The sequence below is a fragment of the Dendrobates tinctorius genome, unplaced genomic scaffold, assembly GCF_039654945.1.
Source record: "Dendrobates tinctorius isolate UK_male_01 unplaced genomic scaffold, ASM3965494v1 ptg000073l, whole genome shotgun sequence".
NCBI lineage: Eukaryota > Metazoa > Chordata > Amphibia > Anura > Dendrobatidae > Dendrobates > Dendrobates tinctorius.
The window spans coordinates 19,403,115-19,475,203 of NW_027361741.1; the positions used below are offsets into that span (position 1 = coordinate 19,403,115).

Below are 72,089 nucleotides of genomic sequence, written 5' to 3' on the forward strand. Positions count from 1 at the left end.
CTGACATCACGAGACAAGGCAGGCCACCAAAAAGACCGACTCACCAAATCTCTAGTACCAAAAATGCCTGGATGACCAACCAATGCGGAGCAATGAACTTCAGACATTACTCTCTTCCTCCACTGGTCAGGAACGTTCAAGTTTCCAATGGGACGACGCTCAGGTTTGTCCTCCTGAAACTCTTCCAGAGCACGTCTCAAATCGGGCGAGATGGCAGAAACAAATACCCCCTCACCTAAGATGTTAGCAGGCTTGGTCACAATAGGCGAATCAGCAAAGAAACTCCTAGAGAGGGCGTCTGCCTTGACAGTCTTAATGCCCGGAAGAAAAGAGACCACAAAATCAAAACGTGTGAAAAACAAGGCCCACCTAGCACAGTTGCGTTCGGATGGGGAGAACTTTCGGGAAAAGAAAGCACAGGGATTCATTTTAGATGTTACCGGATCTTTTTGGGACAAAACAGCTCCTGCACCAATCTCAGAAGCGTTCACCTCTACCTGAAACGGGAGTGAGACATCAGGTTGCCGCAAAACCGGAGCTGAAGTGAACATCCGCTTCAGCTCCTGAAAGGAAGAAACAGCCTCTGGAGACCAATTCAGCACATCAGCACCCTTCTTAGTCAAATCAGTCAATGGTTTGGCAATACCAGAAAAATTAGCTATAAATTTACGATAAAAATTAGCAAAACCCAAAAACTTCTGGAGGGCCTTCAAAGAAGTGGGCTGAACCCAATCATAAATGGCCTGTACCTTGGCTGGGTCCATTTTAATAGTTGACGGAGACAAAATAAATCCCAAAAATGAAATCCTCTGTACACCAAAAAGGCATTTCGATCTCTTAACATACAGGGAATTCTCCCTCAAAATCCGGAACACAGTCAGAACATGTTCCACATGAGAGTCCCAATCCCTGGAAAAGATCAAAATATCATCCAGATAGATGATCAAAAATTTATCCACAAAGTCCCGGAAAATATCATTCATGAAGCACTGGAAGACAGAAGGGGCATTAGTGAGCCCAAAAGGCATCACCAGGTACTCAAAATGTCCCTCCGGAGTATTAAACACCGTCTTCCATTCATCCCCATGCTTAATGCGAATAAGATTATACCCCCCCTGAGGTCAAGCTTGGTAAACCAGCAAGCACCTTTAACTCTGGAGAATAGATAAGAAATCAGGGGTAACGGATACTGATATTTAACAGTAATTTTGTTGAGGGAACGATAGTCAATACAAGGCCTTAATGAACCACCTTTCTTGGCCACGAAAAAAAAACCAGCACCCAAGGGTGAAGAGGATGGTCTAATATGACCCTTCTCCAACGACTCCTTAAAATAAGATCACATAGCCTCGTGCTCGGGTACAGATAAATTGAAAAGTCGACCCTTGGGAAATTTACACCCAGGGCTCAACTCAATTGCACAGTCATAACTCCTATGAGAAGCAAAGACGCAGACTTATTCTCACTAAATACATCATAAAAATCAGCCAAATAGTCAGGAACATCATGCGACTGGGGAGAGGTGGAGAAAACAGGAGCGTCACCAAGAGCTCAACGACAACCCCAACTCACCATAGACACAGATTTACAATCCAAAACTGGATTATGGATTTGCAACCAGGGAAATCCCAGAACAATGGTGTCATGCAAATTATGCAACACCAAAAATCTGCAATTTTCTTGATGGTCTGGGGCGACCCGCATTACCACCTGGGTCCAAAACTGAGGTTTATTCTTCGCCAAAGGAGTAGCATCAATACCCCTCAAAGGGATAGGCGTCCGCAGAGGTGTCATAGGAAACCCACAACGTTTAGCAAAATCCAAGTCCATCAGGTTAAGAGCCGCTCCCGAATCCACAAAAGCCTTAGTGGAAAATGTGGACAGGGAGCAGATCAGAGTAATTGCCAGAAGAATCTTAGGTTGAACACCACCCACAGCAAATGTGTGTGCAAAACGTTTCTCTCGTTTAGGGCAGACAGAAATCATATGAGAGGCATCTCCACAGAAAAAACACAGCTTATTACGCCTTCTGAACTCCTGACGTTGCGCCCTAGACAAAACTCTATCACATTGCATAGGTTCAGACATTTGTTCAACAGGTGGCAACATTTCTCGTGTACTTTTACGTTCACGTAAATGCCGATCAACCTGAATGGCTAGTGACATAGAATCGTCAAGACCAGAGGGAACAGGAAATCCCACCATAGTATCTTTTATGGTTTCTGACAAACCCTTCCGAAAGAGAGCTGCCAAGGCACCATCATTCCAGGTAGTAAGGACCGCCCACTTTCGGAAGTTTTGACAGTATAACTCTGCAGAATCCTGACCCTGGTTCAATGCCAACAGGGCTTTCTCAGCTTGATCAATAGCATTAGGTTCATCATACAACAACCCCAAGGCTTGAAAAAATGCGTCCACATTAGTTAGAATAGGATCATCAGGTGTCAAAGAAAACGCCCAATCCTGGGGATCGCCGCGCAGCAAAGAGATGACAAATTTATCCTGCTGCGCAGAGCTCCCCGATGAATTAGGCTTCAAGGCAAGAAATAATTTACAATTATTCTTAAAATTCAAAAATTTAGACCGATCCCCAAAAAACACATCAGGAGTAGGAATCTTTGGTTCAGCAGCATGTGAATGATCAAGATAGGCGGCGGAAATTCCCCACACTTCAGCAGCCAGCTGCTCCACACGTTCAGACAATTGCTTAATCTCCATTAAGAAAATTCCTCCTACCGCCCCAGAGAAAAAAAAGGAAAAAATATACATAAAAAAAAAAAATATTCTGACACTTTTTTTTTTTTTTTTAACAATTCTTTCCTGCTATTGAGTACCCTAGAATCTGCAGTATGGCTGGTGATTCTGTTATGAATGAGTCACCGGAGGAGGAAAAAACAAAAATACAAGCTAAGTCCAGAAAACCGGAGAGGTTGGTAGCTAGCGGATTGCAGACCCCTGATCCTATTCACAACAACTAACAGTAGCTGTGGGGTGTTCCTACGGTGGTCCTAGACACCTCGTTCACAGCCGGAGAACTAAATAAACCTAAAGAAAGAAAGGGGAAATCTAAACTACCCCAGAGCAGACCCCAAAGCAATAGACAGCCCCCAACATGTATTGGCGGTGAAAACAGATGAAAACACAAACACAGACAGAAAGACAGGCTGAGCAAACAATGGGGCCCTCACTAACTAGATAGGACAGGAAAGAAAAGCAACTGTCTGCAATCACGCAAAAACCCTGCCAAAAATAATGTCCAACACGTCTGATAGAAAAGGCCCTGAAGTCACTAGACTTCAAAATCACTATATCAGCACTCAGGTATATTCTGAAAACAGAGCAAAGAGATCAACTGATCAGAGACAAAAATGGAGTTCAGCCAGTCCCAAACAGGGCTGGCTGAACACAAACACTAAGTAAACCAGACAAAATCTTATGGAACAATAGCAGAGCAAAAACTTAACTTTAGTAGACAGGACTAAACTGGAGGCCAGAGCTCAGAGCAGAGAGGATCACCAGCAACCCAGCAGGGTGTCAGCGGCCTTATATCCACTCAGAGATTCCAGATGTACAATCACACTCCACCTGTTCAGATGACAGGTTTTTCCCATCCAAATCAATTTCACTACCTCCTTTCACCAGCAGAGGGAGTTCATTGGACATCAAAGGTGAAGGAGAAAATGAGCTCATAACACATGACCTCTGAGGGAGACCCAGCTTTCTCACACTGGGCCCTACATTATGCTGCAAAATTTGTTGGTAGTCTTCAGACTTCATAATGCCATGCACACGGTCTAGCAGTCCAGTGCCAGAGGCAGCAAAGCAACCCCAAAACATCAGGGAACCTCCGCCATGTTTGACTGTAGGGACCGTGTTCTTTTCTTTGAATGCCTCTTTTTTTCTCCTGTAAACTCTATGTTGATGCCTTTGCCCAAAATGCTCTACTTTTGTCTCATCAGACCAGAGAACATTCTTCCAAAACGTTTTAGGCTTTTTCAGGTAAGTTTTGGCAAACTCCAGCCTGGCTTTTTTATGTCTCGGGGTAAGAAGTGGGGTCTTCCTGGATCTCCTACCATAGAGTCCCTTTTCATTCAGATGCCGACGGATAGTACGGGTTGACACTGTTGCACCCTCGGACTGCAGGGCAGCTTGAACTTGTTTGGATGTTAGTCGAGGTTCTTTATCCAACATCCGCACAATCTTGCGTTGAAATCTCTTGTCAATTTTTCTTTTCCGTCCACATCTAGGGAGGTTAGCCACAGTGCCATGGGCTTTAAACTTCTTGATGACACTGCGCACGGTAGACACAGGAATATTCAGGTCTTTGGAGATGGACTTGTACCTTGAGATTGCTCATGCTTCCTCACAATTTGGTTTCTCAAGTCCTCAGACAGTTCTTTGATCTTCTTTCTTTCTCCATGCTCAATGTGGTACACACAAAGACACAGGACAGAGGTTAAGTCAACTTTAATCCATGTCAACTGGCTGCAAGTGTGATTTAGTTATTGCCAACACCGGTTAGGTGCCACAGGTAAGTTACAGGTGCTGTTAATTACACAAATTAGAGAAGCATCACATGATTTTTTGAACAGTGCCAATACTTTTGTCCACCCTCTTTTTTATGTTTGGTGTGAAATTATATCCAATTTGGCTTTAGGACAATTCTTTTCGTGTTTTTTCATTTAAAACAAATTAAATGAAGATAATAATACCGAAGAATTTGTGTTTGCAATCATTTTCAGGAATAAACTGAGTATTATCTGTCAGAATTGCAGGGGTGTCAATACTTTTGGCCACAACTGTATTTGTTAACCAAACGGGGAGGTGACAGCTGTTTATATGAATAAAACTGTTTGAGTCTACATCATTGCGGAAGCTTTTTGTTACCAATTTATTGTTCTCCAAATTGTTAAGTCTAAAAAATTAATATTGGTTTAACTCTAAGTGAATTCTAGGCCATAATCATTGGAATTCAGGCTGGAAATAAATGCTTGTAAATCAGTGAGTGAACCTTCCCAAATAAAGAGAATGTCATCAATAAAGCGGTGCCAAATCCTGAGACCCTTGTGTAGGAGGTTATTTTTGTAGATATATTCTTGTTTCCATTTTCCTACGTACAGATTTGCGTAACTTGGCTCAAAGCGAGTACCCATTGCGATGCTATGCGTTTGTAGATAGTACTGTTTTTCATACATAAAATAATTGTGTTTCAGAATAAATTCAATACTATCAATAATGAATTGAATCTGAAGTTCCTTATAGGTTCCTAAGGTGTGAAGGAAAAAATTAGTAGAAATAACATAATAGGGACCGACAGTTCTTCCACTATACCCAATCCAGCAGATGGACACCCAACCAAGAGTGTTCACATTTCCAAAAATTACTGGCAAACCCCACAAAAGTGGCATCAATTTCACCTTGGTAGAAATAGTATAATAGGGAAAAATATGTCTTCCACTGCGCCCAATCCAGCAGATGGACACCCAACCAGGGGTGTTCACATTTAAACAAATGGGGGCCTTACACCACAGAAGTGACATCAATTTCATCACAGTAGAAATTCTATAATAGGGACGGACAGGTCTTCCACTACACCCAATCCAGCAGATGGACACCCAACCAGGAATGTCCACATTTCCAGAAATTATTGGCAGACAATACAAAAGTGGCATCAATTTCACCACAGTAGAAATACAGTAGGGAATAAAAGTATTTAGTCATCCACCAACTGTACAAATTCTCCCACTTTAAAAGATGAGATAGGCCTGTAATTTGCATCATAGGTAGACCACAACTATGAGAGTGAAAATGAGAAAAGAAATCCAGAAAATCTCCTTGTCTGATTTGGCAAAATTTATTTTGCAAATTATGGTATAAATTAAGTAATTAGTCATTAACAAAAGTTCATCTCAATATTTTGTTATATATCTTTGTTGGCAATGACAGAGGTCAAACATTTTCTGTAAGTCTTCAAAAGGTTGGCACACACTGTTGGTGGTATGTTGGCCCATTCCTTCATGCAGATCTCCTCTAGAGAAGTGATGTTTTGGGCCTGTTGCTGGGCATAATGGACTTTCAAATCCCTCCAAAGGTTTTCTCCAAGTACTTTTCCATCCCAATTGCAGACTATGCAGACTAGGTGATATTGCATTTTTTAGTTTGATGCATTAATGTCACGTAACTGCACTCTGTAATATCTTTCATGTGGTTTCTGTGCCTGCTGCTGCTGATGTTAACACAAATAATAATATTAATAATAATAATTTTAATTTATATAACGCCAACATATTCCACAGTGCTTTACAGTTTAACAATTTCAAAACACAAGTCATAAGTAACAACGTTAACAATACAATAATTAAAGGAAAATTAGACAACCCTGCTCATGAGAGCTTACAATCTACAATGAGGTGTACAAAGTACAGATGTGTATTTGCAATGATGGTCAAGCCATCTTGAGGGTGTGAGGAATAGATGGGGATAGTGAATGGGCTAATTTGTGGAAATGTGAACAGTCATGGTTTGTCTACATCTGCTGGGTTAGCTGTGGTGGATGACCTGTCGGTCCCTATTATACTATCTATACTGCCGTGAAATTGATGCAATGTCTGTGGTGTAAGGCCCTCATTTGTTTAAATGTGAAGACTCCTGGTTGTCTGTCCATCTGCTGGATTTGGTGTAGTGGAAGACCTGTTGGTCCCTATTATAGTATCTATACTGTAGTGAAATTGATGACTTGTTCATTTTCATGAAAGTTAGGCAGTCTACACTTTCAGGGGACACCCGACTGCGCTTATCAATCAGGACACCAACAGCAGCGCTGAAGACATGTTCTGAGAGAATGAAGGCTGCCGGGCATGAGAAAACCTAAAAGGCATGTGAGGTGAGCTCAGGCCACTCATCCATTTTGAAAGACCAAAATGTGAAAGAGTCAAAACCCTCCCTGATGGTATTGAGTTTAAGTTCTAGATATTCTTGCACCATTCTCTCCATTCGTTCACCACATGGAAGACTTGGACTCTGTTGGACTGGTGCGCGAGTTAGTCTCAAAAAAGTGTCAAAGGACTCACAGAAATTGCTTCTTCTAATTAGGCTACTTTCACACATCAGGTTTTCGGCGTCAGGCGCGATCCGACGTCGTGCCGGAATGCCGGATCCGGCAAATGTTTTGTAAAACCTGATGTGCCGGATCCGGTTTTCTGCCGGATCCGTCTTGTTCTTGACAGACAAAACCGGATCCGTCTCATCCGGTTCATCCGTTTTTCTATCCGTTTTTCGACGGATTACGCCGGATCCGGTTTTTAAAATTGACCCTTGTGGCCTTCCGAACGGGATTGGCTACTGGAAAACTATATATAGCATGTTCCTACAGCCCTTCTTTGACAGGTTGTAGAGGAGAAAGTGCAGGTTGGAGAGAAGAGCAACTTACTGGCGAAGATGGATGTTGTCATTGGAAATATTTTGAAGAATTTGGCGGATTTTATAGCGGAGGCGAATCGTTTGAGGGTGATTGTTCTGGAGAAGGAGAGAGCGAGACAGCAGCGCATCAGGCATCGTAGACAACGTTTGTGGATCCACCCCATCACAGCCAAGAGAATGACGCGTGGGGTCTATTCTACACTCTGCATGGACCTTCGACGAAACCCGGATAAATTTTTTGGATATGTTCGGATGAAAATGGAGAATTTTAATTACTTGGTGGAGCGCATTGCACACCTCATAAGAAAAGCGGACACCTATTGCCGCTTCTCTGTTTCACCCGCAGAGCGTCTGATGGTGACTTTAAGGTAAGCCACATTTATTGGATGTGATCGCATCAGAGCACACTTTCACTGCAATCTTGTTGGTGGTAGTTTGTATCTCCAAGTGTTATAGCTCAGTTTTGGTATGTAATGCTGTGATTTAAAACTATTTATTGTTTTTTAATTCCCCACAGATTTCTTGCAACTGGAGAATCCCTTTCGTCACTGCATTTCCAGTACAGACTCGGGATTTCCACCATATCTGGAATAGTGAAGTACACATGCCGTGCACTGTGGGACTCCTTAGCTGAAGAGTTTTTACCAGAGCCCACAACAGAGAGGTGGATTGAAATTGCTGACAAGTTTCAACAGATATGTCAGTTTCCCAACTGCTTGGGCGCTGTGGACGGGAAACATATCCGCATTGTAAAGCCAGCCGGATCGGGATCGGAATATTTCAATTACAAGAAATATTTTTCAATTGTCCTCATGGCCATCACTGACGCGGAATACAAATTTATTGCGGTTGATATTGGGGCCTATGGCCGCTCCAATGACTCTCAAGTTTTCAAACTGTCTGCTATGGGGCGTAAACTGTATGGAAACACCTTCCAGTTCCCACCACCTAGACCGCTGCCGCAAACATCTGGTCCACCTATGCCATTTGTCTGTGTAGGGGATGAAGCCTTCCAGCTGTCAGAACACCTTTTGAAACCGTACTCTAGCAGAGGATTGACAAGACCAAAACGCATTTTTAATTACCGCCTCACAAGAGCAAGAAGAATGGTTGAATGTACCTTTGGTATTCTGACAGCCAAATGGCGGGTCCTATTGACTGCGATCAACCTCAAGACAGAAACTGTGGACGAGGTGATCAAAGCTTGCGTGGTACTCCACAATTTTGTTATCTGCAAGGAACCCATTTCCATTGAGGACACCTCTGAAGAAACCACCTTGCAAGATTACCATGACATTACCACTAGAAGTTCTGTGACGGTTTCAGTAATGAGGGACAATTTTGCACTATACTTTATGTCACCTCAAGGCAGAGTACACTGGCAGGATGACAGAGTGTGAAAGATTTGTACCCTAACCAAACTTGTGTACCTTCTGTACCAACAGTATATACCTTTGCCAACCAAAGTTGGCTATCTTGTCATGGTCTCTATTTTTGGTTTTGGGCCACAAGTGTGTACCTGGTTGTGTTTTATGCAAAGTATTTCACCTTTTAACAAAAGTTGTGTACATTGTTAGGAAATCACCAACAATAAACACAACTTTTCAGGTGAAATACTTTGCTTCAAACACAACCAGGAACACAACTGTGGCAAAAAGCTAAAATTTACCCACAGTTATATACCTGGTTTTGAATACCTTTTTACCTTTTAAATACCCTGTATTTAACCTTTTTTTTAAACATATTTCGCCGCAGAAAGAAATGACAGACAACCAGTGTAAACAATAATTTAACTTTTATTTAAAATATTTTTTTTTTGTAAACTGTTTTTAAAGTTAAAAAAACTTTTTTAATAAAGGTTTGAAACCAACCAAATGGGCATTTTTATTACAAAAAAAACATTATAACTCGGTGTAGTGTGGGGTGGAAATACTGCTGGAGGGGCTGCGGGACACTTCGACAATGGGAGTGTGGAGAGAGGACTGGGATCGTGGTGGGGAAGGAACAGTTAGAGGTGATGGTGTGGAAAAAGCTACAGAATGGGTGGACATGTGGGAGGCAGAAGAGGTGGTGGGCGGTGGAGTGGAGGGTTGGGCAGGGACTGTAGGAGCAGATGATGTTGATGGAAAGTTGTATGGGGAAGGAGTTTGGTACGGGGAAGGAGTTTGGTACGGGGAAGGAGTTTGGTACGGGGCAGGTTGCTGGAAGTGGGGAGATGTCTGGTACTGGGGAGGTTGCTGGTACTGGTGAGGTTGCTGGTATGTAATAGGAGGGGGAGGATGGAAAGTGGCTGGAGGGGGTGCAGATGTAATAGGAGGGGGAGGATGGAAAGTGGCTGGAGGGGGTGCAGGTGGAGGAACTACAGTGGTGGGAGGTGGAGGTTGGGAGGTAATCTGCTGTAGAGCACCGTGGCACGAATGCATTACATGCATCTGCTGGGTAGGAGATAGTGTTGCCATGCGCTCCACAACAGACCTGAAAAAGGTGTGGTTTGGTGAAGATCTTGCTTCTGAATGCATGGTTTGCAGAAGTGTCTTCACCTCCATAATGCTGGAGTTGATCTGCTGAAAGCCTGCGGAGATTTGCTCTGACAAGACTTTTAGACAGTTCTGGAAAGATGCATTCAGATGCAAGAACTCTGGCGCATAACTCTTTTCCTGACCCCTCTGCCGCTGCCGCCCAGTACCCGCAGGTGTACTAGAGGTGGCAGGGGCAGAAGGGTGGGGTAAAGGGAAAGCGATCTCCTCACCAGCAGCTTCATGTAATGTAGGCGGCCACGATGCTCCTGTGCTGGTGGATGGGACAGATGGGTCGAATGTGTGGGAAGGCTGGGAAGGTGCAGATGTACCGGGGCGGTCGAAGTGTCCCTCGGTGCCGGTCTCCTCAGGGATCGCCTCAGAAGGGTCCAATTGTGCAGGCTCCCGAGTGCTGCTCACCGTGCTGTGGAATAAAGAGAAAAAAAAACAATTAAAATAGTGACATGGTATGGCCCTGGCTGAAAAAAAAAAGTTACATCTAAACATTTTTTTGTCACATGTGGTGTGCAATATTTACCTTCTGGTGAGCATTGTTTCCCGGAGGAACGACAGGGCTCGTGCGTACTTGTACTTGCTCCTGCGTCCTCCAGATCCACTCGGGGCCCGCATCTCTTTATTGAACTCCTTCTTGAAACGATCCCTCACAGACCGCCACCGCTTCACAATTCTCTCCCCTGAAACGAGAAAGGACAAAGTAGTTAGTATACAACATCAGTGTTTCCCAAACTCCAGTCCTCATGGTCCCCAGGGGTCATGTTTTCAGGATTTCCAAAGTAAATAGAAATCCTGAACACATGGTCCGTGGGGACCACGAGGACTGGAGTTCGGGAAACACTGGTTTAAATCAAGCAACCGGTACTGTATATACTTACGCTCTTTAATCTGGGCCCGAGCTTCGAGGTCCTCCCAGCGGTCCACAAGGAGCGAACAGATTTCCTCCCAGAGTCGTTGGGTAACGATAAGGTCAGCATGGCGGCGGTCAGCCATATTCCAGAGCGGCTCCCTTTCTCTGACGAGATCGATGAGGTGGTCCACATCGAGTCCTCCATCCTCACCGTCAGAGTCGGGAGCACGCTGTGAAGGCTGTTAAAGAAAAAGACCTCTTGGCCGAGCACCAGATTGGGAAGACTAGAGAAGAAAACAAAAAATGTTATGTCTTTGGATGTAGGCATTTGTTTGCTGTGTGTGGTCTGCAGAACATTGTTTTCTATGTGTTGTGTGTAGTGTGATGTTGTGTTTCTGCGTTTGATGCAAAAAACTTACCAATTGTGAGCCCACTCCAAGTGTCTGTCCACCCCTTCCTTCTTCTTCTGGGAGCTCCTCTTCATCTTGTGATTCCTGTTTTGAAATAAAAGGCAATGAATAGACATATATTACAGAGATGATGGATTTTGGAAATAAAAACTTACCGTCAAACGCTGACGATGCAAGGGAGGGCTCCCAGAAGATGATGTGCTGTCTTCCTGGTGGCCAGACTCCATGGCTGTGGGTGGTGTTCCAGCTGCTGCCATTGCTGCTGCTGCTGCATCTATTGGGCGGCTGTTGAATAAAGAGAAACAAAGGGCCAATGAATATCTTGATATTCAATAGCCCTAGTTTGGAGGAATGGGGGATTTGATAATTACCGTCTCTCATCTGCTGCTGGACTCCCCTCCCGTTGTTCAGCATGCTGCTCCATTTGGGGTGGTGCTGATGGTGCTGCTGCAGATGTCTGCTGCCTTCTCCTGCTCCTGGTTCTTGGCTTGGGTGGCATGTTGGGTGTGGCTGAAGGTCCCACTGTCTTGCTTTTATATATGTCTTGTGGGCAGAGCTACTGAGCATGCTCAGACCAAAAAAAACGGATCCGGCCACCGGATCCGGCTGTCGCCGGATCAGGCGCATTGCGGCGCTCATAGGCTTTCATTGTTTGAAAAAGCCGGACACGCCGGATCCGGCGTGTCCGGCTTTTTCGCCGGAGACAAAAAACGTTACAGTAGCCGTTTTTTCCAGACGCCGGATCGCGTCACATTGCCGGATCCGGCGAAAATCGGATGAAACGCATGGCCATCCGGCTCGATCCGGCTCTAATGCAAGTCAATGGGGGGGAAACCGGATCCGGCATTGCATTTCGCCAGATCCGGTTTCTGTCAAAAGCGCCGGATCGCACCTGACGGCGAAAACCTGATGTGTGAAAGAGGCCTTACACCACTGCAGTTGATGGTGCACATGCTGGTAATGATTTGGCATTGATGAACTGACGTGCTGGAGGTTTGAAATCTAGAGCTGTAATGCGAAAAAAGGTGTGCTTCACTACTTTCTTGGGGAAAAGCTCTGTTAGGGTTGTGTAAAAGCGTGTTTTCATACCCACCAATTGCAGGTCCCTTTCCAGGGCGAGAAGCATTTGGCAAAATTTGGTTTTATAACATGGATCTAACAGAGTGGCAACCCAGTAGTCAGCAGAATTCCTAATAATAACTATACATGGATCATGTTGCAGATAGTGCAGCAATAAGGCAGTCATATATCGGATTCTACCATGAGGTCCAAACCCATGCTGTGTTGGTAGCTGGGTAATAATGAGGCTAAATATTGGCAAAATATTGGCACTTCCAAAACTGTATATTTATCTACAAACATGAGGAAGCAGATGCCAAGTATATAAGGCTGGTTTCACACTTGCGTTTTTTTTCGCGGGATTTTAGCGCTAAAAAACGCATGCGTTTTTTTTTCCTATACTTTGCATGTGATGCGCTTATGTGTGCATACACACGCGTTTGTATGCGTTTTTGCACTCATGCGTTTTTTTGCGGTATGCGCTCGGGCGCACAAAATGCATCCTGTTGCATTTTTTGGGCGTCCGACTTGCCTCAAAAAAACGCATGCACGCGCAATGCGTTTTTTTTACAGCAAGACACCCATTATAAGTCTATGGGTGCGCATATGTGCGCATTGGCATGCTTATGTATGCGTTTTTTGCACATGCGTTTTTTTTGTTAACCATGGAATTTAGGGGTTTGGGTTAGAGTTAGGGTTAGTTAAGGGGGTTTAGGGTCAGGGTTAGGGTTAGGGTTAGGGTCAGGGTTAGGGTTAGGGTTAGGGTCAGGGTTAGGGTTAGTTAGGGTTTAGGGTTTGGGTTAGGGTTAAGTATGGTTTGGTTAAGGGTTAGGGTCAGGGTTAGGGTTAGGGTCAGGGTTAGGGTTAGGGTTAGGGTCAGGGTTAGGGTTAGGGTTAGGGTCAGGGTTAGTTAGGGTTTAGGGTTTGGGTTAGGGTTAAGTATGGTTTGGTTAAGGGTTAGGGTCAGGGTCAGGGTTAGGGTCAGGGTTAGGGTTAGGGTCAGGGTTAGGGTTAGGGTTAGGGTCAGGGTTAGGGTTAGTTAGGGTTAGGGTTAGTAAAGTCATGGTTTGGGTTAGTGTGAGGGGCCACCTAATGTTTGGAAAAAACGCAAACGCGGTAAAAACGCACTAAAAACGCATACAAACGCATAAAAACGCTGCGTTTTTTTCATGCATGCTCATAAAAATGCTTGAAAAAAACGCAGCAGTTATATGCTTTTGTATGCGTTTTTTCAATGCGTTTTTTTGCGGGAAAAACGCGCTGCAAAAAAAAGCAAGTGTGAAATTAGCCTAAAAAGGGTATATTACTGTATTTATTTAGCATGTAGTACATTCAAATTAAAATGCTGAGGAGAAACAAAATACAAAAATAGCTTCAAACACAGAGAGCATATCAACCTTATTGGTTCATGCATAACAATAATACTAAATTAAGCAATGTGGCTCTTTAAAAATATTATTCTTTTATACATGGTTAGATAAATTCAGATACAAACCAGACAGGCCTAAATGCATCTGCACTAATACAGGGTGCAGCGGACCCAAGAAAAAGGGCAGCTGCACAGGTGCATAAATACCAAATGAAACAGCCAGCATACAATCAGGGATTGGCCGTGGGGATGCATTTAGGCCTGTCTGGTTTGTATCAGAATTTTTTGGAGGATTTTTTTTCCTCTTTTTGAGGTTTTCATGTTAGAGTAGGACTGGCAAGTGTAAGGAACTTTGACGCAGTTTGCCAGCTTCCGTATTAAGGCCTTAATATCAACCAATACCTTACATATATTGATATGTTTTTTGTGCACTTTTTAAATTTCTTTCAGTGTGCATTTGGGCCCAAATGGTTCTGCAAACTTGTGGCCTCTGTTCACATGGGATGCATTCTAGTTGGCACTGGGCAGCCCCCCTATATGGTGTTACTAAGAGGTTGTGAACCAGAAGCCTGCATTCCCTGTGTGAACACTGCCACATGAGGATTATTTCTTCTGCACTGGTGTACCACACGGCCAATCCCTGATTGTAGGCTGGCTGTTTCATTTGGTATTTATGCACCTGTGCAGCTGCCATTTTACTTGGGTCCGCTGCACCCTGTATTAGTGCAGATGCATTTAGACCTGTCTGGTTTGTATCTGAATTTTTTGGAGGATTTTTTCCTCTTTTTGAGGTTTTCATGGTTAGATAAATGAATAGGCATTAGCGTAAGCAGGAGTCAGATAGTTATTGAGTAGGAATTCACATAAAGGTGATAATCATGGTTGTAACAGGCCTAAGAGGTAATAAACAATTCCCATAAGAGTCACTGTGCATAAGGAAATATCCTACCCTCAATATTTTTTATTAAAATTTGATTTCACTGGAGTAGTTCAAAAATTAATTAATTGTCACAGACATAAAATGATATGTGCTTATAATGAAAAAATTCATGTGGAGATAGTAGGAACATATTATGTCAAGAAAATAATCAATAATAATAATAGCTAGACTAGCCTAGAAGATACTTTCATTACATTTGGATTATATGAGAATCAATGTACATAGGAACCTAACCCTTCTTGCACATATTTTATAAAAAAAAACATGATTATGTTAAAGTAGATCAATAACTTTGTTTGTTGTGGTAGATATAAAGTGCTATGCTCAAAATGAAATTTCCATGTGGAGTTACTTAGCAAAGATGATACCTGAAAATGATCCCACAGTACCGGAAACAAGCATAATACTATGTGGTTGTTCCCAATAATAGTAATGAAGACTCTAAGTAAGTAAGGTATACATGACCTGGTTATGCAGTGTGGAGCCCCGATGCATGTTTCATGTTAGCTTCATCCTAGGGGGCTTTTGTATGTACGTGGTAACTAAGTGGCAGTGTCTGGGTATGGTGCTTCCGTCAACAAAGCCGGATGTGATGTCACTGCAGTTCAGCGTCTCTTGCAGCCAGTCCACTCCCCGTCTGACATGTCAGACGGGGGTGGAGCCATCAAACGATTCAGATGCATCTCCACGGAGACTCACATACCGGCAGTCTAAAGAAGTGTACACCTCTATGGGAGATTTGTCTTTGTGAGGAGTGTGAGCAGAGACACAGAATGTGTATTGCAGTTCAGAGGTGTATGATGCTAGTGCATTCTCCTGTGAGATACGCACTATAGGTGCATGGTAAAATGGATTGATCATGTGAGAGTGTACTGTAAATGCATAGTAGTCAGCATAGAAACATTGATTATGTAAGTACGCACTATAGCTGCGTAATAGTCAATGCAAGTACATTGAATATGTGCATGCGCACTATATGTGCGTGATGGTTAGTGACGAAACATGGATTAAGATGGTGTATGATACTAGTGCATTCCCCTGTGAGGTGTGCACTATACAGGGTGGGTCATGTATATGGATACAACTAACTAAAATGGGAATGGTTGGTGATATCAACTTCCTGCTTGTGACACATTAGTATATAGGAGGGGGGAAACTTTTCAAGATGGGTGATGATCATGGCAGCCATCTTGAATTTGGCCATTTTGGATGCAACTTTATAAATGGCACACCCAGGTGTATCCATATAAATGGCTCACCCTGTAGTTGCTGGTAAAATAGATTGATCATGTGAGTGTGTACTGTAAATGCATAGTAGTCAGCATAGAAACATTTATTATGTAGGTACGAACTATCGGTGCGTTGTAATCAGTGCAAGTACATTGATTCTATGAGTGTGTAGTGTTGAATAGACCTAATCAATTATAATTATGTTCAGGCATTAAATATATATAATTTAATGATCACCCTCAAAAATCTATACGTAAAGAAATTTTTTTGCACTATAAGTACATAGTAACGAGGGTGACTGCTAGAATTGCAGCTATAAAAGATTAATGAGTATGTATTAAGTACAATAAGAAATTAACAGTTTAATAAAACTGGTAATATACGTGCATTATGGAAAGAGAGAGAGGGGCACATATAAAAGACGTGATGAATAGTGAAAGTATCTACACAAAATATATCAGTGAAGAAAGTATTTTATTAACAATGAAAAAAGTATTTTATATATATATATTTAAATATAAAACATCTCTGAATCTCTGAGAAAATCCCTTTTACTTAAGAGTATAATGATTTAAAATTGTAAAAATATAAAATACTGGTGCTTTTTCATTTCAATATAGGTTATCAAATGTTAATGAAGTCCATCACGCCAACACCGCACAGGAAGACAAAACCCTCCAGTACCTCCCACACCCAAGGTCCGCAAGGAGCCAGGGCAACCACTTATGGTAAGTATATATGGATAGGATGTGTAACTAAATAAATGAGAAAAAAAGTTAAATAAAAGCAACAACAGACAAAAAGACCAATAGTTAAAACATGATATAAGTTAGTTATAAAAAAAAGATTTAAAGGAAAGGGGCAAAGCGCAGAATCTCATTTAGCCTTTGGATTGGACCGAATTAATTTTAGAGATCCACTTCGTCTCGAGTTGGGATAGTTTGTTTCTCCAATTGCCACCCTTTTTGTCTATATAGACCTTGTCAATTCCCATTATCTTCAGGAGTTTGGCAGTGCAGTCATGCATAGACCTTGGTATTGGTTTCAAAGCTGAGGTGTCAACAATGTCCCGGGAGTTCACTATATCTCAATAGTGTTCCCTTACGTGTTTTTTTAATGGTCTGGAGGTCAGACAAATTTAGATTTTTTTACATGGACATACCGGGTAATAGATTATGCCAATACTGTTACATGTAATATGTTGTGTGATGGTATAGGTTTCACTGCCATTACTGGATTGAAACGATGATCCTTGGGACATGTTGGGGCAATCAATACAATTGTTGCAGGGGAAGAATCCCCATTTTGGACCTCTTGAACCAAATGCTTCTTCCATATTTGGTCCTCTGTAGTAGTTGTAGACCAATAGATCCTTGAGATTTTGTGACCTTTTGTATGTGATCGAGGGTAGGTTACCAAGACATTTTGCCAACATTGAATCCATCTTAAGCATAGGCCAATATTTCTCCAGTGCATGCCTCATATCTGACCATTTTTTGCTATAAGTAGAAATGAATCTCCCCTTCTCTTCTGTCACAGGTTTGACCCTCAAATGTAATAAATCTTTTCTTTGGGCTGATAATGCTTTTTTCACACCTCTCTTGATGCATCGCTTAGAGTAACCTCTATCTTCAAATCTTGCTGAAAGAGCATCTGCCTGTTTGTGAAGCAGTTAATCATTTGAGCAAATTCTTCTGATTCTTAGGAATTGGTCTGTTGGTATTCCAGTTACTACAGTTGTTACACATACACCTTGCTGCGGCTCCCATGATGAGTCCTGAATGACGAAACGCGTCGGGAGGGAGGCTATCATTGGGATCTCCACCTGATGATTGAAAAAGGAAAAAATGTGGGAAGGACAAACCCCACCTTATACCGGGTGAGAGCTTTCCATTTATTGTGGTTTTGACTTGGTTTATATAGGTTAATACACATACTCTGCAATTGCTGCAAATTTTGTTGACAGGGATACCAGGTCAATATATGTCTGGATTCCCTTAAAGGGTATCAAAGTGTCTTGTGAGATGAGATAAAGAGCTAAAAAAACTTCAGATTTATGATGTGTAGCTGAATGTGCAGCATCTGTTATATTGAGCTTCAATTAGAAGACTGTTAACCTCTTTATGAAAAACACTAATTATTGATACCATTTCAAATGGGTTGGTAGAGTGGTAATATATTTGAAACCTATGTACCTAGATAAAATAAGGTTATAGGTCTAACAGAATAAGCTAACCCTCACTAAACCTAATTTGGAAAATACTTTTCTTCCATTTTATACTCATCATGAGCAGATAAACACTTTTTATGAGGGCTATTATTAAACCCTTTTTATATTGATAGTTAAATAAAAGTTATTTTTTACCTCTTTGCTAAATTATATTCCAGTTATTAATGGTCGAGTATGTGATGAGGATGGATGCAGTAAGGAATTTACAGCTGTATCCTTTAGAAATATGTCTGTTTCAATATGATCATATTCTCCTTTAGACACTACAGCATCCAAAAATTCAATATTGCTCTGACTTTATTTGTGTGTGAGTTTGATATTCAGCCTATTGTCATTTAGAATTTCAAAAAATGTGAGAAGGTCCTGTTCTGTGCCCTGCCAAATCATGAAAATGTCATCAATGAAGTGCACCCAGAACAGGACCTTTTCTATGAATGCTATGGGGTCAGTAAAAAATAATTACCTATCCCACATGCCTAAAAACAAATTGGTATGCGATGGGGCAAAGACTGACCCCATAGCTGTGCCTTGGTTTTGTAGACAGATAGTTTCTTTGAAGATGAAAAAATCGCGTTTTAACATAAATTCAAGAAGGTTGATTAAAAAACTAGTTAGATCCGTATTGTGGTCAGACATCTTCAAAAATATTTTGGCTGCTTGGATCCAATTGTGGTGTTAAATGGAAGTATATAGAGACTCAACATCTAGGGTAATGAACCACATATCACTTGCCATGGGTATGGCTTCAATCTTATTCAGTAGATCCCCTGTGTCCTTGATGTATGATGGTAGTAATGCTTGATGTAAAATGCTTGTGTGATTGTTGCTCAAGTGCTTGACCCGAGCAACGAGCCCAAAGTCTATGGGAAACATGGCGGAAATTGCAGAAATCGATGGTAACAGTACTCAAATGACAAGGGAACAGCATGGGGAAGATGCCTGGAAGCATTTCTGACTCCCAGGTCACTGCTGTGAACAATGTTGTCAGAGTCTTATGCCACTTTTACAGACTCACAATAAAACATATAAAAACTAAACCAAAATGGATTTTCCTGGGAAATATGTTAAGGGAAATCCTTTCCAGGGTAATGACTTTGTATATAAGGCAAAATAAATAACCAAAACAAAAATTCTCCACCACACCTTGGACTATGTTTGCGTTTTTTAACTTTAGCATTGCTTTTAACCAAGACAAATGCATTCACTGGGAAATGGCATTTTAACATTTTACAACCTTAACTGTCTATGTGGTGTGTGAAACATCATCAGACTCATCCTTTTTCATTTATAAAGGAGGAACTCTGAAAGTCACAAAGCCTATTTTTATAGGCATATCAGGCGGCCTTTACTATTCCTAGAGAGCCATCAGCCGGCTATGCTTTGTTGTTCTCATTATTAAATAGTGGGTCTCCTATACTGTTATTGCATATGCAGTGAGTGACAGGGCTGCTCAAAATTTGGATGCACCCCAATACACCTTTGAAGAGACATACAGGAGGGCCTCCTGAAAACAATAAACCCATTATTAGAAAGTGGGTCTCCCACAATGTTTGCCTATCCAGTGAATGCAAGGGCTGCCAAAAATTTGGAGGCACTCCAATGCCCCTTGGAAGAGATGTGGAGGAGGGCCTCATAAAAAATGTTCCCATTAGAAAGGAGTGGGTCTAATATACTTGTAATACCCATGCATTAAGTGTATGGGCTGACAAACATTTACCCCTGGGGGGTATACATGAACAAAATTACATGAACAAATTTTTTTACGGGCATCATAAACACACTTTAAAAAAATTATGTGGGTGTTGCATCACGGATCACGGTCACCCTGGTGATATGGTGGTGGAGGATGAGGAGAAGGAGCAGGACAACAGCAAATAGCCAAAATTAGGAAGCATATACCCATATGTGGGTGTGAAGAGGTGCATGGCAATAGACCTTCAAAAAAAGACACTGGATTTGAGTTTGAGTTTACGTTACGCTGCTATCATCTGGTGGTATTGAGAAGTCTGGCCCAATCCAGCCCTTGTTCATTTTTATGAGAGTCAGCCTGTCTGCATTTTCAGTTGACAGGCGGATACTCTTATCAGTTATAATTCCACCGGCGTCACTAAAAACCCGCTCAGACAAAACGCTAGTGGCAGGACAGGCCAGGATCTCCAAGGTGTAGAGAGCCAGTTCATACCATGTGCCCAGCTTGGATACCCAATAATTATAAGGCACAGAGGAATCACGGAGGCCATTGATAAGTTTAGCAATGTTCTCCCTCAGCATCTTTCCAAACTTTGCACTCCTTGTGAGAGTACCCCATGCCCCAGGGCCTGTGCAATGGAAGGGTCTGAGAAAACTCTCCCAGATTGGAGTCTCTCTCGCCTGTACACCTTGATTGTCCAACTAACAGTGACCTCTACCACCAGCATTTTCAGATGGAAATTTTTTAATATTTCCACAACAAGGACCTTCTGGAACTGCCCAATTTTAGTAGACCTGTGTATCATGGACCTAGAAGAATCACCAATGAGCAATGGCTGTCACCCAAAATTTTGAGAATGCGCGGGTCATGGGAAAGGCAGCTTAACATGAACTCAGCCATGCATGCCAGACTGATAACAGGCAAGACTTCTGTGTCCTCACCATGAGGATGACTGATCATGCTCTCCTCCTCCTCCCTGTCCTCAGGCCATCCACGCTGAACAGACGGTATGACAGTTGTGCAGGTAGTACTGTCTACAGCTCATGAAACTATCTCCTATTCTGCCTCCTCCTCCTCATCACCCAATCTATGTTAGGATGAGATGAGGCTGGTCTTTGTGTAATCACCCTGTATGGTTCCATGCTCCATGTCATCATGCTCCATTTGCAATGCATCCTCTTTGATTATGAGTAGAGAGCGCTTCAGAAGACATAGAAGTGGGATGGTGACACTAATTATGGCATCATTGCTGCTCACCATCTTGGTGGAGTCCTCAAAGTTTTGGAGGATGGTTTATATGTCTGACATCCATGTCCACTCCTGAGGTCTTATGTATGGAGTCTGAATTGAATACCGATGGCCTTGTTGATGCTGGTAGTCAACAACTGCCCTCTTCTGCTCACAAATCCTTCGAAACATCTGCAGTGGAAAGTTATAATGCATGGGGACATCACACACCAGTCAGTAGGCCGGAAACTGCAAACACTGCTGAAGCACGGCAAGGGCAGCAGAAGCTGTAGCTGACTTTCTAAAATGGGTACACAGGCAGCGTACTTGGACAAGCAGATACGGCAGCTCCTGGTAGGCTTTGAAAAACGCTGAACCATGAGGTTAAGAGCATGGGCCAGGCTTGGTACGTGTGTGAGCTTGCCTCGCCTCAGAGCTGCCACCAGGTTCTGGCCATTGTCACACACTACCATGCCTAGCTGTAGGTTCAGCGCTGTCAGCCACAGATCTGCCTGCTCTTTTAGAGCTGTCCACAACTCTTCAGCATTGAGAGTTTTGTCACCTAAGCATATTAGTATCAGCACAGCCTGTTATCTCTTGGCTGAGGCAGTGCTGCAGTGCTTCCAGCTTGTGACTGATGTGGTCATTTTGGAGTTGGAGCCTGAAGAGGAGGAGGATAAGGTGTAGGTGCTGTAGACTGTGGGGGCAACCCTGATTGATATAGGGCCTTCAATCCTTGACGTTGGGAAGACGTGTTCCATCCCAAGGTCCTACTGGGTCCCGGTTTGCACTATGTGAACCCAGTGTGCCGTCAGGGAGATTTAGCATCCCTGCCCACAAGCACTTGTCTACATGTCCGTGGTTAGGTGGACTTTTCCAGTAACAGCATTGTTGAGGACATGGATAATATTGTGGGACACGTGCTTGTGTAATGCGGGGATGGCACACCGGGAGAAATAGTGTCAGCTGGGAACTGAGTACCGATGGACAGCCGCTGCCATCAGTTTGCAAAAAGCTTCCATTTCCACGATCCTAAAAGGCAACATTTCAAGCGCAAGCAGTGGCGAAATGTGCAAATTTAGTAGTGTGGCCTGTGGGGCGTTGGCTGCATATTTGCGTTTGCGTTCCAAGGACTTGGGTATGGACAACTGAATGCTGCTCTGGGACAAGGACATGGACGAGCTTGATGATGGTGCTCTTTGAGTGTGTGAAATAACAGGTGCAGAGCAGGAGGCATGTTCACATGCACCATGGACAGGGGATTGGCTTGCACACACAACAGTGGAAGAAGCAGTGGTGTCACCCGCAGTCACTGTACCTGGATCCTGGGGATCCTCCAACAGAGTCAGGTCCTTTGCTGCCATGTGCCTGATCATGGTGGTGGTGGTCAGGCTGGTAGATTTGGTACCCCTGCTAATGCTGACCTGGCAGGTGGTACAAATGGCCATTTTAGGGTTATCGGCAGAGTGTTTAAAAAACAACCAAACTAGGGAAGACCTAACAGTTGTACTGGCAACTTCTGTCTTGTTGGTGTTACGGGGAATATTTGCCCGCCTTTTGTCTGCGGCCACCACACTACTTCTTCCTGTCTGTTGGGGTGCTATGCCTCCATGCTCCTGTGTGCTGCTGTTCTCGCTCTGCATGTCCTCCTGCCAGATTGAGTCAGTTACTATATCATCCACCACCTCGTCTTCCACTTCAGCACCTGGTCCTCTTCCTCACTTTCTGGCAATTGTGTCTCATTATCATGCACCTCTTGTGTAACTTTCCCACAGTTGACTTCGTGTGACCATGGCTGATCAAATATTTGGGCATAGCTACATGCAATCTCCTCCTGCCCCCTTCAAGTGGACTGTGGAGAGGCCCGAATCTATAAATGGAAAAGTGAACAGAGCTTCGGCGTGTCCAAATGTCGGATCAGTTGTCTTCGGGCACTCTGCAGAGGGGGAGGAAGGAGGATCAGGGTGAGGAATATGCAGTCCAGACTCACGGCTACTGAGACTTGACCGTTTGGAAGACAGAGTGGTAGTGGTGGCAAAGTGACTGGAAGCATTATCCGCTATCCAACTAACAATCTTTTGACACTGCTCTGGGTTCATTATTGGTGTGCTGCAGTCCCCTAGTAATTCAGATAGGAAGGTCAGGCGAGAAGATGTGGGTGTTTGTTGTGGCCCAATTTCAGCTTGCCCACCGTCCTTGGCCTCTGCATGCAACATCACCATCACGTCCAGTTCCCCGTCCCTTGCCACGCGCCTTGCCCATTTTAAACAGAGGACAATATTTTCCACATTCAATACAAATGGATGAATTTGGAGCGAACTTATACGTAATCCTTTTGATGGAAAACCACTGTTTAAATAGCTGGCATGTAGGTAACTATTTTTAACAGCAAACTAGTGTCAATAACTTTGCTAACACACTGCAACAAAATTTAAATGGAGGGCAGAAATGGCAGAATTTTGAGCGCACGTATATGTGATCTGTGTGATGGACAAACCACAGTTTTAAGTAGCTGGCCTGTAGGTAACTATTTACACTGGTGTCAATAACTTCGCTAACACACTGCAACAAAATTTAAATGGAGGGCAGAAATGGCAGAATTTTGAGCGCATTTATATGTGATACGCGTGATGGAGAAACCACAGTTTTAAATAGCTGGCCTGTAGGTAACTATTTTTAACAGCAAAATGGTGTCATTTACTTCGCTAGCATACTGCAACAAAATTTAAATAGAGGGCAGAAATGGCAGAATTTTGAGAACACTTATATGTGTTCTTTGTGACGGACAAACCATAGTTTTAAATAGATGGATTTTTAGTGCTGTAATATGGAAAGGATCTGGCTGTATTCTGCAGTGCCAACAAGCAAATGGAGCACAAAAACAGTGTTCTCTGTATTGCTTTTTAAGCAAATAATCAGGATTAAGATACCAAAAAAATATATTCCTGGCCCCTGATACCAGGGGCTATGTCTAGAAATATCTGTAAAAGCAGCAGCAGCAGCAGACAGAACTGGAATGGACCCTCTTGCTATTCCCATTGCAGTCTGCCACATACACTGTCTGCCTAGCACTGATATCTATGCAGCTGGATTAGCCCTCAGAAGGACTGTTAGATGAGATGGATATGTATATAATAGATTGTGGCATACCTACACTAACTAAGAAACAAGCAAATCTCTCCCTAGCTCAGCAGCACCTGTCCCTACACTGCCTGATTCCAGAGCAGACTGTGATGAGCATGGTGGTGCCAGGTCGGATATAGACCTGATGATGCTGTGCGGCCAGCCAATCACTGTAATGCCACAACCAACATGGCTGCGGCATGACAGTGTGTGGCAGACAATCCCTTCATGTTCATTGGCTGACTAAAGAGCACCAAACATGCAGGGAGGGGACCTGAGCTCCCACCGAGTAACCCTGGAAATACTCAGCGAGCTCCGAGCATCTCGAGCAGTGAGATGCTTGGGAAAATAGTGGCAACCATGTTTGCTCATCACTAGTATACACCAAAGGTTTCAGATAAAAATATAGATACTTACCAACTACCTTTCACAAGCTTCCATTGCCTGAGACGATGGGGTGTCCAGGGGGGGTTTTTCAAGATTTTGTGAATCTTAAGATTAAAGTAAATGCAGGCCATCTTGGGGTACATCGATATCAGGTTGCGTCTTATTTCTTTGGTGATGATCCCTTCCAAAAAAGTTTTCTCCAAAATCTCCTGTAGTTCAATGTGAAAGGTGAAGTGGGGTTAAAAGTTTGTCTTTTATAGCACACACAATCCCTTAACTGTCTAAATGCTTCTTTTTCATATTGTTTTGTAGGCCATAGCACCACATTTCCCTCTTTGTCGGCTAGTTTTATAATAACCTCCTTTAAATCTTTCAATTCCTTCAGAGCTTTTTTTCTGACTGAGGGTGAGGTTGTTGTTGCTTATTTTTGGAGACATGTTTTGGAATTCATTGGTTAACATTTTTACAAATACTTCCACATTAGGATACAAATGCAAGGGTGGAAATTTTGGGGAGGTTGGTGGTATAAACTTACCCATGGTTGTAAGCTTATCTTGTTCATTATTCAATTCTTTCAAAATTGAGATAGCTTCCTGCACTCTTTCTATCCACTCCTATCCTGCATTGGATTTGTCATGTAGTTTTTTTAGAATTAGTTTTTGTGCAAATAAGTGAAGATCCTTCACAGCTGAGAAAAAATGAAAAGAGGTAGTAGGTGAGAAACTTAGACCCAGGCTCAATACATCTAAATGTGATTTACTTAATTCAACATCCGATAGGTTAATCACCTGGAGTTTGGAGGTTGAGGGATTGTCAGTATGTCTATCCCTCCTCCTGCATTTACCTCCTCCGTGCACACATCCAGCAGCCTCCAGGCTTTGATTAGTGAGGAGATCCACTCATCAGAGCTTGTGCCTGCTGTTTTACACTTTTCTTTTCACTGACATTTTTTTCTCTCTGGTTGCTGTTTTTTTTCTTTTAGCTTTTTCTTTTCAGACAAATAAGTTTACACCAAGCACTGTCTCACACACACACAATCAGTTAAAGTACTGATACAATCACCACATTCATAAAAAAATATTGTCCCACTCATCCCGTTCATCCCAACAACGCTATTAAGTGGAGGGAGAGGATCTCACATTTCTTTATTTTTCAAATTTGTCCTCCTCATCGTCTTCTTCCTCATCTTCCACTTCAGGTCCTGCTGAACCGCCATGCAGACATCCCAGGACAGAAGATGAAGCAGGTCCTCATATGCCAGAATATGAACCAGCACACCCCAGTATGGACCCTGTGATGGTGTGATATGTTATGTGGATATCATTTTTTGTATATTCCTATTTTTCTATTTCAGTTATTTTCATAGTGTTTTTCTTATTACATTGTAAGTCTACAGCCTCACTGTATCTGTCTCTTGATGACCCCCTGTAGTGCATTAATCCCTAAGGCCCTTTGTTCTCCTCTGGGAGGCCTGGAAACCACCTCAACTGGTTTAAATACCCCTGGACAAGGAAGGGGGTGGGGGGAAGAACAGCAGCTGGACAAGTCAGTTCCGGTGTGGACAGGATCGTGCACAGACAGCACTTCAGAGAGAGAAGGACCCATTTTATCCTCTGGTGCTAGAGCTTTGGAATCTCATTCCCTGGACATTTTATCCTGATACTGGACTGCATTCTTATTCTGGACTATCTTATCCTTTGTGTGGTGGACTGAATATGGACCTTTTCGTATTTTTGCCTGAATAAAGGTCTTGGAATTGTTCACTCTTCGCTTGCTCTGTTGATTGTGTGATACCAGAGAAGGACCCCGTGACAACTGGTGGCAGCAGTGGGATCAACAGAGTGTCACCCAATGGAGAACCACCCACAGAGTGAGTACAGAAATTGGACTGTATGCAGTTTACAGGAGAGAGCCAGAGACCTTGGCCTGAACTACCAGGGACTGACTAAAGAGGCCTTAATCGATCTACTGGTGGGCAATAGCCCGGCCACCTCCTCCCAGATGTCTGAAGGACGAGCACTGGAGACAGGGATCCCCATCCAGAAAAGCCAGTGGTTGGTGTGGTATGAAGAAGAGATGGAGGTTCTGGGTCCCGGCGTCTCTCAGGAGTACAAGGAGGAGGCTGCCCGCCGGGCACAGCGGAGACAGGAAGCAATGGAGCTTGAAAAAGGGAGTAACGCAATGTGGAGTGTAACCCCAACAATCCGGGAGCCTGTACGGATCACCCGGACAGAGTTTAAGACATTTGATGAGGCTTCTGGAGATGTGGAGGGGTTCTTCAAAGACTTTCAGCAGCAGTGTGCTGTGATGGAGGTGCCCCACTCTAGCTGGATGCGTTTGTTAGTGGGGCTCGTGAACGGAAGCATGGCGGAGGCTTACCGAACCATTGATGCACTGCGGAATCGGGATTATAACATTGTAAAGCGGACTATCCTGGATTACCATGCTATCACCCCAGACTCATATAGGGCCAAGTTCCGAGACCTCCCTTGCACCACGGGGGGATCGTTTAGGATGTATGCACATAAGATGTCTGAGACATGTCGGAGATGGCTGAAAGCAGAAAACGCCTTTACTGTGGAAGATGTTATACAGGCTTTCCTTATAGAACAATTTCTTGCCAAGTGCCCTGCAGAGGTACGGGAATGGGTCCGGGAGCGCACGCCGTGTACCGAGGATAGAGCTGCAGCCCTGGCTGATGAAGTCCTTACTATCCGGCCGCAATGGAGGAGGCTTCTGGACAATGAACCACGGCCTGCTTCCACGCCCTGTCCCCCTCCAATTATATCTGCCCTTCCACCTAGTCGCAAGCCGATGACAATCACGCCTCACAATCCTAGGCCCCAACAGTTCCGACCACGACCTGGGGGTATCACAGAGAGGAGGTGTTATGGGTGTGGGCAACCTGGACATTTGCAGTCTGGCTGTCCCTCCAGGATTCAGAGGGAGCCCCACGCAGCCCCACCTCATCCAGTGCATCTTGTACACTCCACCACACCTGAGGAAGACCTTCCAGCACCCCCACCAGAGTGGACCACCGACCACGGCACCATAGATACCCCTCCTGGAGTGTACGGACTCCGGCCTCTGTCCTTTAGCTACTCAGAGCAATGGCAACGCAACCTGCAGGATGTCTTTATTGATGGATACAAAGTGTCAGGATTTAGAGACACGGGGGCATTCTTGACTATCGCTGACCCCCGTGTGGTTCGACCCGAGGCAATTTACCAGGGTCCGGGAATTCCCATTGTTCTGGCGGGGGGTGCCCGCAAATATATACAGCGAGCTTCTGTGCGTTTGGAATATGGTTGTGGAGAAAAACTGTGTTGGATTGGAGTTATGGGAGGACTTCCTGCAGATATCCTCCTTGGGAACGACATTGGAGAGTTACAGTGCTAATTTGTGGGAGCAGTCACCCGACTACAGGCCCTTCAAGCACTACATCATCCGGACCCCACCGGGGAGCAACCACCACGAACCGTATCAGAGTCGGTAAGCAATACTTTCGCTGCTACTACATTGGGAGAGTCTTGGGACAGAGAGGTGTTGTGAGTTCATTTTCCCCTTCACCATTGAGGTCTGATGAACTCCCTCTTCTGGTGAAGGAAGGTAGTGAGGCTGATTACCAAGCACCTGAGCAGATAGATGATGACTGGGTGACTGGAATTGCTGACTGGATATAAGGCAGCCGACTTCCTTCTGCCTTGCTGGTGTTTTCTCTGCTGGATTCTAAGAGACCAGTCTGATTCCTGCTCCTCAAAAGCTAAGTTTTCTGCTCTGCTTTTTGCATTTGTGTTTTGGTTTTGTTTTGCCTTGTTTTTCTGGATTTCTGCCATTCCCTGCTGGGGTGAGCTGAATTCCTTTTTGTCTTTTTGCTCTGTCTTCAGAAAATACCTGAGTACTGATATAGTCTTTTTGAAGCCTAGCGTCTTCAGGGCTTTTTTTCCCTATCAGTCTGTTGGCTCATTTTCTGATAGGGTTTTCACGGATTGCAGACAGCAGCTTTTCTATCCTGTCCTATTTAGTTAGCTTGGGCCCCATCATTTGCTCAGCCTATCTTTCTATCTGTGTTAGTGTTTTTTCATCTTGCTTCACCGTCATTATATGTTGGGGGCTGCCTATTGCTTTGGGGTCTGCTCTGGGGCAGTTTAGATTTCCCTTTCTGTCTTTAGGCTATTTAGTTCTCCGACTGTGATCGAGGGGTCTAGGGCACCGTAGGAACCCCCCACGGCTACTGCTAGTTGTTGTTGATAGGTTCAGGGGTCTGCAATCCGATAGCTGCCAACTTCTCTGTTTTTTTGGACTTAGCTAGTATTTCTGTTTTTGCCTTCTACGGTGACTCGTTCATAACAGAATCACCAGCCATACTGCAGATCCTAGGGTACTCAATAGCAGGAAAGAATTGTAAAAAAAAAAAAAAAGTGTGTATATTTTTTCCTCTATATCTCTGAGGCCGTAGGGGGAATTTTTTTTTTTCTCTCAATGGAGATAAAGCAATTGTCTGATCGTGTGGAGCAGCTCGCTGTGGAAGTGCGGGGAATTTCCGCCTACCTTGCTCATTCACATGCTGCTGAACCAAAGATCCCTACTCCTGATGTGTTTTTGGGGATCGGTCTAAATTTTTGAATTTCAAAAATAATTGTAAATTATTTTTTGCCTTGAAGCCTAACTCGTCAGGGAGCTCCGCGCAGCAGGTTAAAATTGTCATCTCTTTGCTGCGTGGCGATCCCCAGGATTGGGCTTTTTCTTTGAAACCAGATGATCCTATTCTGACTAATGTGAACGCATTTTTTCAAGCCTTGGGGTTGTTGTATGACGAACCTAATGCTATTGATCAGGCTGAAAAGACCCTGTTGGCATTGAGCCAGGGTCAAGATTCTGCAGAATTGTACTGTCAAAAATTCCAAAAATGGGCGGTCCTTACTACCTGGAATGATAATGCCTTGGCAGCTCTCTTTCGGAAGGGTTTGTCAGAAGCTGTAAAAAATACTATGGTGGAATTTCCTGTTCCCTCTGGTCTTGACGATTCTATGTCATTAGCCATTCAGGTTGATTGGCGTTTACGTGAACGCAGGACTGCACGAGAGGTGTTGCCACCTGTTGAACAAGTGTCTGAACCTATGCAATGTGATAGAGTTTTCTCCACGGAGCAACGTCAGGAGTTCAGAAGGCGTAATAAGCTGTGTTTTTTTTGTGGAGATGCCTCGCATATTATTTCTGTCTGTCCTAAACGAGAGAAACGTTTTGCACACACGTTTTCTGTGGGTGGTGTTCAACCTAAGTTTCTTCTGGCAATTACTCTGATCTGCTCCCTGTCCACATTTTCCGCCAAGGCCTTTGTGGATTCGAGAGCAGCCCTGAACCTAATGGACTTGGATTTTGCTAAACGTTGTGGATTTCCTATGACACCTCTGCGGACGCCTATCCCTTTGAGGGGAATTGATGCTACTCCTTTGGCGAAAAATAAACCTCAGTTTTGGACCTAGGTGGTAATGCGGGTCGCCCCAGACCATCAAGAAAATTGCAGATTTTTGGTGTTGCATAATTTGCATGATACCATTGTTCTGGGGTTTCCCTGGTTGCAAATTCATAATCCAGTTTTGGATTGGAAATCTGTGTCTGTGGTGAGTTGGGGTTGTCGGTGTGCCCTTAGTCAGGCTCCGTTTTTTTCCACCTCTCCTCAGTCGCATGATGTTCCTGACTATTTGGTGGACTTTTATGATGTATTTAGTGAGAATGAGTCTGCGTCTTTGCCTCCTCATAGGAGTTATGACTGTGCAATTGAACTGAGCCCGGGTTGTAAATTTCCCAAGGGTCGGCTCTTCAATTTATATGTACCCGAGCACGAGGCTATGCGATCCTATATTAAGGAGGCGTTGGAGAAGGGTCATATTAGACCATCCTCTTCACCCTTAGGTGCTGGTTTTTTTTTCGTGGCCAAAAAGGATGGTTCATTAAGGCCTTGTATTGATTATCGTGCCCTCAACAAAATTACTATTAAATATCAGTGTACGTTACCCCTGATTTCGGATCTATTCTCCAGAGTTAAATGTGCTTGCTGGTTTACAAGCTTGACCTCAGGGGGGCGTATAATCTTATCCGCATTAAGCATGGGGATGAATGGAAGACGACGTTTAATACTCCGGAGGGACATTTTGAGTACCTGGTGATGCCTTTTGGGCTCACTAATGCCCCTTCTGTCTTCCAGTGCTTCATGAACGACATTTTCCGAGACTGTGGATACATTTTTGATTATCTATCTGGATGATATTTTGATCTTCTCCAAGGATTGGGATTCTCATGTGGAACATGTTCGGACTGTGTTCCGGATCTTGAGGGAGAATTCCCTGTATGTCAAAGGATCGAAATGCCTTTTTGGGGTACAGAGGATTTCATTTTTGGGATTTATTTTGTCTCCGTCAACTATTGAAATGGACCCGGCCAAGGTACAGGCCATTCATGATTGGGTTCAGCCCACTTCTTTGAAGGCCCTCCAGAAGTTTTTGGGTTTTGCTAATTTTTATCGGAAATTTATAGCAAAATTTTCTAGTATTGCCAAGCCATTGACTGATCTGACTAAGAAGGGTGCTGATGTATTGAATTGGTCTCCGGAGGCTGTTTCTTCCTTTCAGGAGCTGAAGCGAAGATTCACTTCTGCACCGGTTTTGCGGCAACCTGATGTCTCACTCCCGTTCCAGGTAGAGGTGGACGCTTTGGAGATTGGTGCAGGAGCTGTTTTGTCCCAAAAGGATCCTGTAACATCTAAAATGAATCCCTGTGCTTTCTTTTCCCGAAAGTTCTCCCCATCTGAACGTAACTATGATGTGGGGAATCGGGAACTGTTAGCCATGAAATGGGCATTTGAGGAGTGGAGACATTGGTTGGAGGGAGCTAAACATCAAGTCGTGGTCCTCACTGACCACAAGAATTTGATTTACCTGGAGTCGGCCAAACGCATGAACCCTAGACAGGCTAGGTGGGCCTTGTTTTTTACACGTTTTGATTTTGTGGTCTCTTTTCTTCCTGGCACTAAGAATGTCAAGGCAGACGCTCTCTCTAGGTGCTTCTTTGCCGATTCTCCTGTGGTGACCAAGCCTGCTACCATCTTAGGCGAAGGGGTAGTTCTTTCTGCCATCTTGCCCGATTTGAGACGTGCTCTGGAAGAGTTCAAGGAGGACAAACCTGAGCGTTGTCTCAGTGGACAGTTGTATGTTCCTGACCAGTGGAAGAAGAGAGTGAAGTCTGAAGTTCATTGCTCTGCATTGGCTGGTCATCCAGGTATTTTTGGTACTAGAGATCTGGTGAGTCGGTCTTTTTGGTGGCCCGCCTTGTCTCGTGATGTCAGGAATTTTGTGCAGTCCTGTGGGACTTGCTCCCGGTCTAAACCTTGCTCTCGCTCTAGTGGGTTGTTGATGCCTTTGCCGGTCCCCAGGAGGCCATGGACCCATATTTCAATGGATTTCATCTCTGATATGCCTGTCTCTCAGAGAATGACTGTTATTTGGGTGATTTGTGATAGGTTCTCTAAGATGGTGCATCTTGTACCACTCCCTAAGTTGCCATCTTCCTCTGAGTTGGTGCCCCTGTTTTTGCAACAGGTGGTTCGCTTGCACGGGATTCCTGAGAACATTGTATCTGACAGAGGAGTTCAGTTTGTGTCTAGATTTTGGAGGACTTTCTGTTCCAAGCTGGGAATTCAGTTGTCCTTCTCCTCTGCTTTTCACCCTCAGACAAATGGGCAGACAGAGAGAACAAACCAGACCTTGGAGTCGTATTTGAGATGTTTTATTTCCGCTGATCAGGATGATTGGGTTTCATTTTTGCCCTTGGCCGAATTTGCTTTAAATAATAGAGCTAGTTCTGCCACTTTGATGTCACCTTTTTTTTTTAACTTTGGGTTTCATCCTCGATTTTCTTCAGGGCAGGTGGAGCCTTCTGCCTGCCCAGGTGTTGACACTGTGGTAGAGAGAATGCACCAGATCTGGGACCAAGCGGTGGATAAGTTGTCTCTCTCCCAGTAAAAGGCCCAGCGGTTCTCCAACCGACATAGGACCATTGGTCCCCAGTTTAAGGTGGGTGATACGGTTTGGTTATCATCAAAAAATATCGCTATGAAGGTGGCTTCTCCTAAGTTTAAGCCTAGATTTATTGGACCTTACAAGATTTTGGAGATTATTAATCCGTTCTCTTTTTGGTTGGCTCTTCCTGTCACATTTAAAATCCATAATGTGTTTCATAAGTCCTTGTTGAAGAGGTTTGTTGAACCAGTAGTTCCTGGGGTGGCACCTCCGGACCCTGTATTGGTTGAAGGTAACATGGAATATGAGGTAGAGAAGATACTGGATTCCCGTCTGGCTAGACGGAGACTCCAGTATTTGGTTAAGTGGAAGGGTTATGGTCAGGAGGATAATTCCTGGGTCTCTGCCTCTGATATTCATGCCAAAAGATTGGTGCGTGCCTTTCATCGGGCTCACCCTGATCGCCCTGTTGGCATGGATGAGGGTTCGGTGACCCTTCATCAAGGGGGAGGTACTGTTGTGAGTTCATTTTCCCCTTCACCATTGAGGTCTGATGAACTCCCTCTTCTGGTGAAGGAAGGTAGTGAGGCTGATTACCAAGCACCTGAGCAGATAGATGATGACTGGGTGACTGGAATTGCTGACTGGATATAAGGCAGCCGACGCCCTTCTGCCTTGCTCATGATTTCTCTGATGGATTCTAGGAGACCAGTCTGATTCCTGCTCCTCAAAAGCTAAGTTTTCTGCTCTGCTTTTTGCATTTGTGTTTTGGTTTTGTTTTGCCTTGTTTTTCTGGATTTCTGCCATTCCCTGCTGGGGTGAGCTGAATTCCTTTTTGTCTTTTTGCTCTGTCTTCAGAAAATACCTGAGTACTGATATAGTCTTTTTGAAGCCTAGCGTCTTCAGGGCTTTTTTCCCTATCAGTCTGTTGGCTCATTTTTTGATAGGGTTTTGCGCGGATTGCAGACAACAGCTTTTCTATCCTCTCCTATTTAGTTAGCTTGGGCCCCATCATTTGCTCAGCCTATCTTTCTATCTGTGTTAGTGTTTTTTCATCTTGCTTCACCGTCATTATATGTTTGGGGCTGCCTATTGCTTTGGGGTCTGCTCTGAGGCAGTTTAGATTTCCCTTTCTGTCTTTAGGCTATTTAGTTCTCTGGCTGTGATCGAGGGGTCTAGGGCATCGTAGGAACCCCCCACGGCTACTGCTAGTTGTTGTTGATAGGTTCAGGGGTCTGCAATCCGATAGCTGCAAACTTCTCTGATTTTCTGGACTTAGCTAGTATTTCTGTTTTTGCCTCCTATGGTGACTCATTCATAACAGAGAGGAGTTTAGGAGAGAAATAGAGGGTGACACTACCTTAGCAGCCCTTAGGCGAAAGGCAGAAACTGGGCACATGGGAGATAATGGGGATGGCTTCACTCGAGAAAACGGACTGTATTATCATGTAACAAAGGGCAGTGACCAGGGCAACCCTGATGCAACGACCAGGCAACTCATTGTCCCTCCGAAGTACAGGGCACAGCCACTTCAACTGGCCCATGACATCCCCTTGGCTGGGCATCAAGGGAGAAAAAGGACTGAAAAGAGACTCACCCAAAGTTTTTACTGGCCAGGCGTCTCGCAGTCGGTAGCCCCTTATTGCCGCACCTGCGATGTGTGCCAGCAAATGCGGCATCCAGGAGCTCGACATAAGGTACCTCTGCAATCCCTGCCCATAATTGAGGAACCATTTCAACGTGTAGCCGTCGACGTCATAGGTCCTCTGGCCCACCCCAGCAGGTCAGGGAAAAAATATATCCTGACCGTGGTGGACTATGCCACAAGGTATCCTGAAGCTGTGGCCCTGTCCAGTATTACAGCAGTAAAGGTAGCCGAGGCCCTTGTTACCATCTTTACCCGGGTAGGGTTTCCTAGTGAAATATTGTCAGATCAAGGCACTCAGTTCATGTCAGATCTGGTCCAGTCCCAATGGCATACCTGTGGAGTTCGAGCCATTCGCACCACCCCATACCACCCGCAGACCAACGGACTATGTGAACGCTTTAATGGAACCCTAAAAAATATGCTGAGGGCTTTTATTCACATTGAAAAAGACTGGGAAAAGTACCTGCCACATCTCCTCTTCGCCTATCGGGAGGTTCCCCAAAAGTCCACAGGGTTCTCTCCCTTCGAACTACTGTTTAGCCTGAAGGTCCGTGGGCCTCTCACTCTTCTGAAAGAACATTTGGAGGGAGACATCTCAGATACCGGAATGCCCATCGTTCCCTATGTTCTAGAGCTCAGAGACAGTCTCGCCCAGCTAGCTACCTTTGCTAAAGAACATCAGCGAATGGCCCAGTCCAGACAAAAAAAATGGTATGACCGTTATGCCAGGAACCGGGAATTTATGGAAGGACAGCAAGTGCTCATGATTACTGCTTTCCCTGCCAACAAGCTTCAAGCAGTGTGGGAAGGCCCTTATCAGGTTGTCGAGAAAATTAATGACACTAACTATGCTATTGCCCTGGACTCCAGCGGTCGACGATAGAAAACCGTCCACATTAACATGCTGAAAGACTACCACAACCGATCTCTGCCTGTTCTAGCTGTCTGCCACCCCCCTAGTGATACCGCCGCTGACGAGTATCTCCCAGATCTCCTCCAGGTTGCCCAAGCGGGAGAATCACTGGAACAAGTGCCCCATGGCTCCTATTTATCGGATATACAAAAGGATGATATTGTCACCGTACTAAGGCCGAGGGCTGCTGCTTTCTCCTCAAAGCCAGGGAAGACTACTCTCACCAGCCACCATGTGGAAACCCCCGGACAGCGCCCCATCCAGCAGGCTGCCTTCCGGGTTCCAGAGGCTGTTCAAGGCATGATAAAGAACGAACTGGAGGAGATGAAACAACTGGGAGTTATTCAGCCCTCTCACAGTTCTTGGGCCTCTCCTGTCGTCCTGGTCCCCAAGAAGGATGGTACAACACGATTCTGCGGTGATTACAGAAGACTAAATGATGCCACTAAGAGTGATGCTTATCCCATGCCCAGGATTGATGATCTATTGGATCATCTGACCAGTGCCCAATTTGTGACCACTTTAGACTTGAGCAAGGGGTACTGGCAGATACCCCTAACGGAGGACGCTCGGGAGCGCTCAGCCTTCATTACTCCATTTGGGCATTATGAGTTCCTGGGAATGCCCTTTGGGATGAAAACTGCCCCCGCTACTTTCCAGAGACTGGTGGATCGTCTGTTACAACAATGTCAGGACTTTGCCTGTGCTTACTTAGACGACATCGCCATTTTTAGCACAACCTGGGAGGAACATCTTAAACACTTGGGCATAGTGCTAGACTGTATCCTTACTGCAGGACTGACCATTCGCCCTGATAAGTGCCAAATAGGGATGGGCATAGAGTAGGGGGTGGGACACTAAGGCCTGAGCATGCCAAGGTGGAAGCCATTAGCAACTGGTGTAGACCCCAGACTAAAAAGCATGTACTTTCATTTTTAGGAACTGCTGGTTACTATCGCAAATTTGTTTCTAACTTCAGCACCTTGGCCAAGCCCCTAACCGACCTGACCCGCCTGAACATGCCTATGAATGTGAAGTGGACGACGGCATGTGAGGATGCCTTTTCAGCATTAGAGACTGCCCTCGTCACTGCTCCTGTCTTGGCTTCCCCGGATTATAACGCAGGTTCCTCGTGCAGACATATGCATCCACCTTTGGGATTGGGGCAGTACTTAGCCAAGTGAACACCGCAGGAGAAGAACATCCTGTTGCTTTGCCAGTCGGAAACTACTGGACTGGGAAATTGCCTATGCCACTATTGAAAAGGAGTGCCTTGCCATCGTATGGGCGCTAAAAAAAATGCAGCCATACTTGCATGGCAGAGACTTTACGATTGTTACAGACCACAACCCCCTCACATGGCTGAATCGCGTATCAGGGGACAATGGAAGATTGCTGTGGTGGAGCTTGTCCTTACAACCCTACAGCTTCTCCATCCAATACAAGCGGGGAAGCCAACACCAGAACGCCGATGGACTGTCTCGACAAGAAGAACCATAGGCTCCCCAGGCCGACCTACCCCTGCCACTGTACAAGGAATTATAAATAACTGAGCAATGTGGACTAAAGTGAGCAGGCCAGAGGTCTGTGTAGACCTCATGGCGTGCTTACTTATTATGGGGGGGAGAGGTTGTGATGGTGTGATATGTTATGTGGATATCATTTTTTGTATATTCCTATTTTTCTATTTCAGTTATTTTCATAGTGTTTTTGTTATTACATTGCAAGTCTACAGCCCCACTGTATCTGTCCCTAAGGCCCTTTGTTCTCCTCTGGGAGGCCTGGAAACAGCCTCAACTGGTTTGACTACCCCTGGACAAGGAAGGGGGTGGGGGGAAGAACAGCAGCTGGACAAGTCAGTTCCGGTGTGGACAGGATCGTGCACAGACAGCACTTCAGAGAGAGAAGGACCCATTTTATCCTCTGGTGCTAGAGTTTTGGAATCTCGTTCCCTGGACATTTTATCCTGATACTGGACTGCATTCTTATTCTGGACTATCTTATCCTTTGTGTGGTGGACTGAATATGGACCTTTTCGTATTTTTGCCTGAATAAAGGTCTTGGAATTGTTCACTCTTCACTTGCTCTGTTGATTGTGTGATACCAGAGAAGGACCCCATATGGACCTTGCTCCCCCAAAAAATTATGAGCCACTGATTCCTGATTTTCTGGCAGAATCAGGAATCAAGTTTAACACCACCGCCCTCACAGAAATAGACTTTTTCAAAGTCTTTTTCTCTGAGGATTTTGCTAACCTCATGGTGAGCCAAACTGATTTGTATGCTCATCAGTTTTTGCTCATCATTTTCTAACTGGCCTCCTGTAGACGCAGTTGAAATGATGCAGTTTTGGGGTCTGGTCCTTCACATGCGGATACTGAAGAAGCCAGAAGTTCGGCAATATTGAAGTGTTGATGTTTAATACAACACTCTGGTGTTCCAAATGGTCATGGCATGGACACGTTTTGAGGCTATCCACAAATTCTTGCATTATATGGATAATGCACAGTGTCCCCCATGAGATGACCCCAACTTTGACCGCCTGTTCAAAGTTTGGCCGGTCATCGAACACTTCAACAAAAAGTTTGCTGAAGTGTATGAGCACCAAAGGGACATCTGTGTGGATGAGATCTTAATTCATTTTAAGGGAAGGCTAAAATTCCATCATTACTTGCCCAGTAAGAGGACCAGGTATGGAACTAACCTCAGGGTACACCCACAGGTTCAGAGTTTATGAAGAGAAGGACTTGTGAATTGAACTCCCTAAATGCCCCACTGTCCTGGGAGTAAGTGGGAAAATTGTATGGGATTTGGTGCACCCACTGCTGGATAAAGGTTATCATCTCTACACAGATAATTTTTATATCAGCATCCCACTCTTCAAAACCCTCTCTGCATCCTCAGCCTGCGGTACTGTCTGCAAAAATCAGAGATATGTAGAAACTTGGCACACACGATAAGTGATTTCCAGTGAAAAGATAGTTTTTAATGTACAGTACATACAGTATATAGACATTTCGGTGACCTAGACCTTCATCACAGTACTGCTAAATAAGTAAATAAAGTAATCAAAAAAACCAAAGTATGTACATAGCAAAAGCCATATGGTATCTGGGATACAAACATGGTGGCAAATGATGTGTAAAACATACCAGACATTATAGGCACATATATGAATGCTTAAGTGACGAGAAAAAATATATCCAAAAGACCAAGACAATTATGGAATTATTCATTCATAAAATGGAATATAACATACCTAAGTATGGTACTGTTGTTGTTTACATCATACTCAAACAGAGAACCAAGAAATGTGTGATCCTGTGAGGTAAGAGATCAATATCTCCTATTAAATAGAGTGAGCTAACTCGATTGTGAGATGTGTTAGAATGAGTTAAATAAATACATACCCCCCGGGGATAGGGATACAAAACACAATTGTGCAAGGTCTGTGGTGTGAGAACGGGAGATAATCGCTGTTAGGAGACATGACAGCTGGGCAAAAAAGTCCTGTGGGCGACGTGATGGAAAAAGTGCTTACCAGTCCGGTAAATGTGAAGCGTGTGGGGCAATGACACGGCATCCACCGCAGGTCAATGGTGCTGTGAGCAGCGTCTGCTGCATCTAGAAATAGGGGCCAAGATGGAAGAATGTAACCGGATGTGACGTGTTCTCTGCACTCCAGTGTGGCCTGATGCAGTTCACATACAGGACGAGAGAGTGGGAGGTCCCGAAAGTGACGTCACTGTGTTTCAAAGGCAGGAAGTGTCCTTTCTTATGGAATAGAGATCCTCCGTTGTTGTGTTCTTGAGAGAGGAGAAATAAAATAATCAAAAGGATATAAACAGTGCTCCTAATAGTGGCTGTGCATGAGAAGACGGCATTGAATAATCCAGATGGCTCTAAAGTGTTCTTTAGGGATTTGTTGGTTCAGTGGAGAGCAAATATTGAAATTTCTCCATGAGGAAAATACGTGCTTAGTGCTGTAGGTTCTGAAAAGAGGATAAAAAGTATTAGTAAAGGAAAAATACAGCATCACATCATATAGTTCCAATAGATTAAGACAAAAATGATTGGATATCATAGTCTCTATTTACCCCTTTAGGGGTTAATGTCTGGAGCTCATGGATCCAAAAAGCCTCACGTTTTTTCAATAAATTTATGCGATTACCACCTCTACATGGCACATTGACCTGCTCGATCACTTCATATTTGAGTTGGGCTATGGTATGGCCCACTGCAACAAAGTGATATGGTACTGGCAATAGTAGATTCTTACAGCTAATTGTGGACTTGTGTTTTGATATACGGTCCTTAATAGGTTGAGTAGTTTCACCCACGTAAATCAAATCACAAGGCCACTTGATCAAGCATATTACATATGAAGTGTTACATGTAAAGTAGCCCTTTATGTCATACTTCTTACCAGCTTGTGGGTGAAAAAAAGAATTGCCTTTCAAAACATTGTTGCACTGCGTGCATTGCAACTATCTTTTCACTGGAAATCACTTATTGTGTGTGCCAAGTTTCTATATATATATGGTTACGGAATAGAATCCTACTTGTTGCACCACCACCTTATAGCTGTGCTAAACGGTTCTGATTTCAATTGCAAAAATCAGAGAGGCCTCCCAAAAACGCTACTTAGGCAGATGCTCAGGAAGGGTGACAGCAGTGCCCAATGTAGCGACCACCTGCTGGTAGTCAAGTACATGGACAAGAAGGATGTCTTTTTCTTCACCACCATACACAGTGATGTCAGTGCTTTCGGGACTGTACAAGGTACCTCTGCACAGGTCAGCAAACCGAACTGTATACTGGGGTATAACAAAAACATGGGGAGCATTGATCCCTCTGATCAACTCCTCCAGCTGTACAGTGCTTTGAGAAAGGCCGAGGTGTGGTACAAAAAGCTGTCTGTGCACATAATACAAATGGCAATGCTGAAAGCTTTCCTGTTGTCATGATATGCAGCATGCCAGATCACTACATTGTACCTTCAGTTCCGGAGGTAGTGATTAAGGCCCTGATATATGGCACTCAGGAAGGAGCGGGCCCTAGTACTTCCAGAACTAAAGGTGCTCGTCTCGTACCAGGTCAGCATTTCCTGGGAGAGTTCCCTAAAACTGTAAAAAAAGAAAGGTCGCAAAAGAGGAGCAAGGTGTGTTACAAAAGGGGAATACGCAAGGACTCAATTTATCAATGCGACACCTACCCCAACAAACCTGGCCTGTGTAAGAAAGATTGCTTCAAACTGTACCACACCTCCATGTATTACTGAATTCATTTCTGACTTACACAACTGACGCATGACAACTAGAGTTGAGCGAAACGGGTCGAAAAAATTCAAAAGTCGCCGACTTTCGCCAAAATCGGGTTTCATGAAACGAAACCCGACCTTAGCGTGAGGTTGGCCACAAAGTCGATGACTTTAGCGCCAAAGTAGCGTTTCAAAACATGCTTTAGCGCCCTTTTTCAGCCAATCAGGAAGAACGGACACTGTGGGCAATGTGATGACATAGGCAGCGGTCACCACCATCTTGGAGAAGGGCATGCAAGTGATTGGCTTGCTTTGTGTGGGGGTATAAAAGGGCGGGGATGCCGACCGTCATGTTACTCATGCTGATCTCAGAATAGGGAGAGCTGCTGCAGCTGCTGATTCTGTAGGGAGAGCGTTAGGAAGGCAAAAAGAAAAAAAAACTGCTTCTGCTGCTAGCGCTTTTCACTGTAGTTACTGTGCAGTGAAAGGTGAAGATTTTTGCTTTTGTGCAGCAGCGCTGGTGGTGATTAGCCTGCCTTTTAAGGCTAGCTGCATTGCTGTGTGCACACTGGTGTTCAAACTGCTTTTTTAAAAGCAATCCAAATTGTATTGTTTTGTCCTGGTGAGGTAGTGAGCGTTCATTTTTTCACACACCGTACAGCGGTGTACGCTCCTCACACAGTACCGTGTAACGGCTGTTATCACGGCCAAATTGAAGCTATCTACGTGTGTGACTCTGTAAGGAAAAGTCGAGGAGTTTGTCCGTTTTTACAGACCTACACATTATAGTTTTGTCCATTTTTCAAACAGTTTAGTTTATTTGCTGTTTGATTACATTCAAAACTAGAGAGAGACAGCGTGTGTCAGTCCGTATACAAAAACACGGAGCTTGACAATTTTACATACATCGCACAGCGGTGTACATGCATGCTCCTCTCTCAGTACCTTGTAACGGCTGTTATCACGGCCAAATTGAAGCTATCTACGTGTGTGACTCTGTAAGGAAAAGTCGAGGAGTTTGTCCGTTCTAACAGACCTACACCTTATAGTTTTGTCCGTTTTTCAAACAGTTCAGTATATTTGCTGTTTGATTACATTCAAAACTAGAGAGAGACAGCGTGTGTCAGTCCGTATACAAAAACACGGAGCTTGACAGTTTTACATACACCGAACAGCAGTATACGTGCACGCTCCTCTCTCAGTACCGTGTAACGGCTGTTATCACAGCCAAATTGAAGCTATCTAAGTGTGTGACTCTGTAAGGAAAAGCCGAGGAGTTTGTCCATTCTTACAGACCCACACTCTAGTGAGATTCCAATTCTGCCCAATTCTATATACACCTTGTAGTTTGTCATACACTAGGCAATTCCTGCCGATCACATTGCGGTGTTATAGAAACAGGGCCTGACAAAATACAACTGTGTCCTGAAGTGTAGAGAGATTCCAATTCTCCACAGTCCTCTATCCACCTTTCTTACAACATCCAGAATCTGCCTGTCACATTGCAGTGTAAAATAAACAGGGCCTGACAGAATCCAACTGTGCCCTGAAGTCTACAGAGATTCCATTTTTCCACAGTCCTCTATCCACCTTTATTACACCATCCAGAATCTGCCTGTCACATTGCGGTGTAAAATAAACAGGGCCTAACAGAATCCAACTGTGTCCTGAAGTCTACAGAGATTCCAATTCTCCCCACTACTATATACACCTTGTACCTTGTTTTACAGTACCATATAGTTGGTGGTTTTTTGGGTACATTTTCCCCAAAAATGAGGAAGTGTGGTGGAAGAGTTCGTGGAAGTAGGCGGGGGTTGGCAGCTGGTAATGATGGTGTTGGTGGTGGATATGCTGGTAGTGGCAAAAGCAAAATAGCACCTAATGCAAGCGTTGTTGAGCCTGCGTGATCGTCTGGTTCCACAAGGCCTCAAAGGCTCCCTTTTCTGGGAGTAGGTAAACCGCTTTTAAAGCCGGAGCTTCAAGAACAAGTTTTGGCTTACATTGCTGACTCAGCCTCCAGCTCTATCGCCTCCTCTTCTGAAGTTTTCAAAAATAAAAGCAATGAGTCATCATTGGAGGCTCATGTTCATGAACCACACCTTTCCTTGTGTCCTTCACCCCAACCAAAATTGAAGGATGCGGCAGGCCACGCTACAGATTACTCCATGGAGCTGTTTTCACATACCATGCCTGGGTTATCAAGTCAAATTGTGTATTACCCAGGCAAAGATGAATCTAACATGGAGTATACTGATGCACAGCCACTGATAAATGATTCTGCTGGTACATTCACTCAGAGCACTACATTGTCCTTGCAGTGTACTGAGGCAGAATCTGACCCTGATGAAACACAGGTGCCCCTTCCCACATACTATACCACCATACACTGTGACACAGAGGAAAGTGCACATGACATTGAAGAGGAGTTGATGGATGACCCAGTTGTTGACCCAGATTGGCATCCATTGGGGGTAGAGTGTGCCGCTGCAAATAGCTCAGAAGAGGAGGAGCATCCGCAGTGGGCATCGACATTGCAACAGCTGTTATCTGGCAGGCCTGGAGCAGTCCAAAAACGGGTTACAAAAACCAAAAGAGTTGCAGGACAGCTTGGCCAGATGGTCAAAATAGCACAGCGTGCAAGGCCTCAAAATGTCTTCCATAGTAGGAAGAGTGCAGTGTGGCACTTTTTTGAACAAAATCCTAATGATCAGGCAAAGGTTATCTGTAAGAAGTGCGCAAAGACCTTTAGCCGAGGGAAAATTCTGAGAAATTTGAATACCAGTTGCATGCTAAGACATTTAATCACCATGCACTTGCAAGCGTGGACGGACTACCAAAACTCACGCACCACATGTGCTAATGCTCCCAAAGAAGGTAGTCAGCAACGCTACATTGTTTCCCCCACTGTAAGTCCACCGGTTAGCACACCACCAGCAGCAAATGTTGAGTTGTCGTCGCAAGGGCAAATCAGTCAGGGAATCACTCTGTTATTGCAATGAAAGACTGAATCTAGGCCATCAGAAAGAACACCAACTCCATCACCATCATCAACCCTCTCTCAGTCCGCCATGTCCACCGCTAGTTCCACCATATGCAGCTCTCAAGTCCAGCTCACCCTACCAGAGACTATGAGTAGGACAAGAAAGTACTCATTCTCTCATCCGCGTACACTGGGTTTGAACGCCCACATTGCCAAACTAATCTCGTTAGAGATGATGCCCTATCGGTTGGTTGAAAGCGCAGCTTTCTGCAAACTCATGGCCTACGCAGTACCATGCTATGACCTATCCAGTCACCACTTCTTTTCTCGCAAAGCCATCCCAGCCCTCCACCTTCATGTGAAAGACCGCATTGTCCATGCACTCAAGCAATCAGTGAGTGGAAAGGTGCACCTCACAACTGATGCATGGTCCAGTAGGCATGGCCAGGGCCGTTACGTGTCCATCACTGCGCACTGGGTTAATGTGGTGGATGCAGGGTCCACAGGGGACAGCTGTGATGGCACAGTGCTGCCTAGCCCACGGTATAGGAAAAAGTTGGCTGTAGGCGTTCGACCCTCCTCCTCCAGAAGCGAAAGCTCGTCCACAGAGCGCAGTCGCACGAGCACTGCATCCGCAGCTGACAGTGGTGCACACGATGTGTCCCACTATCAATCAGCTAGTGGAAAGCGTCAGCAGGCTGTGTTACAGATGATGTGTTTGGGCGACAGACACACGGCAGAGGTACTGGCCGACTACTTTCAGCGACAAACTGAGTCATGGCTGGGTAGTCTACATCTTGAGGCAGGCAAGGTAGTTAGTGATAACGGCCGGAATTTTGTGGCAGCCATAGCCCTTTCAAAACTCAGACACTTACCTTGCTTGGCTCACACTTTGAACCTGGTGGTGCAGAGCTTCCTCACTAATTATCCGGAGTTAACAGGCCTGCTCCATAAGGTTCGAAGACTGTGCTCGCACATCCGCCGGTCGCCGGTACACTCCAGTCGTATGCAGAAGCTGCAGCGATTGCTCCACCTTCCCAAGCACCGCCTAATTATCGACATTGTAACAAGGTGGAACTTCACCCTGCACATGGCTGAGCGGCTGTGTGAACAGAGGCAGACCGAAATGCATTTGTGGGAGGATACACGGGCAGGCACTTTGAGGGCAGACATGGAGTTGACAAGTGTGCAGTGATCGAAGCTGAAAGACCTCTGTAAAGTCCTTCAATGTTTTGAGGAATGCACACGGCTGGTAAGCGCAGACGACACCATCATAAGCATGAGCATCCCACTTATGTGTCTGCTCACGCAAACTTTGACGCACATCAAGGAGCAGGCGTCTGCAGCCGAGGATGATGAGGAAGAGGAGTAGGGAAGCCTTGATGACAGTCAGCCTTTGTCTGTTCAGGGAACTGTCATGGACGAGGTGGCAGAAGAAGAGGATGATGATGGGGATGATTATTTAGGGGAGGAGGATGCTTCTCGTGGGTCAAAAGAAAATGTTGGCGTGGCAAGGTCTGGTACTGGGTTTGTGCGTGACTGGAGGGATGTGGATTTGCCTGAAAGTGCTCCTCCACCCAGCACTCGCAGTGCATCATTGACAGCGGGAACATTGGCCCACATGTCAGATTATGCCTTGCAGTTCCTAAAAAGGGACCCCCGCATTGCTAAAATGATGAACGATGATGACTACTGGTTGGCCAGCATCCTGGATCTACACTATAAAGGCAAATTCCAAAACATCATGCCACAGGAGAACCTTGACCTAATATTGGCTAACAAACACGCAACTCTGTTAAACCGGTTGGTTGAGGCATTCCCAGCACACAGCAGCGGTGATGGTTGTCACACGAGCCGTAGGGGCCGGGGGCAACTTGTAAGAGGTGTTGGTGGTGCAGACATTAGAAGTGGCGTTGGAGACAGGGGTTTCATGACCATGTTGTGGACTGATTTTTCAAGTCCCGCTCACACAACTGGTAATACTGCATCAATTGAAAGTGACAGGCGACAGCACTTGTCAACTATGGTTAAAAACTACTTTTCCTCCCATATCGATGTTCTCCCTCACAGGTCATTCCCATTTGACTATTGGGCAGCTAAACTGGACACCTGGCCTGAATTTGCACAATATGCCTTACAGGAGCTTGCTTGCCCAGCTGCAAGTGTGCTATTGGAAAGAGTCTTCAGTGCTGCTGGATCAATCCTGACAGAAAAAAGGACCCGTATGTCGACCCAAAATGTGGATGATCTAACCTTCATTAAAATGAACCATGCATGGGATTCCAAGGATTTTGTCACACCTTACCCTGATGACACATAGGTTGACAGAAAAATAGCTTTCTTTGGTCCGCCTCTTCCTGGGACTTGACCAATTTTGCCTTTAGCAGCAGGTGAATGTCCCACATCAACATATGCCATTTCGTAAACCTCCCTAACTGGGCTGCTTCCTTCCCCCATGGTCGGGGTCACCACCTAGCGCACGCAACTATGTGAGTGCCGTTGCCCTGGACAGGTGGGTGGGCCGACTCTTGGGTGCGGGCACTGGCACTGGCACAGGGTCCCTCATAGTGCAAGACACACTGCCTTACTATGAGGGGCCCAGTGCCAGTACCGACGCCCACGAGTGTGCCCCCCTTGCTTGGGCAGGACCCCAGCATTTGCAATGTTTACCTCTCCCTGCTCCTCCGCTGTGTAGTCTGGGCTGTCAAATCCTTCACTTGGACTGCCACTACAAATTTGGTGAACTGATAGAAGATGATGGTTAAGACGTAGCTATGCCCTGTCCCGCTGGCCGGGACCTAGCTTCAGATGATCAATGGCTTCCATTTCTTATGGACGTCGACTCACAATGAGATGCAGTGGTGGTTTCTCATCAGCTTTCACAGTTTTCCTACCCTCAGACCTGTGACATTCCAGTGCACATTTATAAATGTGCCCTCTCATGCCAATCCAAATGAATCGCGTACGGCCTAGTGGCTTCTGTCTTTTGCACTCCAAAGTTACGTGACAGAGCATGATAGGCAGTGAGCACCATGTTTACATTTCTCCCTGTGATCAAAATTATATGGATATGAGTAATGGCGATGGGATCAACGGTACTGCGATACAGCAACACTTTCTTCACAAATAAAGGTTTTCGCTGTCTCCGCACACTAATTAATTGAGGGTCTGCATCGCCTCTGAGAATTGTGACGGAAGTTTATCCCGTGAATAGAAATTCCTAGATTTCTGCAATCACTAGAATTTATGTCAGTAATTGTATGCATCTCATTTCCTATTGCGGAGAGTCTGGACTGTCTTACTGAGACAGAAATATATATATGAAGATTTAAAAATACCATCAAAAGTGTATACTGGTGTACGCTTCAAATACATTCCCTTTTTTCTCATTTTTAGATTGTTGTCTAATCCATACTGAGAACATGGAGATTTTAAATATTTAAACTATGCTATATATATCTGCTATCCAGTGATAATGCACCCTTTCTCAACTTTGTACAAGCTGGTCAAATCCATACTGGGCCTGAGACCGTCTGAGCCTGCCTCCTGATATATAGACCTACATTTTTAATGTGTAAACTATGCTATACATACCTGTTATCCAGTGATACGGTACCCTTTCTCACCTTTGTCCAATCACGTCTAATCCATACTGGGCCTGAGACCATCTGAGCCTGCCCCTGATATATAGACATAGGTTTTTAATGTGTAAACTATGCTACATATATACGTGTTACCCGTGAAACTGTACCCTTTATCAACTTTCTAGAATCTTGTCGAATCCATACTGGGCCTGAGAACGGCTGCCGAGCTGTTAAGCAAGCTACAGCAACTGTGGTTTGGACACGTAATTTTTTGCATTTTTTCAGGAATGCCGGTTAGGCCTAATTCAGGAATTGCGGTTGACCTGCACTTACTGGAAAATCATTGTTCGCGGGGAATAATTGAAATCACAGATCCCCATTACTAACGGTGTTCTGCTGGTTATATGCACCTGTAAGCGACAAAAGCTGGTCCTTTCAGTGTAGCGCGCATGCAGCCCCGTACATGTAACGCCAAGATAGACCATGATAGTGCCAGAGCCTCGCATATCCCTCTAGTATGCTTGACGCGTACCGCGGGGGCATGCCGGAGTCTCGATCGTTAACGGAATAATGCTGACAAATTGCTAGCACAACTACAAATGGACATACCACACCACACACACAATTGACAAAGCTTTCAATATGTGCATCTTTTCTTGAGGTGGAATGGTTGTGGTTTCCAATTAAGCCGCAGGCTCCACTCCTGGTGATGCCCTTTTGGACATTCCTTTAAGGTTTAGCTTTGCAATCAAACTGTCCCCGGAAAGCAAACACTTTGCCTACATGGACGCTGTTTGGAGGTTCGTGGGAATAACGCCGCCCGATCGCCAGTTGACATAATTTATTGGTGGGAAGTCCGACGGTAAATGATCGTGTTCGATTTCAGAATTTTTTTTTTTGGGTTGGTATTTTACATTTTTATTCCAGCCTTTCTTGACTTCATAAGGTAATGACAAGCCTATATCTGTGTCTCCTCCACCTCCTCCTTTTACTCCTCCACCTCTTTTCTAAATGTAGTTGCCCTTTTCCATATGTAATTTTTGTCTTCTGAGCATTTTCTCTGCTTTGGGACACATTTTAAGGTGTTTTGTAATTGTTTTCTATGTGTTTGTATGTGTTTGTGTTTGCCTGCCATTGTTTTCAATGGGGTTCGACAAACATTCGACGAACTTGCCTCCTGTGTGACGAACCAAAACACTAGCGTGGTGGCTCAACACTACTCCTGATATATAGACATACATTGTTAATGTTTAAACTATGCTATATATACCTGCTATCTGATGATACTGTACATTTTGTCTACTTTTTATATTCTTGTTTAATCCATACTGACCCTGTGAGCATCTCTGTGTGACTGATGGAATATATATGGAGATTGACAATTATCCTTTGACTGAATAGAGCTGTACATTTCTGATACAGTGCCATATATCTGATGTTATTTTGAGTCTATTTTGTGCAAAATTTTGAAGTTTGGTGGAAGAGGCCGCGGACGTGGGCGCGGGGGGGCCAGCTGGTGATGATGGTGGTGAGCATCTGCTGGTAGTGGCAAAAGCACAATAGCAGCTAAGGCATGAGGTGTTGAGCCTGTGTCATGGCCTGTCTCTGGAACGCCTGGAATTATACCTTTTCTGGGAGTAGGTTAACTGCTTTTAAAGGCGGAGCATGAGGAACTGGTTTTGGCTTACATTGCCGAAACAGACTCCAACAAATATGCCCGCCTCTTCTGAAGTTTCAAAAAAATGCAAGCACTGAGTGGTCAAGTGCTGGCTCCTGGTCAGGAAGAACCCCTTTCCTTGTGTCCTGCATGTTAAATATTAATAATCCGTTAATTTCTTATTACACCCAGTTCTGTACATTGCTTTAGCTTACACGACATAGGCTATTTTTAAGCTTGGCTCATGGTAGAAAGACAGCTCCATATATGTAGAGACCACGTGCTTTAGGAGACGTATATAATTCATGGCTAACTGTAGAGGTCGCTCTTCTTCCCTCACCATCATGAGAGACAGACACGAAGATGTTGCCTGTGTTGGGCCATGACATGACATAACAGCTGGTATATTACTTGACGGCGATGTGAGAAGCCGAACTGAGACACAGCAGCCATTTGCTATTCAGGATCTCGGAGAGAAGAAGAATACATGTTGCTTTTGCCATGTGGGATCTCAGAGAATGAAGATGGAAAGCTTTTGCTATGAACAATGGACAATATCTCACCTCTTTTTATTCACCTGAATTATTTTGTAATAACCTTTCTTTGATGGAGAAATCCAAATAAACCACTATATTTTTATCTGGTAATTAGTCCTGAGTATTTTACAGGATAAGCATTATTTTACATTGGAGAGCCAGCCAGATCTGAATTTTTGTACTTTTTTGCGGATTTCCCTCAACTTGCCCACACGGGGGATTGGACTTTGCTAACGTCAAATCATATGTGCAAGTTATCGGGAATTCCACTACTTACAAGAATCACATAGAACCTAGAAGTAAGAAGTACCAGATAGATTGAGAAGTACTACAAGTGCCAAAAGTACCAGACGTAAGCCAGACGTGTAAAGACAGGAACCCAGCGTTGTCCATCAAAGGAGCTGAGACATTTCAAGGTAAGATAAAATGGATGTCATTAATTGTCTTGCTAAGCAGAGTAAATTGAAATTTAAGTCTGTAGACAATTCTAATTCAGAAGTTTTATGGTTAAGTTTATATGCCGAGTGTGAACTCGAGAATCAGAGGTTAGATTCTAAGTTTTTCAATAGAGAAAGAGAGAGATTAAAAAATATTCTACAGATGGTAGATATATTTCATAGATCTGTGTCAGAGAAATCCAAAAATGATTGTTGTGATGTTCTCGAGATTGGCTGTAAAGTTAGGGAGATTGACTGTAATCAAGTGTCTGTAGCAGCCATTGAAGGTGACCTTGCAGACGTGGAACAAGATGGAGAAGTAGGAGGAGACTTCAGAACTGACGTAGAGGACGTACAAGGGAAAGACGTACCACTAAAAATAGACGACTCACAGGCCCAAATCCGAAGTAGCGTGAGGAAGGATTTGATAAAGATATGCCAAATAATTCCTGCTTATGACAACAAAATAGATGTTTGTAGGATCTCTGAGATTTTTGAAAGTTGTTCTGAAAAATTTGATTTATCTAACGAGGAGAAGAATCAGTTGTTCAAAATGTGGATCCCTGTAAATTTTGCTAGGAGATTGTCTTTAAAGTTATCTGGTGAAACACATGAGAATTTAACTGATAAAGACAGATTAAAAATTCTCATTTTTTGTTCATCAAATGAAAATCATCCAGATATTGATATTCTTCAAAAATTAAGAATTGGTCGGAAGGAATGTATTTTTACGTTCATGTCCATATATGAACGTTTGTACAAAATGCTGAGTGAGAATGTCAAAACACCGTCCCTCATAAGGAGTTTTGTAAGCAAATTTTGGTTTCTAAATCCTGCATCTCGTGTTATTGCGTCACAAAAAGATTCTTTGTTTGAATGTGCGCAATCCCTTGATTTTGCCAGAAAACACGAGAATCGTGAGAGGAAAGTAAATTGTGCTAATTTTGTAAAGACAGGCAGAGTAAAATCTTATCAGAAGCCTGTATTAGCAAAGCCTTCTAAAATGAGATTTCCCCAAAATCAAATCTACGAAGAAAGAAAAAGAAAATCACATGTTTGTTATAAGCCATATGGAATGATGCAAAAGAACACCGAAAAGACACAAATGGAATTAAGAAAAATGATGAGTTCTGATTTTCTTTCTGTAACAAAGATGGCCGAATTTAACAGACAGAAACAGGTGGTGAGTGACATCATGGCCTGTAAACTGAATACTCTGCTCCAAGAATCTATCAGCTTTAAAATGGCAAGAACCTTTCAGGATATTTTTTGCAGAGAAATAAGTATGGGTGTAGGAATTGGCTAGGAAAAAAGTAATATATATATTGTGTAACAGTGTTATACAATTAGTGAGTTATAGAGTATAATCCTGTAGTTTTATGGTTTGTGGATATATACATAGTCATACAGTATATATAGAGTGTTTGTAGAAGTAGAAATAGTAGAACTGTATTTTTTAATGAATTAAAATCTACATCAGTAATAATATTTAGAATTATATGATATTAACCTTATTTTTTATGTTTCCTTAGAATTTTCATTTCAAAGCAGGACTTAATCGAGAAAAATTCTCTTCCAAGGATTTATGCCTTTATTTACACAGGAATTTGCAATATTGCATGATTTTATATATCTAACCCTTAAAAGGAAATAACTAATTGCTTTTTAAAATGTTCTGGGTGTGTGCTTTACTGCATGGTTTGAATGACAACCACAGCAGGGGAATTTGAACCTTGTTCTAATAATACAAGTATACCAGTATACTATGTCCCTGTTCCTTAGGAAAAGAATTTTAAAGGGGGTCTCAACTTTTGCAAAGCAATGGAATTTTTTTTTTCCAGGCCTAAATGTCAAGTATAGCTATACATATATTTATGTCATGTGTATTTGGGGAATATTCAAAGAAATATTAAGAGACTAAATTGAAATAGTTTACAATGCATTGATAATTAGGATAATTTGGGTTAAAATACGTGTATTCATCACACCTTCATATGTGAGGTATTTGGTTTAAAGTTAATATGTGACACAGTCTGAGTGACAGTGACTGAGTGTATGAGCAGCTGCTGAGCGAGTAATGTGATACGTTTGTATGAGGCCTCAGGATTCTGAATGAGGAAAGAAAAAAAACCCCAAAAGCTTTTATCTTTAGGAGAAATATGCAGATCAGTTAAATTATTAGAATATTAGGATATATAATGAAATATTATCTATACAACATATATTTCTATATTTCTATAGTAATTATTATTTCTTAATTTAGTTAATTGTGGATAAGTGCAAAGTGCAATCGCACATCAAAATGGTTTATGCAAATTAATTTTTCCAAAGGATAATTTTATGATATTCAAATTAATTTTAATGGTTACACATATTCAGACAAATAATGGTATAAGCAAGTATAATATTTACACAATTTATTAATTAATTATTTTTAATTTTGGTTTTGATAAATGAATTATTTCATGAAACAATATTTTTTGGTATTAAGGGGGAAAATATGTTTTTTATCCTGACTACATCATCACATTTGATTAATACCTCTTCTTCACACATTTTAATAGGAAAAAATATTAATAAGGTACAATGGTATAAGTATTGGGTATAATAACAAGTATTATAAAGAGTCATTTCTTTACACTAAGAGGAATTATATGCAAAGTTGCATGATTTGAATATTTTGATAACACAAGTGTATGACAATTATGAAATAATCCAGATCATGGAAATATTAAGGGTATATGTTACTGAAGACATAACTACTCTGCATCAACATAAAGGCCTTATTCTTATTTTTATTTTTATTCTTATTTTTCATTATTTTTAATTCTTTCACCAATATTTAGTAAAGTAATATCTACTGAGAATATTGCTTCATTAAATATAGCAATTATATGGTTCTTTTACTAAGGAAAATGTTTCATTTCTGAGTTATATGCAACAATTCTTTTATTCATTCATTCGCTCACTCATATATTCTTATTTTGGTTCATGGCTTTACATTCCTACATATTATTAGTATAATGAATATATTCCTTATTAATAAAGATGATAACACTGGTTACATAAAACACAGTGACACCTATGGGTTGAAAAAGGTAATTACACCTATGACATAAAAAAATGTTCTATCACATGAAAAATGCGGATAATAATGTATTATCGTTTATTATTTCAAATATTGAAATCCATATATGGTACAAATTCTGATAATAATTATATGGATATTACTGATTGCTATGGTACGCTGTGATATTATGGGATAGGGAAATTACCAGATTTGGTATAGAATAGGGAATGAAGACTTCAAGCAAGATACTGAAATTATGTTAATAAAGACTTTTCACATTTCTAAACTTCATTGATTTTTATCAGTTGCAAGAAGAAGAATGCCGCGATCCAGAAGTCCCAGAAGGTAACAAAGCTATGATTACTGAGTAATAGACTGTGTTAATTACAAATGCAGTATCCACCACTGACAGTCACAAGTGCAGTATCCACCACCGACAGTCACAATTAAAGTGTCTAACCTGACAACCAGAGGACGATGATCCTATGATGCTGAGATGAACGGTGTTATCACGTTCTTATCAAGTTCCAGAGGTTTTCAATCACCTGAAAAGCTTCGATGAAAGCTGGTGAACAATGAAGGTAATTATCAGGAAGCTACAACCCTGACATATGTCCTGTGCATTAGGACAAGGACTGGTTATGGTGCTATGTTTAGCAAGGAAGAGTCATTTTAACCCTTGCTTTGCTGACCAAAGACGTCACACCTGTTCAAAGACCAGTGCCGATGGAGGATTCCAGAATATCCAAGGCGAGCCAATGTAAGCCCAGGTTTTTAAAGATGACACTGCACAGATATTAAAGCTGCATAGACTTTGTTTTCGTATTAACATTTGAAATTATGGACTTTGATTTGATACACAACACAACATCTATATGCTATAAGAAAACTGTATTTTTAAAAGAACCAAGAAGAAGACAGAAGACATCAAAATGAAGACCAGATGACATCAGATGATGATGACTGGACCTGAGATGCTTCAATTTAGACTTAGGGAAGTATAATTATACATATTTTATATGAATATTGTTCACGGCTTACCATAACATGAATTCACATCAATTATGTCATTGAGTACTTAAAACGGTAATCTGATATTATTATTATTATTATTATTATTATTGATATTAAATTATTTTGTCAAAGAAGAAGGAAAGAAGAAAAAGATCTTGTTATATTTGAGGGTTCCAATTAATGTCTGTCTCCCTCAAAAGGGAGAATTGTTAAATATTAATAATCCGTTAATTTCTTATTACACCCAGTTCTGTACATTGCTTTAGCTTACACGACATAGGCTATTTTTAAGCTTGGCTCATGGTAGAAAGACAGCTCCATATATGTAGAGACCACGTGCTTTAGGAGACGTATATAATTCATGGCTAACTGTAGAGGTCGCTCTTCTTCCCTCACCATCATGAGAGACAGACACGAAGATGTCGCCTGTGTTGGGCCATGACATGACATAACAGCTGGTATATTACTTGACGGCGATGTGAGAAGCCGAACTGAGACACAGCAGCCATTTGCTATTCAGGATCTCGGAGAGAAGAAGAATACATGTTGCTTTTGCCATGTGGGATCTCAGAGAATGAAGATGGAAAGCTTTTGCTATGAACAATGGACAATATCTCACCTCTTTTTATTCACCTGAATTATTTTGTAATAACCTTTCTTTGATGGAGAAATCCAAATAAACCACTATATTTTTATCTGGTAATTAGTCCTGAGTATTTTACAGGATAAGCATTATTTTACACTGCACCCCCACCCAAACTGAATGAGGCAGCAGGCCACACTTCACATTAGTCCATGTAGCTCTTTCTATCATACCATGCCTGGGTTATCAAGTCAAATCGTGAATTCCCCAGTCCAAGATGAATCTGACATGGAGTGTGGGTGGCCAGCCAGGGAAGTGGGGTTAATCGGTACCGGGCCGGTGTCTCACAGGGATGTGTCACGGTGGTGGTGACTCGTTCCATGGCCCTGGGCGTCCATGCAAAGGGGTGAATTATGCTTATAGGTGAATGATATGTGACGCCACCTCTGGTTTCTGATTAGATTGACCAGCGCTGCAGTGTCGCTTCTGTGGGACAGATGTTGTGGTGCAGCTAAGATGTAGAAGACCTGCACAGGTAGGGCCGTAGTCGCTGGGCAGATAAAAGAGTTGGGAGATGGTGTGCAGTGCAGGATGTAGCTGAGCCGTGTGCCAGGCGCAGGAGAAAGATGACAGACACAGTCATGCAGTTCCTTTACCTGTACTTGGTAGGTGCTGTCCAGGACCCAGAGTACAGATGGAGAAGGAGTTGGTCAGCCTGGAAGCCAATTTGGATTTCTCTCTCTGCAGATAGGTAGTGTGGCTTCCGTTCTAGCGCTTATCTGAGGTACTCGCAGTGCTGAGCTCAATGAAGCTCCCCCTGTTGACTCTCTTTTGGAACTTTCTCGTATGGCTGGCAGCCATAGCCTTTTCCTTCTGGCTCACACACGTCGATGCTGGGGCCTCCGAGCCTCAGTTGGGTACAGAGCATTTACAGCTGCTACTTCCTCCGGATTCTGCTGCAGGAACGTCAGTGTCCCTACAAACTCGGAGACCGGAATCCGGACCATGCGCTCCAGCTAGGAGTGAGCCTTAACTCTGCTCATCCTCCAGCTCCCCTTCTCACGTCCACACACTTCCCCTTCCCTGCACAGAATGGCCTAACTTACCTGCTCCTGACCACAGAGTGCAGCTCCTCAGCAGTCATGTTCAGAGGTCTCCTTGCTAGCATGGAGTGGGAAATGTGTTGTGTGTTGGTTTAACTGCTAGAGAGATCCTTCGTTGCTCCCAAGCATGACATCACACTCCCTAGGAGGAAGGTAATGCCACTGTGGCGACTGTACTCCAGGGGATGCCACAAGTGCACTGATGCCCAGCCACTGCTAGATGATTCTGCTGGTACATTGACCCAGACCACTACATTCCCCTCACACTCTACACAGCCAGAATCTGACCCAGAGGAAACTCAGGTTCCCATTCCCACATACTATACCACCTTACACGGTGACAAAGAGGAAGGTGCAGATGAAAGTGCAGGTTCGGCCCACCCACTGTCAGACACACCACCGTACTATGAGAGGCCCTGTGCCAGTGCAGTCAACAACGAGTGGCCCCCCCCTGCTTGCTCAGGATCACAGCACTTGCAAAGTTGAAATACTTACCTCTCCCTGCTCCACCACCATGACGTCTTCCGCGTTTCCTGACAGTGATAGTCTGATCAGAGAGCGCAATGTCATCACGTCTGTACGCCCTCTACCTAAACAGCCAAGTGCAGTGAGATGGACGATGGGGACGACGAGGAGTCCAGACTACTACAGGGATCCCATAGCGAGGAGACTTATTTAATTGTTTTTCAATGTTGGGACAGCAATTTTTGGGGAGCACTATACTTTGGAGAATGATAGATGGGGCCCACCATACACTGGAGCATTCCAAAGATGGACATCAGACACTGGAGCCGCATTTACGGGGCACATTATACACTAGAGCATTAGAAATGGGGCCCATTATGTATGGAACATTATTTGGGCCCATAAAACAGTGGAGCTTCATCCATGGGGACCAACATATTCTGTAGCATTATGTGGAGCTCATCATATACTGTTTCAAACATTATATGGGACCAAAGATTCTGTATGGAGAAATATATGGGCCTCATTACTCTGTATAGCGCACTATGCGGTGGCCATAATACTGTATGGAGTAATATACTGTCCGTTTTTGGAGCTATTAAAAATGGATATCAGTCATGAGATGTAAAAAGTGAAGTATTTTTCATTGTACTATGCCGCTATTTCTCTGCAGTATCGGAGCATCATGAGTTGTGGTATGTGTTAAAGGGGCACTCTTTGGCTCAGGGCACATGAAAACCTGGAGCCAGCCCTACCCCCCACAAATTTAGCCAAATAACCCCCATTTTTCAGTGCGTAACTAGTATTATGAAGTAAATTAAGGTTGAAAAGCTTCAGTAATCAGAATTGATGTTTTTGGCATTCAAAAGGGCAATGTAGGTGTGTTTCCTGTCCTCCACTCCCTGCCGACTTTGCTTCCCCATTGCCTTGCATTGGGTTTCGTGTTTCAGTCGGCCTTCGACTTTTCATGATAATCGGCCGATTTCGTTCGACCCGACTTTTGCGAAAGTCGGGTTTCATGAAACCCGACTCGACCAGAAAAAAGGCAAAGTTGCTCATCTCTAATGACAACCTGACAAAAACTATTCAACTGATGTATGACAACCTGACAAACACTACACAACTCAAGAATGCCACTAATTTATAAAATTCACCTATGAGGAAACAGTAGATTAGTTCCAAAAAGTAGGCACGTGTTGGGCATTGTCACTGTTAAGGCACATCTAGATAAGTACCTTGGGGGGTCTAGTTTCCAAAATGTGGTCACTTGTGAGGCATTTCCACGGTTTAGGCACATCAGGGGCTCTGCAAACGCGACATAATGCCGGCAGACCATTCCATCAATGTCTGAATTCCAAAACATAACTACTTCCCTTCCGAGTAGAGTTGAGCAAAACAGGTCGGTCAGATTCAAAAATCGCCGACTTTTGCCAAAGTTGGGTTTCGGTGGGCCGAAACCCAACCATAGAGTGAGGTCGGCCATGCGGTTGCCGACCCGAGTGCCAAAGTTGCGTTTTCCATAATGCTTGCAGGCGCCTTTCTCAGCCAATGAGCAAGGACGCACACTGTGGGCAACGTGATGACATGGGCAGAGGCCACCATCATCTTAGAGAAGGGCATTGCAGTGATTGGCTTGCTTTGTGTGGCGTCACAGTGGCTATAAAAGCCCTGACCGCCGACCGCCATTTTACTTCTGCCGATCTAAGCGTAGGGAGAGGTTGCTGCTGCTGTTTCTCAGTAGGGAGAGAGTTATCAGCTTGTGCTGATAGAAATTGTGCTGTACAGTTAGTGTGCAGTGACAGGGGAGGATTTTTTTGTGTGCAGCAGCGCTGGTTATCAGGCTGCCTGATAGCTGCATGTGTGTACACTGCTGTACAGACTGCTTTTTACACAGCAGTAATACTTTTATTTTTTTTTCGAACAGTTATTGACCGTTCATTTTATCCCAAACCATATAGAGCTGTACGCTCCTCACACACACTATCGTGTACTGGCTGGTATCACGGACAATTACATGCTGACTATCTGTGTGTGACTCCGGAAATAAATATGGAGATTTAATTTTTCCCCTACACTTTATACAGCTGTACGTTTCTGATACAGTACCATATATCTGCTGTTTGGATTACGGTCAAATACATACTGGGAGAGCATTTGTGTGTGACTACGGAAATAAATACTGAGATTTAAACTTTCCCCTACACTTTATACAGCTGTACGTTTCTGATACAGTATCGTATATCTGCTGTTTGGATTACGGTCAAATACATACTGAGAGAGCGTCTGTGTGTGACTACGGGAATAAATACAGAGATTTAAATTTTCCCCTACACCGTATACAGCTTTACGTTTCTGATACAGTACCGTATATCTGCTGTTTGGATTACAGTCAAATACATACTGGGAGAGCATCTGTGTGTGACTCCGGAAATAAATCCGGAGATTTAATTTTTCCCCTACACCGTATACAGCTTTACGTTTCTGATACAGTACCGTATATCTGCTGTTTGGATGTCGGTCAAATACATACTGGGAGAGCGTCTGTGTGTGATTAAGGGAATATATAAAAGGAGATTTTAATTTTCCACTACACTTTATACAGCGCTACGCTCCTCATACAGTACCATATATCTGCTGGTATTTTTGTTACATTTTCCCAAACATGAGGAAGTTTGGTGGAAGAGGCTGCAGATCTGGGTGGGGGGAAGGGCAGCTGGTACTCATGATGGTGGTTATACATCTGCAGGTTATGCCAAAAGCACAACAGCAGCTAAGGCATCAGGTGTTGATCCTGCATCATCATCTGGCTCAAGAAGGCCTGGAAGGTTCCCTTTTCTGGGAGTAGGTAAGCCACTTTTAAAGCCGGAGCATCAGGAGCAGGTTATGGCTTACATTGCAGAAACAACCTATCGCCTCCTCTTCTGAAGTGTCCAAAAATGCAAGTACTGAGTTGTCAGTGCAAGCTTCTGGTCAGGAACAACACCTTTCCTTGTGTCCTTCACCCCCACCAAAACTGAAGGATGCGACAGGCCACACTTCTGATTACTCCATGGAGCTCTTTTCACATACCATGCCTGGGTTATCAAGTCATATGCTAAATTCCCCAGTCCAAGATGAATCTGACATGGAGTGCACTGATGAACAGCCACTGCTAGATGATTCTGCTGGTACATTGACCCAGAGCACTACATTGCTCTCACAGTCTCCTGAGCCAGAATCTGAACCTGATGAAACTCAGGTGCCCCTTCCCGCATACTATACCACCTTACACGGTGACACAGAGGAAGGTGCAGCTGAAATTGAAGAGGAGGTGATGGACGACCCAGTTGTTGACCCGGATTGGCATCCATTTGGGGAAGAGGGTGCCACTGGCAATAGCTCAGAAGAGGAGGAGGATCCGCAGCAGGCATCGACATCGCAGCAGCGGTTATCTGGCAGGCCTGTAGCTGTCCAAAAACGTGGTAAAAAAACAAAAAGAGTTGCAGGACAACACAGGTCAAATTAGCACAATGTACAAGCTCTGAAAATTTATACCAGAGCAGGAAAAGTGCATTGTGGCACTTTTTTGACCAAAATCCTTTTGATGAGGCAAAGGTTATCTGTAAGAAATGCGGAAGGACCTTTAGCCAAGGGAAAAATCTCTGAAATTTGAATACCATTTGCATGCTTAGACATTTAATCACCATGCACTTGCAAGCGTGAACGGACTACAAAACCTCAGGTAGCACATGTGTACCTGCTCCGACTGAAGGTAGCCAGCAATGCTCCATCGCTTCCCTCACTGTAAGCCGACCGGTAAGCACACCACAAGCAAGAAATGTTGAGGTGTCGTCGCAAGGCAAAAGCAGTCAGGCAATCACAATGTTTTTGCAATGAAAGACTTTATCTAGTCCATCACCACCAGCACCACTACCATCACCATCACCAACCCCCTCTCAGTCCATCAGGTCCACCACTAGTTCCCCATATGCAGCTCTCAAGTCCAGCTCATCCTAGCAGACATTCTGAGTAGGACAAGAAAGTACTCATCCTCTCATCTGTGTACACTGGCTTTGAACGCCTACATTGCCAAACTGATCTCATTAGAGATGATCCCTTCCATTTGGTTAAAAGCGCAGCGTTCCTAGAGCTCATGGCCTACGCTGTCCCACGCTATGACCTACCCAGTCGGCACTTCTTTTCTAGAAAAGCCATCCCTGACCTCCACCTGCATGTGAAAGACCCCATTGTCCATGCACTCAAACAATCAGTGAGTGGAAAGGTGCACCTCACAACAGATCCATGGGCCAGTAGGCATGGCAAGGGCCATTATGTGTCCATCACTGTGCACTGGGTTAATGTGGTGGATGCAAGGTCCACAGGGGACAGCAGCGGTGGGACACGGTATAGGAAACAGTTGGCTGTAGGCATTCGACCCTCCTCCTCCTCCAGAAGCGAAAGCTCGTCCACAGAGCGCAGTCGCACGAGCACTCTATCCGCAGCTGCCAGTGTTGCACACAAGGTGTCCCACTATCGAACGGCTAGTGGTAAGCATCAGCAGGCTGCTTTAAAGATGATGTCTTTGGGCAACAACAGACACACCGCGGAGGTACTGGCCGACTAGTTGCAGCGAGAAACTGAGTCATGGCTGGGCAGTCTACATCTTGAGCCAGGCAAGCTAGTCAGTGATAATGGCTGTAATTTTGTGGTGGCCATAGCCCTTGCATAACTCAGACACATACCTTGCCTGGCTCACACCTTGAACCTGGTGGTGCAGTGCTTCTTAAATAATTATCTGGAGTTTACAGCCCTGCTCCATAAGGTGCGAAGACTGTTCGATGTTCTCCCTCAGTGTTCATTCCCCTTTGACTACTGGGCCTGTAAACTGGACTCCTGGCCTGAATTGGCACAGTATGCCTTACAGGAGCTCGCTTGCCCTGCTGGTAGTGTGCTATTAGATAGAGTCTTCAGTGCTGCTGGAGCAATCCTGACAGAAAGAAGGACCCGGCTGTCGACCCAAACTGTTGATGATCTCACCTTCATTAAATGAACCATGCATGAGTTTCAAAGGATTTTGTCCCACCTTCCCCTGATGACACATAGGTTGCCAGCAAAATGGCTCGCTTTGTCCTCCTCAACCTCCGACTTCTCGAATTCCTCCATTGCAGCTACTGAACGTCCAGCCTACATCTCAACGTATGCCAGTTTTTCCATCTCCCTAACTGGGCTGTCTCCCCCTAGGGACATGTATTTCATTTTTTTATGATTGGAGCAATATACGGGGAGCATTATACACTGGAGAATTATATATGGTGCCCATCATAAACATGAGCATCATAGATAGGGCCCATTATACGCTGGAGCATCGTATGGGGCCCATTACATATGGAGTATTATATGGGCCCATCATACACTGGAGCATTATAAATGGGGCCCATCATACACTGGAGTATCATCCATGGTGCCCATCATACACTGGAGCATCATATACGGGGCAAATTATACACTGGAGCATTATAAATAGAGCCCATCATACACTGGAGCATCATCCATGGGGCCCATCATACACCTGTTCATTATAAATGGGGCCCATCATACACTGGAGCATTATAAATGGGGCCCATCATACACTGGAGCATCATCCATGGTGCCCATCACACACTGGAGCATCATATATGGGGTGCATTATATACTGGATCATTATAAATAGAGCTCATCATACACTGGAGCATCATCCATGGGGCCCATCATACACCTGTGCATTATAAATGGGGCCCATTATACACTTGAGCATTATAAATGGGGCCCATTATATATGGAGCATTATACACTGTTTGCATAATTATTATTAGGCAAGTTGTATTTGAGAGGATTATTTTTATTATTGAACAACAACTATACTGTCAATCAACTGAAAAGACTCAAATTTCAAAGCTACATATTTTTGGAAGTTGGAGTGGGTTTTTTTTTAGATTTGGCTGTCTTAGGAGGACATCTGTTTGTGCAGGTAACTATTACTGTGCCTATTTATTAGGCAACTTAATAAAAACCAAATATATACCCATCTCACTTGTTTGTTTTCACCAGGTAAACCAATATAACAACACAAAATTTAGAAATTAACATTTCTGCCATTCAAAACCAAAAAAAAGGGACCAACACAGCCAGCTTTCTTTACGATGACACTCAAAAGCCTTCCATCCATAGATTCTGTCAGTTGCTTGATCTGTTTACGATCAACATTGCGTGCAGCAGGGACCACAGCCTCCCTGACACTATTACCAGAGGTGTAATGTTTTCACTCCCTGTAGATCTTACATTTTATGAGGGACCACAGGTTCTTTATGGGGTTCAGATCAGGTGAACAAGGGGGCCATGTCCTACAAATTGGATCTTGTTGTTTCAGATCCAATTTGTTTTATTTTACCAAGGTTAACAGGAGAAATTGAACCCCAAAAGTTGTTGTACAATTAGTCCTGAGTACGGTGATACTCCATATATGCAGGCAAACCACTCTTTGGTAGAGCTCAGAAGAGAAGGAGCGCCGTTTGACTTTTCAATGCAAAATTGCCTGGAATTGAGATCGGACGACATGTCGCATTTGGAGAGCCACTGATGTGCCTAAACAATGGAAACCCCCACAAGTGACACGATTTTGGAAAATAGACCCCCTAAGGAACTTATATACAGGGTGGGCCATTTATATGGATAAATAAAATGGGAATGGTTGGTGATATCAACTTCCTAGTATATGGGAGGGGGGAAACTTTTCAAGTTGGGTGGTGACCATGGCGGCCATTTTGAAGCTGTCCATTTTGGATCCAACTTTATTTTTTCCAATGGGAAGAGGGTGATGTGACATCAAACTTATTGAGAATTTCACAAGAAAAACAATTGTGTGCATGGTTTTAACATACCTTTTTTCTTTCATGAGCTATTTACAAGTTTGTGACCATTTATAAAATGTGTTCAAAGTGCTGGCCATTGTGTTGGATTGTCAATGCAATGCAACTGTCTTCTCCCACTCTTGACACACTGACAGCAACACCGCAGACGAAATGCTAGCACAGGCTTCCAGTATCCGCAATTCTCTTTTGCGGGATGAGTTGACATTTTTATTGGTACCATTTTTGGGCACATGACTTTTTTTATCGCTTTTTATTCCGATTTCTGGGAGGCAGAATGAACAAAATCTAGCAATTGATGAATTTATTGTTTGGGGGGGTGTTTATACCATTCCGCGTGTGGTAAAATTGATAAAGCAGTTGTATTCTTCAGGTCAGTGATACCTCATTTATTTCATTTTTTATGTTTCTGAATTTTTTGTTTTTGTGTTTTTCCCGTGATGGAGCTATATGGTGGTTCATTTTTTGCAGGACAAGATGTCGTTTTCAGCGGTACCACGTTTATTTATATCTGTCTTTTTGATCGCATGTTATTCCACATGTTGTTGGGTGGTATAATAAAGTATTGTTTTTTTGCCTTGTTGTTTTTTTTTTAATGATGTTTACTAAAGGGGTTAACTAATGGGACATTTTATAGGTCATATCGTTACGGAGGTGGCTATACTAAATATGTGTACTTTTATTGTTTAGATTTTTTTTAACTTAAATATTTATTTATTGATGGAATAAATTTTGATTTTTATTATTTTCTACTATTTTTTAATTGGTTCAATGCCAACTACATCAATTCTTATTACGTAAGCTTGTCAACCTTAATTTACTTTATAATAATAGTTACGCATTGAAAACTGGGGGTTATTTGGCTAAAGTTGTGGGGGGTAGGGCTGGCTCCAGGTTTTAGTGTGCCCTGGGTGAAAGAGTGTCAGTGGGCCCGTTTAACACATACCACAATTCATGATGCTCCAATACGGCAGAGAAATATTGGTATAGTGCAATGACAAATACTTCACTTCTTACATTACTTTTTGTGAAAAAAGTTAAATGCTCTTTTTTTAAAACATTACAAAAATTCCTGTGAAGCACCTGAAGGGTTAATAAACTTCTTGAATGTGGTTTTGAGCACCTTGAAGGGTTTAGTTTTTAGAATAGTGTCAATTTTGGGTATTTTCATATAGACCCCTCAAATTGACTTCAAATGTGATGTGATTCCAAAAAAAATGGTTTTGAAAATTTTTTTGTAAAAATGAGAAATCGCTGGTCAACTTTTAACCCTAACAAAAATAAATTTTGGTTCCAAAATTGTGCTGATGTAAAGTAGACATGTGGGAAATGTTATTTATTATTTTCTATGACATATCTCTGTGATTTAACCCCTTTACTACCAAGGGTGGTTTGCACGTTATCTCCCGGGCCAATTTTTACAATTCTGATCACTGTCCCTTTATGAGGTAATAACTCTGAAACGCTTCCATGGATCCCAGCAATTGTTATCTCGTGATATATTGTACTTCATGCTAGTGGTAAAATTTCATTCATATAACTTGCATTTATTTGTGAAAAAAACGGAAATTTGGTGAAAATTTTAAAAATTTCACAATTTTCCAACTTTGAAATTTTATGCTCTTAAAACACAGAGATATGGCACTTAAAAAACTTAATACGTAACATTTCCCACATGTTTACGTTACATCAGCACAATTTGGGAACCAAATTTTTTTTTTACGGACCACATCACATTTAAAGTCACTTTGAGGGGTCTATACGATAGAAAATCCCCAAAAGTGACACCATTCTAAAAACTGCACCCCTCAAGGTGCTCAAAACCAGATTCAAGAAGTTTATTAACCCTTCAGGTGCTTCACAGGATTTTTTTGAATGTTTAAAAAAATGAACATTTACCTTTTTTTCACAAAAAAATTACTTCAGGTTCAATTTTTTTATTTTAGCAAGGGTAACAGGAGAAATTGGACTGCATAAGTTATTGTGCAATTTGTCCTGAGTACGCCGATACCTGATATTTGGGGGGAACCACTGCTTGGGCGCATGGCAGAGCTCGGAAGGAAACGAGCGCGGTTTGACTTTTTCACTGCAAAATTGGCTGGAATTCAGATCGGATGCCATGCCAAGTTTGGAGAGCTCCTGATGTGCCTAAACAGTGGAAACCCAACAAGTGACCCCATTTTGGAAACTAGACCCCCAAGGAACTTATCTAGATATGTGGTGAGCACTTTGAACCTCCCAAGGGCTTCACAGAAGTTTATAACATACAGCTGTACAATTAAAAAATCATATTTTTTTTAAAAAAAAAGATCTTTTCACCCCCAAATATTATTTTCCCAAGAGTAACAGGACCCTAAAAGTTATTGTGCAATTTGTCCTGAGTACGCTTATACCCCAAATGTGGGCATAAACCACTATTTGGGCGCATGGCAGAACTCGGAAGGGAAGTAGCGCCATTTGACTTTTTTGGCTGGAATTGAGATCGGACGCCATGTCGCGTTTGGAAAGCCCCTGATGTGCCAAAACAGAGGAAACCCTCCAATTCTAACTCCAACCCTAACCCCAACACACCCCTAGCCCTAGCCCTAACCCTAGTCCTAACCCTAGCCCTAACCCTAACCCTAATGGGAAAATGGAAATAGATACATTTTTTTTTATTTTATTATTTTTCCCTAACTAAGGGGATGATAAAGGGGGGTTTGATTTACTATTTATGGCGGGTTTTTATTTTTCGCAGCTGTTGCATGCTAAAAGACGCTTTTTATTGTAAAAATAGTTTATGCATCATCAGATCTTGAGAGCTATATTTTTTCCATATTTTGACCCGCCGAGTCATGTGAGGTCTTGTGGGATGAGTTGACGTCTTTATTGGTACCATTTTCGGGCACGTGACATTTTTTGATCGCTTTTTATTCTAATTTTTGGGATGCAGAATGAACAAAAACCAGCGTTTCATGAATTTCTTTTGGGGGGAGCGCTCAACTGTTCTGCGTGCGGTAAAATTGATAAAGCAGTTTTATTCTTCGGGTCAGTATGGTTACAGCGACACCTCATTTATGTCTTTTTTTGTTTTGGCGCTTTTATGCAATGAAAACAATTTTATTTAAAAAACAATTATTTTTGCATCGCTTTATTCTGTGAGCTATAACTTTTTTATTTTTTTGCTGGTGATGCTGTGTGGCAGCTCATTTTTTGCGGGACAAGATGACGTTTTCAGCGGTATCATGGAAATTTATATCCGTCTTTTTGATCGCGCGTTATTGCACTTTTTGTTCGGCGGTATGATGATAAAGCTTTATTTTTTGCTTCGCTTTTTATTTTTATTTTTTAAGAGGTTCAATAAAGGGGATAACTAGTAGGACAGTTTTAGAGGGCGGGTCATTACAGATGCGGCGATACCAAATATGTGTACGTTTATTGTTTTTTTTTCAAAAAATGAATTTATTAGGGAATATTTTTTTAAAATTTATTTAGCGATTTTTTTATAACTTATTTTTACATTTTTTTTTTACTTTATTACAATGTCCCAGGAGGGACATAACTGTCATGTGACAGATCGCTGCCACAGGCAGTGCTGCAGGCTTCCTCATGCCGGCGTTTTGAATGCATGAGGAAGCCACCTCCCTGCAGGCTCCCGAAGGTCCCCGCCACCATTTTGGATTGGGGACCTGCAGGGAATGAGACCCCCACAGCAGCGCTGAACATCGCACTGCTGTGGGGGTCTCAGGGAATCACAGAGGGAGCCCCCTCCCGATGCTTCCCTAAACCCCCGGTACACTGCGATCAAACACGATCAGGGGTTAACGTGTCGGATGCAGTCCGTGACTGCCCCTGACACATAGTGCCGGGTGTCAGCTGTGATAACCAGCTGACACCCGGCCGCGATCAGCCTTGCTCCCCCCGTGAGCGCAGCTGATCGCGCTAGACATACTATTCCATCCTTGGGACTTAGGTCCCAGGTCACATGGACAGAATAGTACGTCTAATGTAGGAAAGGGGTTAAAGGCATGAAAATTCAAAGTAGGAAAATTGCAAAATTTTCACCAAATGTCCATTTTTTTCACAAATAAACGCAAGTCATATCAAAGAAATTTTACCACTATCATGAAGTACAGCATGTCACGAGAAATCACTGTTAGAACCACCAGGATCCATAGAAGCATTCCAGAGTTATTACCTCATAAAGGGACAGTGGTCAGAATTGTAAAAATTGGCCTGGTCATTAGCATGCAAACAACCCTTGGGAGTAAAGCACTAGATGCTACTATTTTAACCCCTTCACCCCCAAGGGTGGTTTGCACGTTCATGACCGGGCCAATTTTTACAATTCTGACCACTGTACCTTTATGAGGTCATAACTCTGGAACGCTTCCATTGATCCCGGTGATTCTGACATTGTTTTCTCATGACATATTGTACTTCATGGTAGTGGTAAAATTTCATTCAAATAACTTGCGTTTATTTGTGAAAAAAATGGAAATTTGGCAAAAATTTTAAAAATTTCGCAATTTTCCAACTTTGAATTTTTATGCCCTTAAATCACAGAGATACGGCACACAAAAAACTTGATATATAACATTTCCCACATGTTTACTTTACATCAGCACAATTTTGGAACCAAAATTTTTTTTTGTTAGGAAGTTATAAGGGTTAAAAGTTGACCAGCGATTTCTCATTTTTACAACACCATTTTATGTTTAGGACCACATCACATTTGGAGCCACTTTGAGGGGTCTATATGATAGAAAATACCCAAAATTGACACCATTCTAAAAACTGAACCCCTTAAGGTGCTCAAAACCACATTCAAGAAGTTTATTAACCCATTAGGTGCGTCACAGGAATTTTTTTGAATATTTAAAAAGAAATGAACATCTAACTTCAGGTTCAATTTTTTTTATTTTACCAAGGGTAACAGGAGAAATTGGACTGCAAAAGTTATTGTGCAATTTATCCTGAGTACGCTGATACCTGATTTGTGGGGGGGAACGACTGTTTCGGCGCATGGCAGAGCTCAGAATGGAAGGAGCGCCGTTTGACTTTTTCAATGCAAAATTGGCTGGAATTGAGATCGGACACCATGTCGCGTTTGGAAAACCCCTGATGTACCAAAACAGTGGAAATCCCCCACAAATGACACCATTTTGGAAACTAGACCCCCTAAGGAACTTATCTAGATGTGTGGTAAGAACTTTGAACCCCCATGGGCTTCACAGAAGTTTATAACATAAAGCCATACAATTAAAAAATCATATTTTTTCCACAAAAATGATCTTTTCACCCTCAATTCTTATTTTTCCAAGGGTAACAGGACCGTAAAAGTTATTGTGCAATTTGTTCTGAGTACGCTGATACCCCACATGTGGGGGTAAACCACTATTTGGGCGCATGGCAGAGCTCGGAAGGGAAGCAGCGCCATTGACCCCCCCAGTGCTTCACAGAAGTTTATAATGCCCGGGAGTGAAAATAAATAATTTGTATTTTTTCCACAAACATGATCTTTTAGTCACCATTTTTTTATTTTCCCAAGGGTACCAGGAGAAATTGGACCGCAAAAGTTGTTGTCCAATTTGTCCTGAGTATGCTGATACCCCATATGTGGGAGAAAACTACTGTATGGGCACACGTCGGGGCTCGGAAGGGAAGTAGTGATGTTTTGGAATGCAGACTTTGATGGAATGGTCTGCGGGTGTCATGTTGCCTTTGGAGAGCCCCTAATGTACCTAAACAGTGGAAACCCGCCACAAATGACACCATTTTGTAAACTAGACCCCCCAAGGAACTTATCTAGATGTGTGGTGAGCACTTTGAACCCCCCAGTGCTTCACAGAAGTTTATAACGCCCGGGCGTGAAAATAAAAAATTTGTATTTTTTCCACAAACATGATCTTTTAGTCACCATTTTTTTATTTTCCCAAGGGTACCAGGAGAAATTGGACCCCAAAAGTTGTTGTCCAATTTGTCCTGAGTATGCTGATACCCCATATGTGGGAGAAAACTACTGTATGGGCACACGTCGGGGCTTGGAAGGGAAGTAGTGACGTTTTGGAATGCAGACTTTGATGGAATTTTCTGCGGGTGTCATGTTGCCTTTGGAGAGCCCCTAATGTACCTAAACAGTGGAAACCCCCCACAAATGACACCATTTTGTAAACTAGACCCCCCAAGTAACTTATATAGATGTGTGGTGAGCACTTTGAACCCCTCAGTGCTTCACAGAAGTTTATAACGCCCGGGCGTGAAAATAAAAAAATCATATTTTTTCCACAAACATGATCTTTTAGTCACCATTTTTTTATTTTCCCAAGGGCACCAGGAGAAATTGGACCCCAAAAGTTGTTGTCCAATTTGTCCTGAGTATGCTGATACCCCATATGTGGGAGAAAACTACTGTATGGGCACACGTCGGGGCTCGGAAGGGAAGTAGTGACATTTTGGAATGCAGACTTTGATGGAATGGTCTGCGGGTGTCATGTTGCCTTTGGAGAGCCCCTAATGTACCTAAACAGTGGAAACCCCCCACAAATGACACCATTTTGTAAACTAGACCCCCCAAGGAACTTATCTAGATTTGTGGTGAGCACTTTGAACCCCCCAGTACTTCACAGAAGTTTATAACGCCCGGGCGTGAAAATAAAAAATTCGTATTTTTTCCAGAAACATGATCAATTAGTCCCCAATTTTTTCATTTTCCCAAGGGTAACAGGAGAAATTGGACCCCCAAAAGTTGTTGTCCAATTTGGCCTGAGTACACTGACACCCCATATGTGGGAGAAAACTACTGTATGGACACACGTCGGGGCTCGGAAGGGAAGCAGTGACGTTTTGGAATGCAGACTTTGATGGAATGGTCTGCGGGTGTCATGTGCGTTTGGAGAGCCCCTGATGTACCTAAACTATTGAAACTCCCCACAAGTGACCCCATTTTGGACACTAGACCCCCACGGAACTTATCTAGATGTGTGGTGAGCACTTTGAACCCCCAAGTGCTTCACAGAAGTTTATAACACTCGGACGTGAAAATAAAAAAATCATTTTTTTCCACAAAAATGATATTTTTGCCCCCAATTTTTTATTTTCCTAAGGGTAACAGGAGAAATTGGACCCCAAAAATTGTTTTGCAATTTGTCCTGAGTAGGCTGATACCCTACATGTGGGGGTAAAACACTGTTTGGGCGCATGGCAGAGCTTGGAAGGGAAGGAGCACCATTTGACTTTTTCAACTCAGAATTGGCTGGAATTGAGATCAGACGCCATGTTGCATTTGGAGAGCCCCTGATGTGCCCAAACAGTGGAAACCCCCAATTATAACTCCAACCCTAACCCCAACACACCCCTAACCCTAATCTGAGCCCTAACCCTAGCCCTAACCCTAACCCTAGCCCTAACCCTAGCCCTAACCCTAACCCTAACCCTAGCCCTAACCCTAGCCCTAACCCTAAGGCTGTGTGCACACGCTGTGGATTTTGCTGCGGTTCTGCAGCGGTTTTGGCTGCTGCGGACCCGCAGCAGTTTCTGCTGCGGTGTACAGTACCATGATTCCCTATGGGAATCAAAAACCGCAGTGCAGACAGTGCGGAATTTTCTGCGCGGATTATCTGCGGTTTTCAATCCGCAGAAAGAATTGACATGTCAATTCTTTCTGCGGATTCTCCTGCGGTTTGCCATCTCCTCTATTGAGGAGATGAAAAACCGCAGGACAAAACCGCAGAGCAATCCGCAGGTAAAACCGCAGGTCTTTTGACCTGCGGTTTCACCTGCGGATTTTACAAAATCCGCGCGGATGAATCCGCACCTAATCCGCAGCGTGTGCACACAGCCTTACCCTAACGGGAAAATGGAGATGAATACTTTTTTTTTAGTTTTATTATTTTTCCCTAACTAAGGGGGTGATAACGGGGGGTTTGACTTACTATTTATGGCGGTTTTTATGTTTGGCGGCTGTCACACGCTAAAAAACGCTTTTTATTGTAAAATAGTTTTTGCATCACCACATTTTGAGAGCTATAATTTTTCCGTATTTTGACCCACTGAGTCATGTGAGGTCTTATTTTTTGCGGGACGAGTTGACGTTTTTATTGTTACCATTTTCGGGCACGTGACATTTTTTGATCGCTTTTTATTCCTATTTTTGGGACGCAGAATGAACAAAAACCAGCGTTTCATGAATTTCTTTTGGGGGGGGTGCGTTTACACCGTTCCGCGTGCGGTAAAATTGATAAAGCGGTTTAATTCTTCGTGTCAGTACGGTTACAGCGATACCTCATTTAGGTCGTTTTTTTATGTTTTTGTCGGTTTTATGCAATGAAAACTATTTTATATAAAAAATAATTATTTTTGCATCGCTTTATTCTGTGAGCTATAACTTTTTTATTTTTTCGCTGATGATGCTGTGTTGTGGCTCGTTTTTTGCAGGACAAGATGACGTTTTCAGGGGTACCATGGATATTTATATGCATCTTTTTGATCGCGCGTTATTACACTTTTTGTTTGGCGGTATGATAATAAATCATTATTTTTTGCTTCGTTTTTTATTTTTATTTTTTAAGGGGTTCGCTAAAAGGGTTAACTAATGGGACAGTTTTATAGGGCGGGTCATTACGGACGCGGCGATACCTAATATGTGTACTTTTATTGTTTTTTTTATTATTATTTCCAAAAAATGGATTTATTGAGGGAATATTTTTTTTTTTTTCTAATTTATTTGGCGATTTTTTTTCATTTATTTTTACATTTTTTTTTATTTTTTTTTTACTTTATTACATAGTCCCAGGTGGGACATCACTGTCCTGTGACATATCGCTGATCTGTCACATCACAGATCACTGTGACAGATCAGCAATCTGTCACAGGCATTGAAGAAGACTTCCTCTTGCCTGCGCTTTGTAGGCACTGAGGAAGCCAGCTTCCTCAGGTCCCCAAGGCCCCCGTCGCCATCTTGGATTCGGGGGCCTGGAGGATAGGAGCCCCCCGCAGCAGCACTGCACATTGCGCTGCCGTGGGGGGCTCAGGGAAGCACGGAGGGAGCCCCCTCCCTGCCGATGCTTCCCTTTAACTCCCAGTACACCGCGATCATGTTTGATCGCGGTGTGCAAGGGGTTAACGTGTCGGGGGCGGTCCGTGACCGCCCCTGACACATAGTGCCGGGTGTCAGCTGTGATAATCAGCTGACACCCGGCCGCAATCAGCGGCGCTCACCACGTGGGCGCCGCTGATCGCGGTAGACGTACTATCCCGTCCACGGTCATACGGGCCCGGGTACCGTGGATGGGATAGTACGTCGGATGTCAGGAAGGGGTTAAAGTCAGGTCCCCCACTGTATGACACTAGGAACAGAAGGATTTTTTTGGTGACGTCTGGATCAGGTCTCTATAACACACTAGATGCTACAAAAATTTTTAACCCCTTCACTACCAAGGGTGGTTTGCACGTTAACTCCCGGGCCATTTTTTACAATTCTGACCACTGTCCCT

At 43.4% G+C, this 72,089-nt stretch overlaps 1 long non-coding RNA gene across 1 annotated transcript; it reads right to left on the bottom strand.

Annotated features, from left to right (window-relative positions):
* Nucleotides 1-5,835: 5,835 nt before the first annotated feature.
* LOC141096312 (uncharacterized) lies at nucleotides 5,836-38,692 on the bottom strand. The gene is made up of 4 exons (XR_012233646.1): nucleotides 38,585-38,692; nucleotides 25,001-25,153; nucleotides 24,496-24,674; nucleotides 5,836-6,226 (listed from the first exon to the last, which is right to left on the bottom strand). It is a non-coding gene; the product is annotated as an uncharacterized lncRNA (long non-coding RNA).
* Between the last annotated feature and the right edge of the window lie 33,397 nt (nucleotides 38,693-72,089).